This window comes from Micromys minutus (genome assembly GCF_963924665.1).
Source record: "Micromys minutus genome assembly, chromosome: 29".
In the NCBI taxonomy this organism is placed as follows: domain Eukaryota; kingdom Metazoa; phylum Chordata; class Mammalia; order Rodentia; family Muridae; genus Micromys; species Micromys minutus.
In genome coordinates, this window is record NC_137964.1 from 11,573,766 (window position 1) to 11,641,837 (window position 68,072).

The following is a 68,072-nucleotide window of genomic DNA, read 5'->3' on the forward strand; positions in this document are numbered from 1 at the left end:
GTCAATGTTACCAAGAAGGTCCTCCAATGGCCACTGTACAGCAGCCTGGAAGAGTCCCAAAACAGGTGTGGAAACAGAAGACAGAAAATCAAGCCCCGAGTTCACTCTCAAAGTCAAATCAATCATCGTACCTTGTATAAACTCCCCTCCATTAATCTGTAAGCCCTGGCAATGACCCTCATGCCTAGCACAGCACAGAGGACATTTTCATCTCTGAGATGCTACAGAAGTGTGAGTTGACTTTATCATGTATCCTTCCCCCACACAGTTGATTCATGTAAACATCTTCATATTCACTCAAGGGTTGTTCTAGTTTTATTTCTGGTGCCATGAGAAAATACCCTAAAACAAAAGCAACCTCAAGAGAGAAGAGGGTTGTCAGGCTTAACGTCCCAGGTCTCTGTTGTGTGACTCTAGTCCTGGAAAGACTGATCTCCACAGTGGTTGTACCAGTTTCCAACCCCACCAACAGTGGAGGAGTGTTTCTCTTTCTCCACATCCTCACCAACATCTGCTGTCACCTGAGTTTTTGATCTTAGTCCCTTTGATTGGTGTGAGGTAGAATGTTGGGGTTGTTTTGATTTGCGTTTCCCTCATGACTAGGGATGTTGAGCATTTCTTTAGGTGCTTCTCAACCACTTGATATTTCTCAGTTGAGAAGTCTCTGTGTAGCTCTGTACACCTTTTGAATAGGAATCTTTGATTCTCTAGAGTATATCTGCTTGAGTTCTTTGTATATATTGGATACTAGCCCTCTATCAGATGTAGGATTAATAAGGATCTTTTCCCAATCTGTTGGTTGTTGTTTTGTCCTTTTGACAGTGTCCTTGGCCTTCCTGAAGCTTTGTGATTTCATGAGGTCCCATTTGTCAGTTCTTGATCTTAGAGCATAAGCCACTGATGTTCTGTTCAAGAAATTTTCCCCTGTGCCTATGAGTTCTAAGCTCTTCCCCACTCTCTGTTCTATTAGTTTCAGTGTATCTCTATGTTTTGAACCTTTTTACATTCCTTTGTTATTATTTTTACTTTGTACATATAATTATTGTGCCTGCATCTTTGTCAGGGCACCATCATGCATCCCCTGATGCCCACAGAGGTCAGAAAAGTGTATCAGACATCTTGGAAATAAAGTTATGCATGGTTGTGAGTCACTGACTATGTGGGTGCTGGGAACTGAACCCAAGTCCTCTGCAAAAGTAACAAGTGCAGTTAAACACTAAGCCTTGCTTCCAGTCCAGTTAAAATAATACAGAAAAAAAAGAAAGAAAGGAAGGAAGGAAGGAAGGAAATACCACAACAACAATATTCTTAAGACACTGAGCATCTTTACCTTGGGGTACTACATGGCTTGGATCACTCAGTCTCTTGAACACCAATCAAATTACTACAGCTGGTAGCCACAGATATGGCGTTAGGCCTCATGACTATGGCACTGAGGAATTTGGTACACTTTTAGCAGGCAATGCTTTATGAGTTAGGGCCAGCCTGGTCTATAGAGTGAGTTCCAGGTCAGCCTACACAGAGAAACCCTGTCCTGAAAAACCAAAAACAAGAAAGAAAGGAAGCTTAAGAACCTGGATTGTCCTCCTGGGCCATAGAGACTTTGTCTCATGTGCACAAAGCCTTGGGTTTCATCCCAGCAGCACACAAGACGGGCTATGCTACTGCTCACCTGTAATAAGAAGCCAAGGGTAACAGGGTCAAGGCAGCCTTGGTTACATATCAAGTCTGAGAAGCACATGGGCTGCATGAGACATGAGAGGCAGGTGAAGGAGAGAGACAGAAACAGACAGAGATGGAGACAGTATAAGCAAGCTGGACCTGAGGAAGATTGACATATGCCATCTGGCCATTTTGACAGGTGAGTTGTGAGGTGTGAGGGGTCTTGGCAGTTGGGCAGGAGCAGGACCTCAGGAGACTATGTTCTTGACAAATATCTTGGAAGAAGAGAGAAACACTGAGCCACTCAGAAGCCCAGAGCAAAGTTCCTGAGGTGTTAGGTTTCAGAGGAGGTATGAAGGGTTAATGCAGCTTAAGAGTCAAAATGTTGTTCTTAACCTGCTGTGGTTGAGACACTTGAGAAGGGACAGTCACACGAGTCTGTCAGGGGATCTGATGCCAGGTGGGGGAGAGGCAGGAGGCACAGATTGGAAGAAACACTTGGGAGACAAAAGTGTCCCAAGAACCAAATGTGTCACCTTCTGCACTACTGTGCTAAGTACTACGAGCAAGACAGACATGGTGGTGAAAAACTGTAGTCCCAGGACTTGGGGAACAGAGGTAAAAAGACTGAAGAGTTTAAGGGCGACCAAAGAAAAAAGAAACACCCACTAATTCTTCTCTGCATAAGGCCAACTTCAAGCACAACTGGAGAGTGCCCCAGATTGGGAGGGCCTCCTTCAGTGTTACATGTGTGTGTGTGTGTGTGTGTGTGTGTGTGTGTGTGTGTGTGTGTGTGTAAGTGTTGTATGTGTATATGTGTATGTGTGTGTAAGTGTTGTGTATGTGTGTGTATATGTGTATGTGTGTATGTATGTAAGTGCATGTGTGTATGTGTATGTGTGTGTGTACGTGTGTAGTTTATGTGCATAGGGGTTTTGCTTGCATGTATCTGTGTAAAATATACATGCAGGGCAAAGATTCCCTGAAACTAGAGTTGCAGATGGTTGTTTGATGCCATGTGGGTGCCAGAAATCAAAACTGGGTCCCATGAAAGACAGACCAGTGCTCCTTAACCTGTGGGTCACACTCCCTGTGGTGTCCAGTGGCCTTTCACGGGGGTCATAGATCAGATATCCTGCATACCAAATGTTTACATGATGCTTTATAACAGGAGCACTATTACAGTTATTAAGTAGCAACAAAAGAGTTCTGTGGTTGGGGGTCACCACAACATGAGGAACTGTATTTTTAAAGTGTCAAAGCATTAGGAGAGTTAGGAATCACTGGTCCTTAGCTCTTCAGTAATGTTGGTTTGCTTCTTTGTTTGTGGAGACAGGGTTTCTCTGTGAAGCCATGGCTGCCCTAGAACTAGCTCTGACTTATAGAAATCCCCCTGCCTCTGCCTCTGCCTCCTCTGCCTCTGCCTCTGCCTCTGCCTCTGCCTCTGCCTCTGCCTCTGCCTCTGCCTCTGCCTCTGCCTCCAGTGCTGGGATTAACAGTGAGTGCCACCACTATGTGGCTCCCCATTCAGCAGTCCTTAACACCCTCAGTGTGGCCTTGATGCTCTCGAGAGTCTAGAACAGTGGTCAGGAAGTGGTGCACGAGAGAAGAATCTAGTCTCATATATAAAAAGGAGCTGTAGAAAAAGAAACGGACCCAGTGATGCAAACTAGAGAAGGGTAACTGGACTTTCTCCGTATTTCCTCTGATGCTAACTATTGATTGTCGATTCGACTGACAGGATCTAACAATCAGTTAAGAGACTCTGAACTTGTCTGTAAAAGATGAAAGGTTACCAAGAGTGTGTAAATTGTGGTGGAAAGGCCCACCCTAATGTGGGCGACACGACTATGGGCGAGGGCACCGACTGATCCAAAAGGCACAGCAAGCAGAGCACCAGCATTCTTCCTTCCCCTCCCTTCCCTCAACCCACCTTCTCCTTCCCTCCTGACTTAGACGTTCAATTACAGTTCAGATTATGACCACTAGGTGGCAATATGGTTCCTGCCGTGGGTTCCTTAAAAGTAACCGGTTTCTAATGGACTGCAAACATTTAAAATGTCTCTTGGAGATTTCTTTCCTCTTTAGGTCTTTCTTTCAGCGAGTACTTCTTTTAACTTATGACTGGCTGAGTTTATCTAGAGTTAGTTGAGCCTGAGTGTGGACCCGTATGACAAAATCTTCCTGGGGCGACCAAACATACGCGTCTATTTACCCCCGATTGGGAACCCACGACAGATCAAAGTACAAACACCGCCAAAGTCCAACTTGGTGAACCAATGAGTTTTACTGGGATTACTCACAGGAATGTCGGTGGAGAATCACCTACTGAGGTAGAAATGCCTCAAAGACAGCTGCATCACCAAAGCCCACCCAAGCACGGGTGACCAAAATTTGGGAACCTGTAGCACGCTACCCAACCTGCAGGCAGCTCAAGTTGAAGTGTCCTTTCCAGGCGCCTCGTTGCCATAAACCTCTTCCAGACTGCTCGGCTGGTCTCTGTTTTTTTTTGTTTGTTTGTTTGTTTGTTTGTTTGTTTTTTGTTTTTTTTTTTGTTTTGTTTTGTTTTGTTTTGTTTTTTTCCAGGCAGCTGGTCTCTGAGTCTTCTTTGCAGCCTTGTTTGCCTGGGAGTCTTCTTAGGAGCTTGGCTTCACTTCTCTGGAAGGGACTCTGAACTTTGATTGTTTGCTCTGGCCAAGGGAGGTGGGGGTCAGGTCTTGAACTTGAAGTCCCCCTACCATCTCCACTCCCAATTCCTGGGATCCTGGTGGTCAGTCATGCGTTTTCAAGTACTCAGTGCATGATTGCAAACTACAGCCACAATGCTTCAGCGTTCCCTCATCATGTCTAACACTTCACACTCACCGACCAACATCTTCCCATGCTCAACAGTTAATAACGAACGGATGAGACTCCAGAGAAACTCACAGGGCACATTGCTTGTCTGTTAGAACGGGATTAAGTTTCCAATTTACTAGCCAGGCATGACTGTCTGTGGAAATACCTTTTTCTGAAAATTCCCTCTTGCCTTTAGACACTGAGTTTTTACTGTAACTTGTAAACAGTTAATGATGATCCTTTGGATTATTCAAAACGATGTACTTAGCCTGCTGGCTTACTGTGTGTTCGGCCTGTTTGGCTCGCCTTTAAGAGAGTGAGGTAAATGACCTTACCATGCCATACACTTCCCATGTAATCAGCTTTTACGACCTAAGCTAAATGCATAGCTTTAATCTTAAATTATGTGCTTTCCCGTGCCCTTGACCTAGAATGAGGAGGGTGGGGTTATAATCATTTGCTGAAATCAGCATTAAACAAATAAATACTCCATAAATGTTCACCGCAACACGTGGATGTAGAAATTGATAACAACGGCCTTGGAGTTTCGATGTTATTCTGCGACAGCTGGGGATTGTACAGTAATTTCTTACCGTGTGAAAAGACTGAAAGACATTCCTCACTCCTTTCCCATACTGTGCAGCAGAGCCCTTTGTTAGAGACAGACACTTTGGATACACACAACAGGACACAGACCACACGCCACAAACCAGATGGGAGGCATAGAGACAAAAGCAGAGAATTCAAATTTTGGCTTGCTCTTGGTCTGTACTGCTCAAAGAAGTCTCTCTATTCTTTTGTGTTTGTTTTGTTTTCTTGCTTTTCTGTGTAGCCCTGGAACTTGGTTTGTAGACCAGGCTGGCCTTGAACTCACAAAGTTCACTTGCCTCTGCCTCCTGAGTGCTGGCATTAAAGACAGGCACCACCACCACCGCCTCTCTATTCTTTTTTTGTCTGTTTAAGATGAGTACACTGTTGATATTTTCAGACACACCAGAATAGGGCATCAGATCCCATAACAGATAGATATGAGCCTCCATGTGGTTTCTGGGAATTGAACTCAGGAGCTCTGGAAGAGCAGTCAGTGCTCCTAACCACTGAGCCACCTCTCCAGCCCAAGTCTCTCCATTCTTAATACAATACTACTGTAACCCTAGCCCTCAGGAAACAGAAGGAGGAAAATTGTGAACTGAAGACCAGAATAAACTATATAGTAAATTCCAGGCTACCCTGGCCTGCAAAGTGAAAATCTGCGTGTACACACACACACACACACACACACACACACACACACGTGTGTGTGTGTGTGTATGCAGAATATGTTTACTTAGGTGTGTGTGTGTGTGTGTGTGTGTGTGTGTGTGTGTGTAAATCACATGTATACAGTTACCTCTGGATGCCAGAATGGGCATCAGATCCCTTAGAACTAGGATCACAGGCATTTGCGAATTATCTGATATGGTTCTTAGGAATTGAACTCAAGTCCTTAGGAAGAACGGTAAATCCTGGTAACCAGAGTTCTCCAGCCCCAAGAACTTGTTTTCAAGAGCAACAGAAAAGAATCAAGCCCACATAGCATTGATATAGGTTGTTGCCACAGTTCATGAGAGATTTCCACTGGCTCTTGCCCCATAATGACCAGACAAGGATGTGTGTTTACTTGCTAACACAATAAGGTTTAAAAGCTCTTCTCATAGTCTTTCATAGGAACCAGTTCTGGAACAGAAAGGGCATGGCTTAATGGTAAAGCAGGGAGACAGAGTCGAGACTTTAGGACCCAAGGGGCTAAGGAAGGAGCAGGAAGAGGATAGCCACCATGCCAGGAAAGGAATAGAAGCTACCCCTGAGGTGTGCCAGACAGAGAACAGAGGCCTTATGTAAGTGATGGGGAATTCAGCCAGAGAGGGCTGCAGGTCTGGGTCTGGGGCAGCCAAGACGGCATATAGGTTTTAGTTAGTAATAACTCAGGAATATCGGAGGGAAGTGTGTTAGCCATGTGGAGGTTTGCAAGTGGCCCAACCCAGGTGTGTGTGTGTGTGTGTGTGTGTGTGTGTGTGTGTGTGTGTGTGTGTGTGTGTGCGTGCCTGCAACATTATAACAGGTAGCAGGGAACGCTGCTGCCACCACCAGGATGATTTGGGTACAGGAACACCTGACCTGTAGAAGGGTGCCTCATTTCCATAACTACACAACAGGAGTAATACTAAGGTTCCCATTGTTATTGCCTTTAAATGATCAACACTGAACGTGCCAGCTAAGCAGTCACCTCTGAGTCTTAGCATAAAGTCCCTCCTAGAAAGGGCCACTATGACGTTAACACGACCACATTCTCTGCTTTCTCCAGCGTCTATGAACGTGTCTATTCTAGGTACATATAGATAAATAGAATAGTGCACTCCTGGCCCTTTTCTGAGTGGCTTCTTTCATCTGGTGCACTTGCCCTTCAGCCCTGTTGTTCGATGTATCAGAATGCCCTTCCTTTTATAGTTGTTTTAGTTTGTGTGTGTGCTCGCACAAACACACACACACACACACACACACACGCGCGCGCGCATGCATATATGAGTGCAAGTGCTCAAAGAGCCCAGAAGACAGTGTCAGATGCCCAAGAGCTGGAGTGAGAAGTGGTTGTGAGCTACCCAGGGTGGGTGCTGGAAAAGGAACTGGGATCCTTTATAAGTGAGTTCTTAACCATTGAGCCATGTCTCAGTCCCACGTCCTTCCTTCGTAAAGGCTGGGTGTGAATCATATTTCTTTTTCTTTTAGCCATCTATCAAATGTTGGACACTTCACTTGGTGTCCTAGTTTGCTTCTCTGATGATGTGATAAAACACTGACCAAACAGCCTGAGGAAAAAAGGAGAGGTTTGTCGGTTCACACAAGGCAATCACAGCCCACCACTGAGGGAGCCAGGGCAAGAACTCAAGCAGAAATAGGAACAGGAACCATGGAGGATGGCTACTTACAGCATGGTTTCCTCTCGGTTACTTAGCTACCTTCCTTACACAGCTCAGGAAGAGGAAAGAAATCCTGCTTTCGATTAAGCAGTTGTGTAAATTAATAATATAACTCAGAACCCAGGCATGGGCTGGTGAGATGGCTCAGCTATTAAAGTGTCTTCTTTGCATATGTGAACTCAATCCCCAAAGCCCACATTAAGAAAAGGAAAAAGCTGGGAGGTGGTGGCACAGGCCTCGAATCACAGCACCCAGGACACAGCAGCACGTTGTGAGTTTGGAGCCATCCTAAAAGATGTGACAAAAGAATTGTGAGCTCAAGGTCAGCCTGTGGTAGAGAAAAGGGGAGGGAGAGAAGGAGAGAGAGAGGGAGGGAGGGAGGGAGGGAGGGAGGGGAGGAAAGAGAGAGAGAAGGAAGAAAGGACTGATGTATTTATGCTTAGGAATAGAGAAAGCTAAGAGCTGTGGAGTATTAAGGAACAATGGTCTCCACTCTCTAACACCCATTCCCCCCTCATTCCCACAGGAGATAAAACTCTGCAGACAGCAGGTACAGCTGACCTCTCTTAGGAACCTGATAGGATTAGCAGACTCTGCCCCTCACACATCTTCTCTCCCATTACCCTGGCCACCTCATCATCTCCCAGAGCAGCTTAGGCAGGAAGGCTCTGCTTGGACAGTTAAAAAGATCCTTTGTACTGTGTCGGGAAGAGAAAGAGGGAGAGCCTGGGTCTGGCTGTTCCCGAACCCTGTGGGCCCACTAGCTTTGTTTGCACAAGGAGACAGGGAGCCAAGACAGATGACCTTGTTGCCAGGGGCCCAAGATGAAATAAGTCACCAAAGCCAAGATCCCCAGTGCCTCGCCCTCCTTCTTTGCAGGCCACACCTCGCAGAAGTGGGGCTGAAGAGCCTCCGGGAGCAGAGAAGCCTGTTTACTCTGCAGGGTGAGGGATGTTTGCACAAGGAGGGAGTTAGCAGCGACCATCTGGCTGTTCTCTGCCTGAGCACGAAGCATTTGCAGGCAGGCCAGGCACCCTCTGTCCTCCTAAGGCCCTGGGAGCCAGCACACCCTCTTAGTGTCCCTCTCTTCCTTGACAGTTTTGAAGAAAATGTTATAGCACAGCTGTTGCTGAAATCTCTTCCCTGGACAATGGTGGAGTGAACAACATTTACCGCTTCCCCCAAGGTCCCAGTGACAAACTGGAGTTCCATTCTGCTGAAGATCACCCCAGGGTGAACTTTGAGTTTATTGAGAGCGTGGGTGGAGAGCTACTGACAGGGGCATGGGTGAGTAACCGCAAAGCAGCCACACGGTCTTTTCTCTGAATGAATAACGATGTTTTCTTTGACGGTATAGATAAGGCCTCCTTTCTTCAGGCTGCCCAGAGACATCCCAGGCCCCCACACAATCCAATCCATCTATAATTCAGGCAAATTTCCATGCAAATGGCTGGAAGGGATGGCTAGATAGTCAAGTAAGGATTCAGTCACACACACACACACACACACACACACACACAGTGTTGTAGAACACACACACACACCTTCTCTGAGGGAACATCAACCACAATGAAAGCTCACATCTTATCTTTAGCAAGCCGACATAGCTGGTTTAGGGAGACCAAGTAGTTGGGCTCCAAGAACAGTGTTATAGAACAGTGTTATAGAAATGTGTTATAGAACAGTGTTGTAGAACAGTGTTGTAGAACGGTGTTGTAGAACAGTATTGTAAAACAGTGTTGTAGAATGGTGTTGTAGAATGGTGTTGTAGAACAGTGTCGTAGAACAGTGTTGTAGAACGGTGTTATAGAACGGTGTTATAGAATGGTGTTGTAGAACAGTGTTGTAGAACGGTGTTGTAGAATGGTGTTATAGAACGGTGTTGTATAACAGTGTTGTAGAATGGTGTTATAGAATGGTGTTGTAGAACAGTGTTGTAGAACGGTGTTGTAGAACGGTGTTGTAGAACAGTGTTATAGAACACGGCTGCTCTTGTGCTCTTTCTTTCCTTCTTTTTTTTTTTTTTTTTTTCTTGTGCTCTTTCTAATTCATACTAAAAGGTATGGATATTTAAGATGTGCAGGATGTCTCACCCACTTTTTTATGCTTACAGAATGGAGACTAGGGAGATGGCTCTGTGGTCAGTCACTTGCCTCATAAATGTGAAGACTTGAATTGGAATCCTCAGAACCCATGTGAGATGTCTAGAAGCCGCAGAAGTTCAAAGGTCAGTTATACCATATATGTAGCAGCAATGAGATCTTATTTCAAACAAGAGGGAAGGAGAGGACTGACAGCCAAGCTTGTCCTCTGACTTTGACATACATACCCACTTTCACATATACATCATACACACACCACAGGACAATGGTGGTGTGATGCCAGACATAGTAGTACAAGCCTGTAATCCTAGCACTCGAGAGGTGGAGGCAGGAGGATTGGAAGTTCAGGCATTCTTGGCTAAATAGCAAACTCGATGCCAGTCTTGGCTTCTTGAGACCCTGTCTCCATGAAGAGCAGAAGAAAGAAGTGAAGAGGAAAATGGACGTTGGATATGTGTGGTAACATATACATGTCATCCAGCCCTTGAAAAATAGAGGGAGAGAGATCAGAAGTTCAAGGGCATCCTTGGCTGCAGAGAGAACTCAGGTCGAAACTGAGCTCCGTGAGAGCCTATTGCAAAAAAGAAAAAGCATAGTGATGTGGGCTGACTGCACATGTGATCCCAGAACCCTGGAAAGGAAGGCAAGAGGCTCACACTTGACCTACATAGTAAGTTCAAGGCCAGGCTGAACTACAGAACTAGAACCTGCCTCCAAAATACAAGTAAAATACAATACAAAATGAAACAGGTGATGTGGGCTGGACTGAAGGTGAAGTTCAGTGGTACAACACTCACCTAACATGCACATGACACTGCTGTGGGGCCCCAGTATCGCCAGCAAAAAAGCATATAAGGAAAAGTAGGTGTGCTGGCACAACAGGTAGATCTCTGTGAGTCTGGGGCTAGCCCGGTGTACACAGAGAGCTCTAGGCCAGCCAGGAATATACAGTGGGACTCCATCTTTAAAAAATAAAAATAAAAAGAATAAAGAGGAGGAAAGGGAGGAGTAAAGAAGGTGTGGACGAAGAAGAGGAGGAGGGGGAGACAGGAGAAAAGGACCTGTAAAGAACTTTGCAGTTAGAAAAACAGTTGTAACATCTGCAATTTCATGTGATTCCTACGACTGGGACACAGTTATTCAAAACACTCCTTTCTACACACAAGCAGCTGGGACTTTGAGAGGTCCATCTGCTTGCATAAAACCACACAATCAACAAGAGGCAAAGGCCAAGCAAGAACTGACTCTGAGTTTCCAGATCTTTCCACCCATCCTCTCCACTGGATGGCAAAGCAAGAAGAAGGCCTGATCTACTGCAAAACCAAGTTGCCGATGGCTCCTTGGGGACATCCTTATATTATATTTCAGGGACATAGCAAAAGCCAAGGGGATGATCTATGAGGAGCTGTGCCTTGACACCCAAGAAGCAACAGGAAGCATCCATCTATCAGCAGCTGAAATGCCAGAAAGAAGGAAGGCAGCTTGCTAGGGAATCCCAGTGGAATAATTACTGTTGCAATGTTGTAACTAAATACCGGACAAAACTACTCAGGGGAAAGAAGATTTATTTTGGCTCCTGGTTTCAGAGGAGGAGGGGCCATGATGGAAAAAAAAAAAAAAAAACTGCAACATGAGCAAGTGTTTCCCCAAAACACTATTGACCTTGAATTAATCTTTGGCCATTGCACATCCAGAAACCTTTACTGCTATCAAACATTTGTGACCCTCACATTTAGTTATGAAACTCTGCAATGGAGTCATGACCCTCAGCTTAATTAGCTGTGTTACAGACTACTCCAAAGTTTAGAAACCTCCCATACTGATCAAGATGCTCTCTGCACTCTAGCCTGACTCAGACAAGTGTCCCTACATTTGGTATGTGCCACAGGCAAAACTAAGGGAGCACGGCTACAAATGGTTATAAATGAAGGCTCAAGGAATAGAGAAGATGTTATAAAAATCACAATCAGCCATAAAGAAAGTATTCCAGCTCCTGAGTGAGAAACAGTGGGACCAAAGTCACATTCCAATCTTAAATTCCTATATAAGGATATTATGTTGAGGGAAAAGACAGAATTCCATAGGAACATGGTGAAGAACGCCAATGTCTTAGTTAAGGCCTTATTGCTGTGAAGAGACACTATGACCAAGGCAACTCTTATAAACAGCATTTAATTGGGGCTGGCTTACAGGTTCAGAGGTTCGGTGCATTATCATCAAGGTGGGAAGCATGGCAGAGTCCAGGCAGGCGTGGCGCTGGAGGAGCTGAGAGATCTAGATCTCATTCTGAAGACAAACAGAAGACTTCTACATGGCTAGGAGGAGGGTCTCAAAGCCTGCCCCCACAGTGACACCCTTCCTCCAAGGCCACACCTCCTGATAGTGCCACTCCCTAGGCCAAGGATATTTAAACCACCACGAATAGTCCTCCATTTTATTTTTTGTCTTGTATTTAATGTATGTTTGTATATATGTCTGGACAGAAGTGTTTGTGTGTGCACACATGCATGTGTTCGTGTGTGTGCATGTGGGTGTGTGTGGTGTAGACCAGAGAACAAGCTGAAATACCAGAAAGAGAGAGGATGTGGGAAGGGAGAAACACTTCATGTCTCTATAATCACAGTAGAATGAAATAGATTTTTTCCCTGAATAACTCATCATAAATTTAAAACTCAACTAGCACTGTGAAGAGACCTCTCATGAATGCATGGAGTAAGGAAAAGTGACCAGACACTTGGGGAAACACAACTGAGAAGCGTGGTGTTGCCTCCACCAGCATTTGCAACAGTGCCCTGTAGGATTGTTTGGGTACCAGCCAAACTCTCATTGCATCTCTCAGTAATTGTAAACCATTGTGTTTCATGATTCTGCACTTTCACCTTGAGTTCTTCCAAAACTCTTGGTTAGAAGCCTCATGATGTCGCCAACTGAGCCCGTTGGCCAACCGTGTTATAATCTCAGTGTTACCAACACTCTTTTCTGCAGGACCTTTCGTGACTGTGGGACCAAGCAATTTATTCTCTTAGAGTCTATCCTGAGGAAGCAGAAATGTCATCGAGAATCATGTGCAACATGTGTGGCAGATGTGCAGCTTGGTCTTCATGTGGGTCCCAAACAACTGGAGTTGGGCTGTCCCAAAAGCTGTCGCCTGAACATGAATATGTTTATCTAGCTGGGCTGCTTTGTCTGGCCTCAGTGGGAGAGGATGTGCCTAGTCTTACAGAGACTTGATGTACCATGTGGGGGAAAATGGGGTTGGGGTGTGGGGGTGACACCCACTCAGAAGAGAAGGAGACGGGGGTTGGGGGAAGGGTGTGGGAGAGAGTGACTGGGAGGAAGCAGAGAGTGAGATCTAACGTGAACAAGTAAAAAGAATAATAGAAAGAATTGTGTGTAAACATGTTTTTACATGCTTTTCTCAAAACATCAGTATGAAATTATCACACCTGGTTATCTACGGGATCATTGTCTCTTTTAAAAGACATGTTTATCTTATGTTATGGGTACAGGCCTGCCATAGCATGAGTGTGGCCGTCAGAGGATAGCATGCAGGAGCTGCTTCCTTGCTTTCACCATGAGCTCCTGGCGTCAAACGCAGGTCATCAGACTTAGCATCAAGTGCTCTTACCATGGAGCCATCCCAGTGGTCCAGGAATGTTCTTTTCTCCCACATGGAAATAAGCTCTATTGTTTTCTTGAGCGGCTAAGATGAGCACATGAAAATAACTATTGTGATAGAGGATAAATATTGATATATTAATAAATTTATTGATAAATTAATAAATTGTTGTGGTTAATTAACAATAAATTTCTTGGCTGATAATTATCTATCAATGGACTGCCCATTCATTAAGTCAGAGTCCATTGGTCTCTGGCAATGTTCTCAGAGATATCCGGAAGTGGATTGGTGGTGGAAGTGGATTGGTGGTGGTAGTGGTGATGGTTGTGATAATGGTGGTGGTGTGTGTTACTGGGAATTGAACCTTGGTGCTCAACAACAGAACTACATCTCCAGCTAGCCTAATGCACTTTCCTGTTGTGATAAAACAGTGACCAAAAGAAACTTGTAAAGGAAAGAGCTTATTTTAGCTTACATACCTAAAGGAAGAGGTAAACAGGAACTCAAGGCAGGAGCTTGAAACGTAAACCGACAGAGGAACACTACTTACCGTCTTGCTGAGCTACCTTTCTTCTGAGTTGGAAGTCTAGCCTTTAAACCATCTCTCCAGCCCTCGGCGACCTTTTCCTTACATAGCCCAGGCCCACCAGCCCCAAGACAGCACCATCCACGGTGGGCTGGATCCTCCTACATCTATAAAAGTAATGTTCCACAGGACAACGTGATGGATCTGATCCCACAGGTGAGACTCCCTCTTCCCAGGTGACTCAGGGCTCTGCCAAGTTGACAGCCAATGCCATGACAACGGCTTTATTATTTTCCTAAGATTCATTTTTATTTTCAGTTCCACGTATGGTGTATGCACATGGGGACATGAGGTGCCCAAAACGGTCAGAATTGGGCTTTGGGCCCCCTGGATCTGGAATTACAGGTGTTTGTAACCTACCCAATGTGGATGCTAGGAACTGAATTCCAGTCCTCTGCAAAGGACTCAACTACTTAACTCCTGAACCATCTCTTCAGCCATACCTCCTTTTAAAAACTGTTGGTTTTTTTTTTTTTTAACTTTGTGTTTTGAGGTAGGTTTCCCAAGCTGCCTTTGAAATCACTTTGAACATAACAATCCTCCTGCCTCAGCGCTTTGAGGACAGCCCCGCCAGGTAGACTTTAGCAATCCCCCAGACCACCGGTCAAGCCAGCAAAGTTGACAATGAAGATTAACCAACACGCAAATGACAGACAAGGAGTCAAATTAAGTTTCAGACAAAACGAGGACTCATTAACTCACATAACCAGAAAGGGCAAAGGTGTCCTGTACCGAAGAAGAAGGAGCATTTGGATGTCACCAGCCCTCCCTCTGTCTCTCTTTGATAGCTTTATTTTCTCACTGAGGCTACAACTGCCTCCAGATGTGTGAGAAGGACACTTCTTCAATTTCATGAACAAATGGCCACTCCACAAATCTCAAGGTGACTCAGATTGATGGTAGGTGGGGTCAGCAGTCCAGTTTGAGTGAAGAATTTACTACCACAGCTGCTCCCATGACCAAGAGGGTAGAGATATATGAAGAGATGGTGCCTCCTTTCCAAACCATATATCTATGGTACAAGTGGAGAGACTCTCCTCAGTAGAGAAGGATTTGAATAAAATCCACCTGCCTGGAGCCGGCAAGATGGCTCAGCAGATGAAAGTATTTGCCGCACAAGCCTGACAGTGACCTGAATTCAGCCCTAAAACTTATAATAGGAGGATAGTCTTCTGGCCACCACACACATGGCCCTGTATGCACATATGTACACACACTACCATCATCACTATCTACAATAACAATAAGAAATATATTTTTAAATTCTACCTGCATTAGCTGGGAGGTGGTGATACGTGCCTTTAACCCCAGCACTTGGCATGTGGATCTCTGTGAGTCCAAGGCTAGACCTGGTCTACAAAATGAGTACCAGAACAAGCAGGGTTGCACAGGGAAAAAAAAAAAAAAAAAAGGTGGAAAACAAAAGACCACACCTTAAATAGATGTAACTGAAGAACACCTGAAATTGTCCTCTGACCTTTATATAGACAGCATGCAATGAACATACCTGCACCCACTCATGTAGATGCACATGCGTGCACACACGGGGAGGAGAGGGAGAAGGAAGAGGAAGGTAAGAGGAGGAAGAGGATAATTATCATCATCATCATCATCACTGAGCTTGCACATGAATGTGAGTTTCTTCCTCCATCCATCTTTGACCCACCTGGACCTTCCACACACTGGACAGCCTCACAAATGTTCAGAACAGGTCTTCTTAGTTTGCTGACACCCATGTCAATCATCTCTGGAAACACCGATACACCATGCTCTTTACCCATTTTCAGGATATCTCTCTCTCTCTCTCTCTCTCTCTCTCTCTCTCTCTCTGTGTGTGTGTGTGTGTGTGTGTGTGTGTGTGTCTGTGTGTCTGTGTGTGTGTGTTTCTGTGTGTGTGTGTGTCTGTGTGTGTGTCTGTGTTTGAGTATACTATGTGCATGCACATTTTGCCAGGGACTAGAAAAAGTTATTAGATCCCTGGAGCTGGAGTTATGGGCAATTGAAAGCCATGAACAAGCATGCTGGGAACCTATAACCTGAAACCTATAAACACAGATTCAAGAGGTTGAAACAAAAGGATCATGAGTTTCAGGCCAGTCAGTCCTACATTGTGGGGGGGAGGCGAGGAGGGGGAGACACAGAGAGAAACAGAAACAGAGACCGACATCAACATCGTTGCTCGTGCAAAGTACTAGAGTTTGGATGCCAGCACACAGGTTGGGGTTCACAATTGCCGGTAACTCCAGCTCCTGGGGAATCTCAGGCCTTCTTCTGACCTCCACAGACAATTGTGCCCATGTACATATACATTGGAAGCCTGGGATGCACATTTTAACACACACACACACACACACACACACACACACACACATCTACCTGTTAAGTGCTCTATGAACCAATATTTGAGTAACACTTAGAGATGTTAGCTTTCACAGGTAGTCACTCATGGTACCTGTGCTGGTTGGTCTTATGTCAACTTGACACACAAACCAGAGTTATCTGAAAGGAGGGAACATCAATTGAGAATAAAACACCTCTATATAATCCAGATGTAAGGCATTTTCTTTAATAGGTGATTGACGGTGGAGGGCCCACCCATTACGAGTGTTTTCACCCCCAGGCTGGTGGTTCTGGGCTTTATTTCAAAAGCAGGTGGAACAAGCCAGGGAAAGCAAGCCAGTAAGCAACACCCTTCCAAGGCCTCTGCATGAGCTCCTGCCTCTAGGATCCTGCCCTGCTGGAGTTCCAGTCCTGACTTCCTCCGGTGATGAACAATACTATGGAAGTATAAGCCAAATCAACCCTGTCCTCCCCAGCTTGCTTTTTGGTCATGGTGTTTCATCACGGCAATAGAAACCCTGACTAAGACAATACCCAAGAAAAAAGGAAACTGCAATGTCTGATTTCCAGTGGTTGCAACTGAGAAAGAAGAGTACTGGAGAAAGGTCATGTGGTCAAGGAACAGAGGGCAAAGAGTGCTTGTAAGTTTGAAAAAAAAAAATCAGCAGCTAGTTTATTCTTGCTTTCTGGATAAATGAGAAAGATTATAACATGAATGGAACAGCGTCAAGGTAAAGTTGAGTTTCAGGCAAGTCTGAGTTACATAGCATAACCTTTCAAAAAAATTCAATGTATTGGGCTGGATTGTTGAGCCCATGGTTAAAACGGCACTCTTACTGAAGACCTGCATTTCATTCCCAGCACCTATCTGGTGGCTCACAATTATCTGTACCTCTAGTTCCATGGAATCTAAATTCCTTCTAGATCTGATCTCAATGGATACCAGGAATACACACATTACACATGCATCTGTGCATACTGGCAAAACTCTCATACACATAAAATAATTCTAAAATGCCCTTTCGGTTCATTGCAGTTGTATTAGGTTGAAGGATTAGGATCATTTTGTTTCTCTGTTTTGCTATTTCCTTTAATGGTATTAATAATAGGTGATGTGAATATGTTATGCTGGCTTAAGAATCTTATGCCTTTAATCCCAGTTCTTTGGAGGCAGAGGCAAGAGGATCTCTGTGGGTTCCAGGCCAGCCTGGTCTACAAAGTGAGTTCCAGGTCAGCCAGGGCAACACAGAAAAACCCTTGTCTCAAAAACAAACAAACAAAAATCTTAGCCTAAAAGCTGTAACAGGAGCTAAACTTTTACTCAGAGGAGTTCTGTTTGCTTATTTAAAAGCCCCTAGTTCTTATCTGGGGAAAGCAAACACTTACCAGAAGCTGCCTGAAAGGAATTTTGCAGCAGACAAAGGTCATGTTGCAGATACCATTTCTGTTTGCTGAGAGAAAAATCCTTTACCAGCCAAAATGTGTTTCTATTTGCAAATGCCTGGATATTTTATTGCTACCTGTCAAGTGTTTTGTGTTATTATCTACCTACCTAGCTATCTGTTCCTGTAAACCTGCCTAGCTAAATTCCTTCTAATGATTAAGGAGCTCAGAGTCCACTCTAAGATTGTCACAAAGACAGGGATGATAACCCCACTATCTGACCTACAAAAGGCTATAAGAAACTGCCAAGGGGACTGGAGCCTTTAAAGCACAAATGTGGCTTCTAGTCCATGCATGAGTAAATGTTTTTCCTACTTCTCCAAGTAAATGGCTGGCTTCTTGTTGGGTGAAATTTTCCTTTAACAATACTGCAAATAGGGGAAGGAGGAATGGAAGTTGGGAGGACTACTTACATAAGAGGGTACTGGGTGTTTGGTTTTGGATAAGGGACTGAGATGAATATTTTACGTATCAAAACCGACCTGGCCTTCAGGTTCTCCCAGCATCCCTCATTCCCTACCTGGAATTTCCTGCCCCCAACCTTGACCTTTTCATCCCAGGGGCTGAGCTAACCTTCCCCTGGCTCTTCCCTATATAGTCCAGACATTTTGCTCTCCCTCTCCTCCCTTTCCCTCTTCCTCTCCTACATCTTCTTTTCTTCTTTCTCTGTACCAGCCCTTTCTCTCTTTCTGCACCCCTCCCCCCATAGCGACTCCCCTGGCCTCAATCCTTGGTGTTGGAATTCTGTAAACCCCACCCCACAGCTACCTGGCAATAGCCAGGTATACCCCACCCCACCCCACAGTTACCTAGCAACAGCCAGGTATGCTCCGCCCCAGTTACCTGGCACTATAAAAGGGGCTGTTTGCCCCCCTTCTCGTTCTCTTGGTCTCTTGCTCTTCTCTTCTCCCTCCCCCGCCCCTCCTCTCCCCATCCCTTCCCTCTTCTCTCTCTCTGCCTTTACTACTCTCTTAACCCCCCCCCCATGACCTGAATAAACTCTATTCTGTACTATACCATCGTGTGGCTGGTCCCTTTAGGGTAAGGGATTCCCAACATGGGTTTTCCAGAGGCATCTATCCCCTTTGCCCCCATGCCTCACCGCACCTCCAAGGAGCATATGTCACCCCCCGCTTCATCTTTTTTCCTAACAGAAACCCGGGACATCATCTTTTCTTTTTTATATACACATAACACTAGGGACCAGTGAAATCCACCAAGAGCAGCTTCTAGTAACCTGCCTTTAATATAATATAATCTGGCTTGAATCAGCACGTTTCACCGGAATAGAAATAACCTATCACTGGGAGGAAAGGAAGGTTAATATTGGGATGTAAAGTGAACTAGTTAATTAATAATAAAAAAATACTGCAATTGCTTTTTAGTTTTGGAGTATTTTTATATAAAGTTACCTCCCCCATGCTGTGCGGTCTCTCTTGTAGACTTGCCTTGGATGTAGACCCTTTTTTAAGATGGAGCCTTATTCCTGTATCGCACACAAGGCAAAAAAGATAAAGGCAGTAATTGTAGCTTAGGGAAACACCTTGAAGGTAAAAAGTGCCTGTGATTAGTCTGAAAAATCCTTGTAAACTGCTATAATAGCATACTCTACCTGAGCAAACCTCAGAACCGGTGTAAGCAGCTCGTTTACCAAAAGATAGTCCGCTGTCCACCGGCCAAATATTTGGAAACACTGTGCACCCAACTGGCACACCTCACCAGGGCTGATCTGTGAAACCAGCCAGCCCTGGCTTGGCTTTGATCTACCTCTGTCTACACCCTTACTTCACAGCTCCTCTGCAACTGACATACAATTACTATTATTATTGCTTGATAATAACTGTAATTATCGCCAAAGACGGGGAGAAAGTAACACTATAGAGCTAAAGAACACATCAGAAAAAAATACAAAAAAACAAAAAACTGAACACCCTGAACAGGATCACTTTATTCTCTGTCACCTCTGGGACTGGAGACAGGCAACCAGAGACTTGGGCTGGGGGAAAGTTGGATCAGGAGACTCAGGGCAGGAGATTCGAAAACCGAGATGCAAAGTCCTCCCGCGTTTCTAGAGAGGACCCGGAAGCTCAGCTCGTCCCGGAAGGTGAGATGCTGACCTACTTCCGGTCTTTGTGACTCATTGTGTCTGTGGCGAGGTGTTGGGAGGGCCTAGGTCGGTGTGCAGTGCCCTTCGGCCGGGTTGAACCTGGGAGTCAGCCGTGCCTGGTCGCCCGGCGTCCCCAGGCCGCTCCGGAGACTCACGGTGAGTCTCATGGCGGACTCTCGGAGGACGGGCGGGCCGCGAGGGTGGGCCGTGTGACCACCCGGGGGGCTTGGAAAGGAGCCCTGCGGGGTCCCGGCGGTGCTCGAATCCCTGGGGTCACTGGGAATCCTTTCATGTCATCATCCTCGTATAACATTTCTGAGGAGAAGATCACGAATGGACGTGATCCCCGTGTCTGGATTCTTCTCCCCCTCCTCCTGTCGCCATTTGCTGTGGTTGCAGGGGAAAGTGTTTTGTGTGGCTTTCGTTTTATTGCTGTCATTCACTTCCCCCGGTCCCGTCCGCGTCCTGGGTCCTTGAGGATCGTGAGATGAACGATGCAGAAGACCTTGAGCTCTGCACGTTTTGAGGTTCCGCAAACATTCCCAGATCACCTGCTTTTCTGTCTCTACCTTCCAACGCTGAGGGAAAAGCGCTGTAACCTTGACAGTAGTTAAAAAATCTAGTAGAAATGAACAGCCGGCTGTCAGCTTTAATGGAATGCTTCAAAAGCTCTTGCTGGTTTAAGCCTGTTTAAATGTGCTGTCTTGGAGACTAGGTGGTATTTTTTAATTCACCTTGCTTGATTGCAGTGGGTGTTACGTGAAAGGGATCTGGGAGAGATCACACTGGGCCAGTAGGAGATTGATCAGCTTAGATGAGACAAGACATTTGCCAACCATCAGTTTTATTATCCATAAAATCACCTAACCTTTGCTCAAAAGGGCTCTTCAAATTTGAAATGAGTGGAGTTGGTGAATGTAATTGTAATTTTAAAAAAAAAAAGCTCGTTTAGTTTGAAGTTCCCCCTCCCTTTCTCTCCTTTCCCTGCACACACACACACACACACACACACACACACACACACACACACACTTTGATTATAGAGGGTGGCTGTTCCATGGCCTGGGACCAAAGAAAGCATTTATTGTACAGGGCAGTGCTAGGCGGATTTTCGGCAGTCAATAAATATTTGTTGGAATTATGAAGAATTTATTGTAACCACACCAACAAGTGAAGTTACTAGGAAAGTTGGCCGACTGGAAAAATAGCTTTATTACAAGGGAACTGTAGTGAAGACATATCCAGATTTTTTTTTTCAGGTTTGTGTCCTCTTTTTAATTACTACACAAGATTCTTTCTTGTTATCTTACTCAGGTACCTTACAGAGACCTGCTATTAAATACCATTATCTTTTGTTGATTCTCTGCTTAATGTCTGTGGTGCTATTGCTATTTAGGTATCTTTAAAAAAAATAAATAAACAATAGGGTCTCTAGTACTGGCTGACCTTGGAGTTCCAGCCACTGTCCAGAGTGCTGGGGTTAGAGGCAGGTGCCACAACACTAGGCCTCGGGCTATCTTTTAAGACTAGCTTTTTCGGATTATAAAGCATCTCGTTTTCCTGTTGAAGATGGGAGTAAAGTCATTTATTTAAACTTGGAAGACTGTGCCATAGAAGAAAGACTGGATTTTTGAGAAAAACATCCTTTGAAATAAACCATGCTTGGAGCCCAGAGTCTGTGGAGTCTTTTGTCATCAGAAGTCATTTGTTTATTCTTTGGTGAGGTCTGGTTGCTGGGCAGTGATCGTTTCTAAAGGAGATGATGTGTCAGAATGTGTTTCATTTTAGAGGAGCCCCAAAGGTGGTTCTCTGCTTCTCCTTGCTAATAAGAATACCGGAAGCCATTCAGGGATAGGGGACATAATTCATTTGTTCCAGCTCATGCTGCCTTTGCTGTTGCAATATTTCTTCCACTGCTAATCTTTTAAGCAGGCTGAAAATGTAATTTTCTTTTTCTTTTTTTTTTTTTTTTTTTTTTTTTTCCTGTCTTATTTTCTGACCTCAAGTAGCCCTGTTAAGCCTCAAATTCACTATGTAGCCAAGGCTGACCCTACAGTCTAGATACCCCTGCCTGTCCCTCTAAGGTGCCTGGAGTGCAGGCATACTTCACCACGCCTGGCTTGTTTGTGTTTTCTGTCTTGCTGCACTGCAACTGAGCTGTGTCACCAAGTTCATTTTTAAAAAGCAAGGCTTCCCGACTGTATACTAAGTGCCAGAAACTTTTTACAGAGTCTCATAAGTTAATTTGCTTAATTTAAGAAACATAGAACACACACACACAAATGTAGTAACTTGGTAAATTCAATCAAGTGTTGTTCAACTCAAGCCAGGGCCTTAGACTTCGTGAATTCTGCCACTGAACGACACCCCTGACCTTTTTTTGCATTTTGTCTTTGTTTTGTGGATGTTTTGGGAGGGGGGGTGTTGGTCGTTTTGACTTTTAAGATGTGTTTGATAGCCAGAATTATAGTAGTGAGCTCCTCATCTTTCCGTCTTTCTGCTTCTACTTCCCAAGCTCTGGAATTACAAGTTTGTGCTACTACACCTGGCTCATATTTTCATTTTAGACAGGGGTCTTACTATGTTGTCCAGGCTGGCCTTGCACTCGATTTGTAATCTAAAGAGATCTTGAACTTTTGATCTTTCTGTCTTTTTTTTTTTTTTTTTTTTTAATGTAGTCAGGGGGTTTAGCTCAAATGTAGAGAGCACTTGCATGGCATGCATCAGGCCCCACAAAATAGTCACAGTAATAATACGGTGGCACAGCTGGTAAAGTGTTTGCTACAGGCACATGAGCATCTGGGTTTGGATCCCCACCACCCATGTAAAAAGCCAGGTGAGGGGCATGCACCTATAATCCCAGCCTTAAAATGGAGACAGGGTCCCCAGAGCAAGCTGACCGACCAGAGCCTAGATCTGGGTTCAAGTGAAAGACTGCCTCAGTAAGGTGGAGAGAAATTGAGAAAGACACCAGTGTCAGCCTCTGGCCTCCACACACAAACACACCACACTGCTGGGTAAAGAAAAACAAATTTAAAAAAAGAACTTGCCCTGAGATATGACAGTTAAGTTTCGGGTCCTGGTCTAGCGTTTACTTGCTCTGGGAGCTTAGGTAAATAATTTACTGTCTGTTAACTGCAGTTTTAACATTACAAAGTAAGATGATCCTAGGCACCTCTTAAGACTGTTGGTATGTGGTCCAGTGAAGTGCTGAGTGTATTGTTTGGCACCTGCAAATGTTGGTTTTTACTCTCCTTTTATAATGGTCTTGAGACACATGGCACTTTAGCTGAGGTTTGCCAAGGCAGAGCATGACTGAGGTGCTGGGTTCAGAGTCATTGTCCTGAGTGGGGAAGGGTTTGTGGGGTGCAAAGGTTGATGGGAAATGAAGCTTGAAGGGAAAGTGAAAATGAATTGGAGACCACCCTGGGGCTGTAAAGTTTTAGGAGAAATAATCAGAGTAAGGTAGCGAGTAGATTATGGGTAGGTAGGGAGAGAATAGAGGTGGAAAACCAAGAAGGCAGACTTGAGCTCAGACTGGATAGTAGATATAAACAGTTGCTTTACTCAGGACATTGTGGATGTAGCAGCGGGTAGAACGCTCCTCTGGCATGAAGCCCTGGGTTCCACCTCCAGCACTGCATACAGGTATGATGACTCACTCCTGTAATCTCAGTACTCAGAGGGTGGAGGCAGGAGAATCAGAAGCTAAAGATCATCCTCAGCCACTAGTGAGTTGGGGGCTAGCCAGGGCTACATAATATGACCCTGTCTTAAATAATTCACTTTAGTTTGGAGACTCGGTACATATGAGGAGGGAGAGTCAAAAAAGGCAAGGTATTCATTTAAGATGTAGGTGAGATGCTAGAACATCTCCCTGAACTACTCACTGTTCAAGAAGAGAGTAGAGGAGGAATAGAAATAGTAGGGGTGGTTCTCCCCATGTGTACAGTTCAATTCCTCGTCTCCTCATGTAGGCTAGACTAATCAGAAGGCAATGTACAACTTGAAGGGTGAGTAAAACATTGATGGACAGTTAATGAATGGAGTGGGAGTTGTTCACAGTAAGAGTGAAGTCCGTTGGTCATGGCCCATTCTTGGCTTCATATATTTCTAGTTAGAAATAAGGGGAATTCACCACTAACAGGAAGATTTGCAAGGCTGGAATTGAGTAATGTGTCCTGAAGGTGGGAATCCTTGAATGTATGTACCAGAGATTCATTGACAGTAATTGAGGGGAACCAGAATCTCCTTCAGACGATGCTGCACTGACCTTTGTATGTGAGTATTGAGATGGAAAGAAATCACCACTGAACTGAAACAACTGAGAACAAAACAGCGTATGGGGGAGATTGTCTGAACTGCCATGGAGAGCTAGTGCCTTGGCTCGGCAAATAAAGATACTTGCCGCCTTAGCCTGGCAGACCTGAGGTCAGTCCTCCAGACCCACATAGCAGGAAAATCTCGAAAGTTGACCTCTGACCTCCCATAGCTCACTGTGGTATGTGCATGTGCGAGTACACATAAGTGTAGTTTAAAATAAAACTGTTTAAACCTAGTCTCCAAAGCGTGCATACCTGTTTTGTTCTCGGTGCTGTGTGTGTTACTGCTGAAAGCTAGCCCGTGGCTGCTCTGTGGGTTCTTTTTTCTTCCACACATTTTCCACCCTTTCAACCCCCTAACACTGGACAGAAGAGAAAAAAAACAATAGAGGAAAAGGGGAACGACATTATCATTAGCCTGCTTCCTGCTGATTGGGGCATCGAGTTCGCGGGGCAGTCTTCACTGTCAGGATATCTAGTTTCTTATTTCTTTGTTGCGTATTACTAAATAACAAACCACCGACAACCAACAGCAAACAACAACCCATGCGGCCTCTTGGTGCCCTAGCATTTATAAGACCTCTGAAATGTGCCCAGAATTCTAAACATCACACAGTCACAGAGAAAAATAACACCTCTGCTGGAATACAGGGCAAATCACAGGTGCTGTGGACAATCTGAAGCAGTTCTATATTTCACACCTAGGATTAAAACAAAACCATTTGGACTGGAGAAGTGGTTCATCGGTTAAGAGCACTAACTGCTCTTCCAGAGGTCCTGAGTTCAATTTCCAACAACCACATGGTAGCTCACAACCATCTGTAATGGGATCCTATGCCTTCTTCTGGTGTGTCTGAAGACATAAAAAGTTTTTAAAATTCTCATAATATTTTGTTTCTTGTTTGTTTTTAGGATAGATAGATAGATAGATAGATAGATAGATAGATAGATAGATAGATAGATAGAGATAGCATTCTACCTGCATTCATGCCTATAGGCCAGAAGAGGGCACCAGATCTCACTGTACATAGTTGAAGCTCTAAAAGTGCATGCAGCCAGTGCTCTTAACCACTGAGCCATCTCTCCAGCCCCAATATTTCTGCTTTAAAAAAAAAAAACCAAAACTCTAAAATTGTCACTACACTCCATGGTCCCATTTCTACCAATTCTAATCAGTATTTTTAAGTGAGAACCATATAATAGATGCTTTCCTAGTTTAAAACTATTGCTTTGATCTGAGGATATAGTTCAGCAATAGTACTACCATGTACCCCAAGTTTGGTTCCCAGCCTTGTATAACATAAAAATTAATTTAACCAAAAAAGCTCTTGATTTAACTCACTGTGAAAGTTAAATGGTCAGTTTATAAGATATTTTATTTTTGCTGTGTTGAGCTTTTCAGTTTTTTTAAGATGTTAATTTACTTATTTGTGTGCAGGCAGATGAGTGTGTGGGGTACAAGGTCAGAGAACAGCTTTCAGGAAACTGTTCTGTCCACCATGCAGGTCCCAGGGATCTACTTAGATCATCAGGCTTAATGGCAACTGCCTTTACCCACTGAGCCATCCTGCTGGCCCCAAGATGCCTAGCTCTGGTGGCTGTACAAGTAGAGACAGTACTTCCAAAGACCAGTAGTTCAGTTGCAGAATTGCAGTTGCCATACTGAGCAATTCATGATCCACGTTCCATGCCAAGTGTTTGTTATCAAAATTCAAATTTCCACAAATTTCATTTTCCATAATTTTTTCCTTTTAAATTGGGTATTTACTTACATTTCAAATGCTATCCCCTTCCCCGGTCTCTCCTCTGGATTCCCCTTATCCCATCCCCACTCACCATGCTTCCATGCGAGTGTTCCCTGACCCCCCCCCCCCATCTCTCTGCCCTGGCATTCCCCTGCACTGGGGCACTGAGCCTTCACCAGGCCGAGGGCTCTCCTCTCCTTAATGCCCTTTAAGGCCATCCTCTGCTGCATATGCGGCTGGAGCCATGGGTCCCTCCTTGCCATGATTTTTTTTAAACCTTAATTCAACTAATATTTATTGAGTACCTCTGATAGAGTTACCACAAACACGGTGGTGAGGATTGTAACACACAGTTGTCCCTCCTGATAGCAGAGGAGACAGATGCAATCACAGTACCACTAGCAAATGGAAGATTCTTATATCCGCAGGCTTGGCAGTTAGAGCTTCTACCACAGAGCCGCCTCACCAGTCTCTCCAGTGCAAGATATAGTGTCACGGGACATTTAAGGTTTCCAAAAACCCTACTCAGAAAATTGGAGTTTGCTATTATTAAAGACTTCAGTCTGAAGTCGGAGGGAGGTGGCTCAGCAGGTAAACATACTTGCCACCAAGCCTGACAACTTGAGCAATCCCCGGGACACGTTATGGTAGAGAGATCCCATGACCTCCACACATGCACTGTTGCACATGTGTGTTAAAAATAGATAAATAAATAGAAGACAAGGTTTCATTGACATTCATCATTTGGAAGAATTTTTAAATGAGCTAGAAAATAGTTCCAAGTTTTGGGTTTTTTTTTTTTTTTTTTTTTTTTTAAGATTTATTTATTATGTATACATCATTCTACCTGCATGTATGCCTGCAGGCCAGAAGAGGGCACCAAATCTCATTACAGATGGCCATGAGTCACCATGTGGTTGCTGGGAATTGAACTCAGGACCTCTGGAGGAGCAGTCAGTGCTCTTACCCTCTGAGCCGGCTCTCCAGCCCCCGTTTGTTTTTTTAAAGGCTTATTTATCTGTGCCTGCTGCTGTTCGTGTGCATGCCAGATACACACGACTTAACTCTTGTGGTACGGCTGCCAAAATTGAAGCCCAGTCCTCATGATGGCGCAGCAGGTGCTCTTAGCCACCAGCCCCTTAGCTCCAAGTTCACATTAGAAGAGATCACGGCTCGTGCAGCTGTGTGGTGGGTTTTCCTTTATCTTTAGAGGCATTTTTGGAGTCTTAATGTGTACCCTTATGTGAAGGATTAGTAGCCGGGTCACTTTGTATGTGCCCCACATGTGCACATTCTATTGTGTGTGTGGTTACACACAGGGGTCAGAAAACAGCCTTGGGTGTTGTTCCTCAGGGGCTGTCTACCTCAGTCTCCCACTAGCCTAGAGCTCACCCAGAATGCTAGACTGGCAGGCCTTTGAGCCCAAGGACCCACTTCTCCGCTTCCTGGTCAATTTTTATTAAATCTTACCTTTTTTTTTTTTTAAAGCTTCAGGAAGCAATAGAAGACAGTTGCCAGACAGACACCGCAGCCCTGATCCTGTGGGAACCCACAACTTGACTAAGCCTGAACGATGACGGCTGAGTCAAGGGAAGCCACAGGTCTGTCCCCACAGGCCGCACAGGAGAAAGATGGCATAGTCATCGTGAAAGTGGAAGAAGAAGATGAGGAAGACCACATGTGGGGGCAGGACTCTAGCCTGCAGGAGACACCACCGCCCGACCCAGAGGTATTCCGCCAACGGTTCAGGCGCTTCTGTTACCAGAACACTTTTGGGCCCCGAGAAGCTCTGAATCGACTAAAGGAACTTTGTCATCAGTGGCTTCGACCAGAAGTCAACACCAAGGAACAGATCTTGGAGCTGTTGGTACTGGAGCAGTTCCTGTCCATCCTGCCCAAAGAGCTGCAAGTGTGGCTGCAGGAGTACCGGCCTGACAGTGGAGAAGAGGCTGTGACTCTACTGGAAGACCTGGAACTTGATCTGTCGGGACAGCAGGTAAAAAAGGGGTGAGACCTGTGTGTAAGACTTAGGAGTAGGCTCAGGGTGGAGTGTGTGGGGAGTGTTTGGGACACTTGTTCTTGCCTATTGCTCTCCTAGGCTCTTTCAAGGAGTTCTTGGGGACTTGGCAGTATAGCTCACTTCATTCTAGAGCATGTGCATAGCATCTGTGAGGCTCGGGGTCCAGCGGCTGCCCATAGAAAGGACAAGGGGTTGGGGAATGCCTTCTTTCAGCATCCACTGGAATACTTTGAGGCTTTTCTTCAATACTTCTGATTCCTATTTTAAAAGTGGCTTGCTAGGCCAGACATAGTGCTTCATGCCTTAGAGCAGGGGGACCCTGTGTACAAGGCCAAGCCACAAGTTTTACCCATTTTCCCCACTCAGGTCCCAGGTCAAGTTCACGGGCCTGAGATGCTTGCCAGGGGTGTGGTGCCTCTGGATCCAGTTCAGGAGTCCTCAAGCTTTGACCATCACAAAGCTGCCCAGTCTCCTTCCAAGCATTCACCTAGGAAGCCTCGTCTCTCATCCCGAGGTAAGAAGCTGGGTTCGCTGTGGAGAAGAAGTAAATGTTCAGGTTAGAGGAGGCTTGGTTGGTAGAGTGCTTGCCTGTTGTTCACTGCATGAGGCATGGTGACACACTCCTTTAATCCCGGCACTCGACAGCCTAATATGCACAATGAGTTCCAGGATAGCCATGGCCACTTAGTGAGGCCCTACTCAAAAGCAAACCAAAAGGCAAGTGTAGTGCACACTTGTCACACTCAGGACTGGTGCCAGGAGGTTCAGAACTTCAAGGTCATCCTTACCTACACAGCAAGTTTGAGGTCAGTCCAGGCAGCCCAGGTCAGTGAAGGGATGAGACCTTGCCTCATTCTTCCAAAAGAAAATGTGGGGAAGTATATGATCCAAAATAGAGGTGTCTCTTTCTGCTACCAGCTAGCTCCACAAAGCAGCATGCTTGTTCTGTTACATGCTCACACAGCAATCCTAGACTGAAGGTTTACTATGGAGGTAAGTGAACTGTGCACCACGTGCTCACTGAACATTACATCCTGTGTTAAGCTGTCCAGATGTCCAGCAGAGTTCTGAGTGGAGGGGATCAGAACAAGTAGTATATTATTTCCAGCTTGAATGGTTTGTTTGGAGACAAGATCTTGCTCTATAGCCCAAGGCTGGCTTCAAACTCAGTCTTTCTGCCTCAGCTTCGTGAGTGCCAGGACTATAGGCGTATGCAGCCAGGCCTAGCTTCCAGCTTCCAGCCCGGGGTTTGAAACACTTTGTTAGCATTTCTTAAATAATTTTTTTGGGGTCATAAGACTTTCTAAAGGTTTATGTATATTTATTTGGTTTTGGGTTTTTTTTCAAGACAGAGTCTCTCTGTATGTCCCTGTCTGTCCTGGAACTCACTCTGTAGACCAGGCTGCCCTTGAACTCAAGAGATCCACTGGCCTCTGCCTCCTGAGTGCTGGGAATAAAGGTGCGTGTCACCACCTCCTGGCATAAAATGTCTTATACCATTCTTTTCAAGGTATAATTCTCAAAGGAAGAGAATGAGAACAGTTCTCTTTTTAGACCAAGGAAATGAAAAGAGTACTAGTTGTGGTTTATTTCTATAAAAATCTATTGCATTAGGTTGGTTCCCCAACCACTTTACAGAAATAGACAATAGTTTTATCAGCACTTAAAATAAAGCGAGTACATAACATATTGAAAGAATTGCTAAACGGCTCAGCAATTGAGATCTTGCTGTTCTTACAGAAGACCAGAGGTCACCTACATCAGGTTACACATCTGCCTGTGTTCCTGCTTCAGGGAATTGGATGCCTTTTTCACCAAGAGCACCACAGCACTCCAATACACACAGACAGACACACATGTACAGGCATGCACGCACGGACACAGTCTGCTTCCTTTTTTTAAGTTTGTTAAAGAGTTGCAGGAAAGTTAAAGTATGTTCCTTCACCATTGTCTGTTTGTGAGGTCATTTGGAAGAGGAATATTCGAGGGTGGAGCTTAGAGTGGGCTCTCTCTCCCAGGTTTCCTGGAAGACAGCCAGCAGGCACATACAGCTACTGTGTATGTTTAACTTCATCTGCGTTGATTTTTCTCTCCACAATCAGAAATCACGGTGGTGTCATTGAGTGTCAGCTGGAGAGGACACTCAGGATCTAAGCACCAGATTGTTGCTTTCAGTAGCTAGGCAAATGGTTTTAAAGACTGCAAAGAGAGTTGTTATTTCTGAAATTGTTATTTGATTTATTCTCAATTTCCTGTTCTATCTTGTTCTATTTGTTTCCTAACTCGGAGAGGGTCTAAGTGCTGGGGTTTTAGTCTTGTCTGTATTTTGCCTCACAGATAGTAACAGGTAGAAGGTGCAGTGATCTGTGGTCTGTTTCTGTGATCTTTGGCAGCTCAGACCCATCCTCTGTCTGTCAGTAACATTTCCAGATCTAAGGTGCTTGGCAAAGGGAGGAAAAGGAGACATTTTAATTTTACAGTTGTTTCTTTCTTCTTACTTATTGCATACAGTGTTATGACCGCCTTTTGTGTGTTGACCCCATACCTTTCTACATTTGCATGTCTCATCAACATTTGAATAGTGTGTTTTATCAAACAGCAACCATGACCAAACGGGAACAAGGGTTAGAATGGCAGAAATGTACTGAGAAGTATGAGGGTCCCTTCTTCCCTGTCATTCTCAGTGCTGCGAGCTTGAAGATGTGGTGTTCACACGTGTAGGCAGAAAGGGGACGTTGGTGTCCTGGTGCTGTTCCTGCACCGGAGTAAAATACAAGCCAGACACACAGCTCCTGATGCTACAGCTGAGCAGAGTAACCCAGCATCCTAAACTGACAGGGCACAGTCAGCAGCCTCTTCAGGGCCTCTTCTTCTCCTTTTAAAGTTTGGACCTGGTGATGTAAAGGACACTTTTATGAGCTCCGTGCAGTTCCAGTTTAAGAGCAGTGGTCTTGAGGAAGCTTAGGTTGCTTCCTGTCAGCTGTATCCTATGGAACTATCCTTTTAGGTGCTAAATATCAAACGGTGAATTTGCCAATGTAGGAAGGAGAATGCTGGGGCTATTCACTGAGGGAGGCTCAGAGAAGAGCCGGTTTTACTCACAGCCCCTTTCTCCTCCTCAGCTCTCCCTGCCACCCACGCTCCTGCCCCTCATCATGAGGGGCATCCCAGAGACCAGGCGATGGCATCTGCACTACTGACCGCAGATTCCCAGGTGAGCCATGGGCCCCTCTTCCCTCCTGAGACCCTGAGTGTGACCCTTGCTGGAGCATCTGTCATGAGCCTCAACCAGGTCACAGAAAAGTCCACTACCCTCAGTGTTAGTTACCCTTCAGTCCATCAGGGTTGGTCACGTGTTCTTGCTAGTGCCCCATAGTCCTGCCCTCGGCTGTCTTCGACCTCAGGTCTGAGCAGTAGGACTATCCCTGATGTTCCAGGGAGCTGAGTGTGAGGATCTCCTGTTATTTCAGGCAATGGTGAAGATCGAGGACATGGCCGTGTCCCTCATCCTGGAGGAATGGGGATGTCAGAACCTGGCTCGGAGGAATCTCAATAGGGACAGCAGGCAGATGAATTTGGGGACTGTGTTTTCCCAGGGTAAGACTGATGCAGAATTCCTGTCTGCTAAGATTTTTTTTTGCTTCTGTGCTGGTTAGTAAGGGAAAACATTTATGTTTGTTGAGTTCCAAAGGCATAGTACTCCAACTCCCTGGTTCCTGGCAGGTTTGTTATCTCTAGGTAATCTCTACTCTGAGTGTCAGCTCCCCAACCACTCAGTTACCTGGGAGGATTCTTTCTGTTCCGGTGTATTATATTTCAGCTCGCCTCTGTTGAGGGAAATCTCTTTTTTTCTAGTAGAGGTAGCCAGGCAGACTGACCCAGTCCAATCCCAGCCTTTTTTTTTTTTTTAAACCATGTTCATAAACCTACCAAGACATCCCTCCTCCTTGGTGTCTGTCTTTATCCTGTTAGAGATTTCTCAGTGTGTTCTCTGTGATTCCATTGCCTTGCACATGGTTCCCAGGTCCAAACCCAATGGTGACCTATGAAGAACTCTTGATGTTGACAGTGTAAGAAGAATAAAATAACCCAAAGGGTATTAGCTAGATAAAATGTCCTACCCAGCTAATGAAACCGTTGCATGGGTCACTCCTAGATCTTAAGTCCCAGGACACAGTGCCACCAAGGAGCCCAAAGATATGTGTGCAGTAGTAGAAAATTTTACCTTGGGTGAGCAGAGACAGGATGATGAACAGCGTGGGTGTGGAGAAGCTGGGGTTTGGTTTGGAAATGGAATGAAAGGGAAGATGGTTTTAGGTACTTGTACTTTATACTGAATAGAAACTAAGAACTGGTCTTCATTTCTAATGTATCACTGCTATAACCTTTGAAGGAAGAAACAGACGGAATAAACACTCTTAGGAACTGCCCAGCTTGGTCCAGGACCTTTGTCTGGACTTTAAAAGAAGAGCAGCTTTCTCTTCTCTGCAGTTGGCTCAGTGGTTATGACGATCCCATCCATACTCAGAGATTAGCTATTACCTGTTCCTCTAGTCACAACATTCAGAGCCTGCTGAAGGCGATGGCTCAGACCCTCTTGGAGTCGTCACTTAAAAGCAAAGTGCAAGGCCAGTGAGGTGGTTCAGTAGGTATAGACACTTGCTGCCAAGCCTAGCAACCAGTTTGTCCCCAGGACCCACGTATTGAAAGGAGGGAGTTTAGTCTCACAGGTTGTTTTCCAGCCTGCAGACATGCATCATGGTTCACACACACAGTAAATACTAAATATTTCGAGATTGTGTTTAGGGGCACCGACTGCTCTTCCAGAGGACCCATGTCCAATTGCCAACACCGACTTGGTATCTTACAACCATTTGTAACCCCAGATCCAGGAGAGGCAGTACTCTCTTCTGACCTCTGCAGGCACCAGGCATGGTACATAGACACACACGTGCAAGCAAGACACACACACACAGAAAAAAATTAATTGTTGGTTGTTTGAGACAGGGTCTTCACTATGTAGCTCTGACTATCCTGGAACTTCTTTTGTAGACCAGGCTGAGATTAACTCACTGAGATTTAATTGCCTCTGGCTCCCAAGAGATAAGATCAAAGGCGGGCGCCACCACACCCAGGAGGTTTGGGTTGGTTTGGTTTGGTTTGGCTTCTCTTCAGTAGTGGTACATGAGGTATAGCAGTGTACAGTAAAATTTAAACTTCAGTATTTTGATACTCTGGTTGCTAAAACGCAAATTGTAAAATTGTAAAATTTGTTTGCTGGTACTTCTGATTACAGTCGCAGGAATTGTTTCTTTCCTGCGAGCCTCAACTGTCAGCTGTTGAAGATCTTGTCTATTCTGGGTAATGAATCCTCAGGTAGCTTCTTTATCCCTTTCCTGTTATATGAGCTCTGGTAGCTCTGTGCTGTTCCTGAAGGAAAACTGCTTCTGTGCCAAGGGACCCTATAATCTACCAGGTGTGGGGCTCCATGATAAAATATGACAGAATGGGAGTGTCTGCTTTTCCTTCCTCCTGCTGACGGCGCCAACCAGTTCCTCAGAATGACTTGTTCTCTTTTGTAAGACGCACAAGTATTTGCTGGATATGCAACATGACTTATTTCTTACTGCATTTATTTTTGTAACAAGGTCTCACTGTGTAGCTCTGGCTGATCTTGAACTTACGGAGATCTGCCTGCCTGTTCCTTTCATGCTGGAGTTAAACCTTCAGTGGGACTGGTTTTTTGGGTTTTGGGGGTTTTTTGTTTTGTTTTGTTTTGTTTTTGTTTAGTTGTTTTTTCTTGACGCAGAGTCTCTATGTAGCCCTGGCTCTCTTAGAACTTCATGTAGAATATAGAACTCAGGAGATCTGCCTGCTTCTGCCTCCAGAGTGCTGTGATTAGAGGCGTGCACCACCACGCTGACCTATGACTTGTTAAATACCTTTTTTTTTAAATGAGATATCGGGTGATTATATAATAGAACCCCTGAAGCCTCTCAATTCCTTACCCTCTCCTTCCATAATGTTCTCTGTTCAAGTCCCCACCATGCCAGTTTATTCAGTTCTTTTCATTCTTGTTGTTTTCTTTTGAGATAGGTCTTGTTACGTAGCCCAAACTGGTCCGTTACTGATGATTGTCCTACCTCAACTATAGAGTGCTAGGTGTGCACCACTCTGAATGCACCACTCTGCCTGGCCTTCTCTGTGCTCTTTACCAATACTAGGATTTTTTTTTTCCACCTCCATCCCAGCTCTTCTTCCCAGTGTTGTTAAATTTCTCCCCTTTTCTACTTCTGTCTTTAATACTATGAAGGCATTCTCCCCGGTATATAAAAGCTTCATAGGAAATGTCACTGTGTGAACATCTGCATTCAGAAGAAAATGATGCAATTTGTATTTTCTATTTATCATGTCAGGTTCTGAGAGCAGGAACGGGAATGAGTCAACCTCAAAGGCTGAAGTCAAAGAAAATTCCACCTCACATGGGGAGAAAGCAGGAAGATTCCAGAAAGAATTTGGAGAGAAACGGGAACAGCAGGGCAAAGTGGTTGAAAGGCAACAGAAAAATCCTGAAGAGAAAACTAGCAAAGAGAAGAAGGAACCTGGGCCACCTACAGCCAAGGAAAAGAAGCCCACCACAGGAGAGAGGGGCCCAAGGGAGAAGGGCAAAGGTTTGGGAAGAAGCTTCAGCCTGAGTGCAAACTTTAATAATACCCCGGAGGAGGTTCCATCAGGAGCAAAGACGCATAGATGTGATGAATGTGGGAAATGTTTCACAAGAAGCTCAAGCCTTATCCGCCATAAAATCATCCACACGGGAGAGAAGCCCTACGAATGTAACGAGTGTGGCAAAGCCTTCAGCCTCAACTCAAACCTTGTCCTACACCAGCGCATCCACACGGGAGAGAAACCTCACGAATGTAACGAGTGTGGCAAAGCCTTCAGTCATAGCTCGAATCTCATCCTGCACCAGCGCATCCACTCTGGAGAGAAGCCCTACGAATGTAACGAGTGTGGCAAAGCCTTCAGCCAGAGCTCAGACCTCACAAAGCACCAGAGAATCCATACAGGGGAAAAGCCCTATGAATGTAGCGAATGTGGAAAAGCTTTCAACCGAAACTCATACCTTATTTTGCATCGGAGAATTCACACCCGAGAGAAGCCCTACAAGTGCACTAAGTGTGGCAAGGCCTTCACCCGGAGCTCGACCCTCACACTGCACCATAGAATCCATGCCAGAGAGCGTGCATCAGAGTACAGCCCAGCCTCTCTGGATGCCTTTGGAGCCTTCCTGAAAACTTGTGTGTAAAGCAGGAGCATGTCATCAAGCCATTTCCCCTCTTTTGTTTCTGGAATTAGGTCAGACCTACGTGCCCATCATCGAGGGAAAAGTAATAGCACCATCAGTTGTTTGAGGAGTCACACTTCAGGATCCCTAAGAGGTACATCAACGGTGTCCTGCCTTCAAGTGGTCTAAGGCATGTTATTCCTACAGTCCTTGCAAGGGAAAGCTCGCTGTGTGGATATTCTTCCACCCAAGACGAAAGCACATAGAGTAAAATGTCAAACTTTCTAGTAGTGGGTATACCTTTAAGGTTTGCTTCCCAGCAACCACACCATGTAGTTGATGAGTCAAGATTAGCTCTGTGAATATTAAACTGAAGTAAAGAAGCCACTTGCTGCAAACAAGCCCTACTTGGACAACCTGTATTTCTCAATGAAGAGAGATAGTTAATACAGAAATTACATTGGAACATGCTGCTCTAGCAAGTTATATATCTAGAAGGTTGTATATCTGATCACTGGTAGCCTGCCAAAGCTATAGAAATCTAGGACTGTGCTAGTCAGAATCAAACCAAAGATTTCTATCTCTTTCTGAAAGAGGGCATATACACCAGTTTGTAGTTCCAAGGACTGTAACAAATAAGGATAGCCCTGCCCTCATCAGCGAGATCAGTCCTACAGAAATACCAACAATTCAAGATGCTTCTCTTCCTCTCCAACATCCCTAAAGCACTCTGGCACTCCTAAAAGCACTCTCCACAAATTAGCACTTGATCATATGCCATCTTTTAATCCTTCATCATTCAATGTTGGAAGCTTCTATCAATCACCATCCCCCCCCAAAAAAAGATGCTTCAGTTGTCAAGAATTATCGTTATGTTCCTGACAGCACAGCACTGGACGTAGTACCACACACACACACAAAGCACTCCTTACAGGACTTCTAACAGGACTGCCAGATTTGTCATAGAGTCTGTGAATCCTGTGGGTACCTGAATATGGTACCTTCAGACCGGTAGGCCATGCTATAACATACTCTAGGGTCAATGCTATTTTTGTCCCAAATATAAACAAAAGCTTGATTAGCTAACCTGCAAAGACTCGGCAAACATGGATCAGTAAGTAAATACCACAGAATGTCAGAAATGATTCTTGTCATCCACTTACAGAAGAAAACTCTGAACACTAACTGTAAAGTTTTTGTTTGTGTGACATCATTCCGCAGCACGGCTCTTGTCCTTGGCCAGCGTTCTTCTCAGTCAGCTGCTGTGTAGTGGTGCTTTAAGCACTTGCTGAGTTGTTCAAAACTTAGCTAATGCTGTTCAAAAGATGCGATAGGTTTTTGTTGCTGTTCTTTGATTTGGGAGAGGGCGTTCTTTTTAATTTGTTTGTTTTGTTTATTTCTCAGAGAAAGGGAAATGGAAAGGGAGCGTTTTTCCCCCACACTTCACCAGAAACGTGTAGCACTGTCTGTCGTCACTAGTAGTGACTGAGGGCGTCTGTTGCTGTAAGAAGCTCTCACCACACTGGTGTGTGGTCGGTTGCGTCATTTATTCAATAGCACACAGTGTCTGTTCTGTTTCCTCACAAAGCACTGAAGTGAGGAAGTGAGGTTAGGGGGCTTTAGTCTTTCCTGTCATCTCTGCAGGTGGCGCCCCAGAAGTTCTTGATGGAGACATAACACATACAGGAGACCCCAAGTATCTATCATACACTATAAAGGTGTTGGGGGCTTGAACGGACAGACAGCCTTATTCAAGAAAGCATTGAGATAGTGTGGACCGCCCGACAGAACCCTAGACATAAGCTAAAGACATACTTGAAGACTGTTGATATGGATACCCCATACATGGTTTGAGATTTCCCCTTAAGAAATAACTAGAATCATCTTGCACCAGCTGACCAGCAGCAAAAGTCAGACACAAAAGCAGCAGGTCTCTGACATCAGGTTGGCACCTGTGGCCTCTGCTCCAGGTCAAACTAGAATCCTACAAGCAATCACTGGTCCCCGTATGACTTTATTTCTTAGACCCGTCATACATCTCTGGTGGCATCTAAGCTGTCTGTTCGGTGCTGCTCTGAAGATTGCATCTGACTCACTTTCTGGAGTGAGGTGGAGGTAGAGAGGTGCTTTAAGGTTCTTCCTGAAGAACTGAGTCATAGCGATGGTGGATTTTTGTGTGAGAGCTCTGGCCTACAAAAAAATTTTTAAAAAAAGCAGGCAGCTGAAATAAGGTACAGGGTCCAGGAGCCCATCCCCACTGGCTCTGATCTCCAAAGAACTTTGGTCATTTCCCTGTTGGCTGCTTATACACAGACAATTAATTAACCACATGCTGACGTACTTCAGCCATTAGTCTTAAATTGTTCTTAAATTAAGACAGAACTGTGCTCCTATCCCTCATTTGGTTCCCATTTTTTTGGGGGACATCTTTCTATTAGATAGTCCCTGGGATGGCTTCAAATCTTCCACAGATGCAATCCTGGAGGCAGCCATCTGAAGATCTATTTTACTTAGAAAGCAGACTATAGGTGGTTATCCACATTTCTTAGATGCTCAGCAGTGTCAGTGTGTCACGGTCAAACGTGGTGACATCTGTCATTAGTGCTCAGGCTAGTTAACAGCCTAAATGCTTACTAGGAAACCATCACCCTGCCAAGTGACATCATGGGACTTTAAGACTTTATGACAAAAGTCAGATTCTTCAGGTTAGGAACTTTCTACTTCAGCCTGGCAGGCAAGGCTGAGGATGTATGTGTGCGATAACTTTATATGTGAAGCACTTGATATCAAAGGCATAAACGTGAGATTGTCAAATGTGTGTAGAGAAACTGACATGTCGACTATGTGGGGCAGCCCATGCCTTACATACATCAGAAAATTGACTACAGAATGGGACCTAGTCTGAGTGTGACGTCTGGCAAAAGTTACACTGTAAATAAACTCTTTATGTTAGGCCAACTTCATAGTAGTCATTGCTTTGAACAGGAAATTCACTCGGTCCGTCTCAGTCATGCAGTGAGTTCCGGAAACTGCCAGGAGAGCTCAGTCTTTACTTCACAGGAGAGCCCAAGTATGGGGAATGCTGAGGGAACAGTAAAGACGCACTTCTCTCAAATGCAGACGTCGAGCACCTTAATGGGTTTTGTAAGGCCATAACGTCAATGTGTTTTGGTACCTCACCCCTCCTGTCATTCTTTATTTTCCTTGTAAATGTGTTCAATCCATTGAACAGGACCCATCAGCAGGGAGGGGGGAGAAAGTGGAGTTTTGGAGTAATTAAGAAACTGTAGTTATGATTAAATCTCAGAACTAACTAGTGGTGGGGAGGAAACCTCTTAGGTTGGTGCTTGTTGAATTGAAAAAAAGTATGTGAAAAGATTTTAGAACACTAAAGTGGAACAACTGTACAAACCCCTTCCAAGCTGCCTGGACTCTGTCGATCCAAGGAAATGGGTGGGCTGGGGGTCTTCTCCATTGTTAACATATTTGGGAGAAATGTATAATCACAGAGGATTTTCCCACTCATAAGTCCTCTATGTTTAGACAAACAGACTCGTCCACAGGAAGGGCTGCTTTCCAGGAAACACAAGTAGGTCTTGCAGGTAATGGGAGCTATCTCAGAGTTTGCAAAGCTTCGCAAGATTTGCGTTTTGCTTTACTGCAAGGTCCTATCTTTGCTCCCAATCTCTGGTACATTTACAGTTAAGAGACAGTGTTTGAAGGTTCCTCGCTGTGAATATTTGTTGATTTAAGGTTTTATCTTAGAATTGCCAACTTTATCTCCAGTCGGCAGTGCTGATCTGTTTATCAGAAGGGAACTCAATCAGGCCCATCTTGCCGTCCTCATGGGGGACTAATTCTGTCTCTGAGTGACAGTGCTGAGACACTCGAGACAGCAAACTTGCCACGAGAGCCATTTTCTGTGTGCCACTATGAGCAACGCTCAGAAGTCTATGAAGAAGGACCAGGGGTGTGGTTCCCTCCCAGAACTGTGTCAAAAGGATGTGGCGACAGATGCCTGTGATCCCAACACTTGGGTAGTAGAGGCAAGAGGACAGGAGTTTGGGATCATCCTCTGTGACATAGCAAGTTTGAGACCAGCCTGAACTGCAAGAGATCCTATCAAAAACAAAACTGATAAACAGAACCCCACATACCTATGAGTATATCAGTAAGGGAGCCAGGCTTGGTGGTACATTCCTTTAATCCCAGCATTTAAGAGACTGAAACATCACGACTTCACAGCCAGCCTTTCTCCAAAGAAATGGAAATGTGCAGGTATTTCCCATTAGGGAAACGAAGGCCTGTGAACTGTATGAAATACAGAACCAGAGAGGCAAACTTAAGTGATATAAAGAGGTCACTTCATAGAAGTCAGAGTAAATTTTTATTTCAACTACTACTGGAGACGATGAGCATTGTTGGAAAAGTTTTCCTAACATAGACCTAGGCTTTGCTCTTAGTATGGAAACACTACTGTAAGTTAAAGAAGTTACTTATTTTGCTATTCACATTTTTTTTTTATGTCTGAAAATACCTGTCTTAAAACTTTGTAAAACAAACTTGAAGTTATAGGTAAGGTAAGCCATCACCAATACTGCAGGTCAAACATTAAATTTGGGAAATCATTTTAATAACCCATAATGCTAATGTCCTAGTAGCTTTCTGTTCTCTGGTTCTGTTTCCTAGTTGGTACCCCCAGTCCCATGTTTTTCTATAATTATTCTAAACAGCAAATGAAGAGAGTGAAGGTCGCTCAGCTCTAAGCTGTGGTTCCAAATGAAAAAATGTCACAGTCTTCTGTGAAATTAAGAATTTTTTGTTTTTGTTTAATCTGGGAGGTTGTGAACACCCCCTTACAAAAACTGACTCAGCTTACTTAACTGACTCAAATTACTTGATCATTAGCCAAATTAATTGATCCTTAAAATGGTCTCCATTCACAAGCACTCATAAGGTTTGTGAAGGATCGGACGAGGCTGGACCAAAACTTGGATTTCATTCCAGTTTGACATTGCAGCTAAGTCCTTTTGGTCCACAAAAGGACACCTAGTCACACTGGGTCTCTTTTATCCTGTAGTATCCAGATGAGTTACAAGAGAATGGCCAAGTAAATTCTAGCAGCCTCATGATCTGCTAAGAAAGTGCTGAGGCCAGTGAAGGTTGGTTGGGGGATGGGCAGGTGCTTGCTCAACCTTCCTCTCCGTCTTAATTGGTAACCACTTAAAGTTTCCAGGCTGCCCTCGCTGGATTGGGCATGTGAGACTTACCCAGAATCCCTCAGTGAGGGGCATGGCTCAGCTGAAAGCATTTACATAGAGTACCCCATGAATGTGAGTGGCCCCGGGAGTGGTACAGCTCTGGCCTAGAACTCCCTGGTGAGGGGTTCGGGGTGTGCCTAAGCAATCGAGCATTTGCTAGAATACCCTGCTAGCAGGTGGGCTATGGTGTGGCTCAGGAGGGAGTCCCTTGGGTACAATCTCTAGCACTGCCCCTGCCCAAAAAAAGGGTTGCTTTTATTGGATACTTAATGTATTTACATTTCAAATGTTATACCCTTCCCCCTTCCCCCCCAAAAACAGTTCTTACTTCCTCACAGGAGGAAGATTGTGATTAAATAAAAAATCTTGTCCTAAGAATACCAGTGTTAAGGGTTAGGGTGGTTTGGTTGTGCAAGCAAAATTTTAAGTTGAGTGTATTTTTTTATAAACTTTCAGTTAAAGATTATTACAACCAGGTTAACAATGATAAGCCTAAATTTATGGAGTTAACTCAGGCACTGTCTTTTTGTTCATAGGCTAGAGGAACCATCCTGTTTCGACCATTCCCAGCATAGATTAGAATAAATTAGACCCAAAGAAGAAACTCTGTATGCCAGCAGGATTACAATCATTGCTGTTAAAAAAGTGGATCTTTGATTTGACCAGCCTCTGAAGAATCCAGATGCTTAGTAGATGTTCAATAAATAATTTTTAAATGGAATTTGTCTTAAATCCTCATTCATTTTTCTACAAAGGTTCCTTTTACTAAATGGGTTCAGGAGAAAAAGTGAGTTTTTTAGTGTGTTTTCTTCTCCTCCTCCTCCTCCTCCTTCTTTTTCTTCTTCCTTCTTCTTCTTCCTCCTCCTTCTTCCTCCTCCTCCTCCTTTTTCTTCTTCTTCCTTCTTCCTCTTCTTCCTCCTCCTCCTTCTCCTTTTCTTCTTCTTCTTCTTCTTCTTCTTCTTCTTCTTCTTCTTCTTCTTCTTCTTCTTCTTCTTCTTTTTCTTCTTCTTTTCTTCTTCTCCTCCTCCTCCTCCTTCTTCCTTCTTCATTTTCCTTAAAGCTAGAGAACTCTGAAAATAAGTTGAAGCGTTGTTGAAATCTAAGGTTTCAAAAAAGAAATGGAAGGCTGAGCAGGTAGTGCAGTTGGTAGAGTGCTTGCCTTAATCCAGAGTTCTATCCCCAGTCCCATCTAAACTAGTCATGGTGGCGCACACCTGTAATCTGAGCGCTGCAGCAGTAGAGGCAAGAGCATCAGGAATTCAAGGTCATCCTTGGCTATATGGTGAGTTTGAGGCCAGCCTGGGCTATGTGAGATCCTGGAGGGAGAAGAGGAAGAAGAGCATACGTGCACCTAAGATCCATTGAGATGTTCAAGTAGCAAAGTTAGAAATAACTAAAATAACTAGAGTTAGCAAATATCCTTAAATATTCTGTTGCCTTCTGGATTTTGGTAAAAGAATAAGTTGCCATTTCCAGCAGGTAATACTGGTGATTGGTTTTTACGTTAAGGTAGTTTTTCAGGGCTGGGCAGATAGCTCAGTCAGGTGCTTATCATGCACGGGGGGGGGGGGGGGGGGGACGGACCTGATTTGAATACCAGAGCTGAAGCAAAGAAGGGTAGGGTGGGAAGGTAGACAAAGGAAGATTCTTAGGACTTACTGGCTAGCCAGCTTGGCTTACTTGCTTAGTTCCAGCCAAGATAGAGAGCCAGTGTCAGAAATGAAAAGACAAAAAGTGGACAGCTTTTGAGAACTGATGCCCAAGGCTCCTGGCATCAGCAAGCACAAATGTATATGAACACTTATCCAAATGCAGGTGTTGGGTACAGGCCCAGAGTTTAAAAAGTGAAACTTCCACTCTGATTACTGTGTGTAAAAGGAGAGGTGGCTCGTTATGAAAAGTGCTTGCCCTTTCAGAGGACCAGTGTAGACAACTCCCTTATAACTTCAGCTCTGCAAATATATATGAAAGGACTGGAAAAGTGGCTCAGAAGTGCAGAGCACTCTCTGCCTTTAGAGAGGACTGGATTTCAGTTCACAGCGCCAACATGGAGGTTCACAACTGCTTGAAATTGCAGCTTCAAGGGATCCAGTGGCCTCCCAGCCTGGTCTACAGAGCAGGTTCTAGACCAGACAGTGAAACCATCTCAGACTCAAAAGAGGGACTTTCTACTTAGGACACTTCTGAAACCAGATGTCGGGTTTGGTGGTTGGTTGGTTGGTTGGTGGTTCCATGGTTCTCTGGATACCTATGACAATATCCTGCAAGCCAGTGGATTCTGACACTGGCTGAAGATAGTGTAGACTCCCACAGGCTGAGTCTCACAAAACTGTCTTTGCCTCAAATGCCAGGCAGGAGGCTTCAGTTTCCACCTGCATTTCTAGCCAGCTGTTCATCGGTGGTTTCTACAGCCTCTCTTCTCTCTCTTAGAATGGCTCACAGCACTCAAGAGAATACTGACTTGCTTATGAAAATAAGGACCAGAGATGGCTCAGTTGGTATTGGCTGCTCTTCCAGAGGACAGGGGTCTATAGTGAGAATTTTGGTTTCTTTAAAAAGCCAGTTATATGAAATGGGTGTTTCTGTTTGAATCTCAGGTGTGAGATAAGAGGCTGCTTCACAGCCGGTGAGAACACCGTTGGGTGTGACGGACAACCCATGCACTGAGAGGCTGAGCAGTGCTGTGAGTTTGAAGGCAGTCTAGACTATGTTCTGAGAGCCTGGAGAGAGTGGGAATGGCTGGTTGGAAGGAAAAGCAGAAGAAGGGGCAAGAGGAAGAAGGAAAGGAAGAGGAGAGAACTCACCTCAGTAAAAAAACGAATGGAGTCAGGAAATGCAGGAGTCAGGAAACATTGCTGGGTTCTCCCCATCTGGATTTCTGTGACACAGGGAAGGAAATCATCTTCTTTGTTGAATCAAATAATCTCTGAAGATAATAAAGAACAGAGTGATATAGAGAACAGTGGGACAGTCAAGTCACAGAAAGGAGTCTAAGCCCCCAAACGTTGTGTGTGTGTGTGTGTGTGTCACAGAACATGTGTAGTTCAGAGGAGAGAACAATTTGCCAACATTGGTTCTCTTCTAGGAAATGGGTTCAAGGGATCATCAGGTTTGGTTGTGTCTGCCTGCTAAACCCCTCTCTCCAGTCCACATGTTACACTTTATACCACAAGGTTGAGAGGCAATTTCCTGACATGACCATGGAGTGCTGTAGGGGATTTTTAGGGCAATTTTAATGTTACAAATGTGATCGTGAGTGTGGTTTGTGCTAGTATGTGCACTCTGAGACCAGACCAGCATTAGGTGTCCTGCTCTGCAGCTCCCTACCTTATTCCCTTGAGATAGTCCTTCACTCAGCCTGGTTGCAGACTCCTGTATGACTTTATACGGCTGCTGGGGAGTCACACTGTGGTCCTCACACTTCTGTAGCAAGTGCTTCTACCCACTAAGCCATAGCCACAGCCCTTTATCAGTGAGGTTGTAATCATGAAATCCCAGGATTCCTAAAACTAAGGCAGGAGGTTAACAAGCTCAAGACAACCAGCACATATTACATGTCAAGACCCCATCTCAAAACAACATAAACTATGCCTTTCATGACATAAATAGACTAGGAATAGTTAATTAAACATATAGAAAAGCCCATTTTTGCTTAATTTAAAGAACACTTTTACAACTAAGGAACTCTCTTCTTGATTAGTGTGATAATCAATTATGACTTAATTTCATGCGGTTTAAAGTTACTCTGAAACAAACCTCTCCATGAGGGATTATCTAGATTAGATTAATCAAAATGGGACTATCCACTCTGAATGTGTGCAGTTATTTTTTGGGGGCTGGAAAAGAAGGAGAAAATGAGCCAAGCACCAGCATTCATCTCTCTGTCTCCCAACTGTGAATTTAGTGTGACCACAACCTCAAATATGACATTAAAACCCTTCTAGCCGGGTGGTTTTGGTGTATGCCTTGATCTCAGCACTGGGAAAGCAGAGGCAGATGGATCTCTGTGAGTTCGAGGGCAGCCAGGGGTACATGGAGAAACCCTGTCTTTTAAAAAATTTTTCTAAGAAATATTTATTTATTATATATAAGTACACTGTAGCTGTCTTCAGACACACCAGAAGAGGGCATCCGATCCCATTACAGATGGTTGTGAGCCACCATGTGGTTGCTGGGATTTGAACTCAGGACCTCTGGAAGAGCAGTCAGTGCTCCTAACCACTGAGCCATCTCTCCAAGCCCAACCCTGTCTTGAAAAACAAAACAGAAACTCTTGAACAAACAACAAAAACAAAAAATATCCTTCCTTCCTTCCTTCTTTTTTTGTGATTTATTTGTTATGTATACACTAGACTTGCATATATATCTGCAGGCCAGAAGAGGGCACCAGATCCCATTACAGATGGTTGTGAGCCACCATGAGGTTACTGGGATTTGAACTCAGGACCTCTAGAAGAGCAGTCAGTGCTCCTAACCACTGAGCCATCTCTCCAGCCCCCTTTCTTCTTTAAGCTGTTTTTGTCAGGTATTTTGACACAGCAACAAGATAAGCAGCTAATATAACCAGTAAGTCCCTGGCCGAGGGAACAGAAGTGAAATGTCACTGTAGCAAGATTAAGAGCATGTTGTGAGAGGTCAGCCTGTGGATACCCACGACAACACGTCCTTCAGCCACGTTTGGCTCTTCTTCCTTATCACTGACCGCATCTGTAATGATTCGTTTACAAGCCTGCTAAGATCTCTCTCTCTCTCTCTCTACTGCCCCACCGCACCCCCCCCCATGCAAGAGAGCAAGTTCATGGCATTCATGTGTGCATGCACGTGTGTTTGTGTGTGTGCATATAAATACTAACACATGCCATACTCCAAGTGTGGAGGCACAAGGACAGATACCGGTCCTCACCTTCCATAGAGACAGCATCTCTTCTTAAATTTCCCACTGCATACATCAGGCTACCTGACAAGAAATTACTGAGTCTCCTGACTCTACCTCATCCCTCTAGTATCCGTAGGCGTGCCGGGATTACAGAGATGTTTGTGACTTCATCTGGCTCTCAGGTGGGTTCTGAATAGATGAACTCGGGGTCAGGCTTGTTTAGTGGTAGTTTGAACGACATGTATCCCATAATCTTGGGCATGGTAGTGGCTATTCCTGGTTGTCAGCTTGACTATATCTGGAACGAACCACAGTTCAGAATTGGGAGGCTCAGCTGTGATTCTGATCTTGAGGCATAGTGGCTGTGAATCCCAGGACACTAAGGCAAGGAGATCTCTGAGCTCAAGGTCATCTGGACAAAGCAAGTCCCAGGTCCAGGTGTGGTGGTACACACCTTTAATCTGGGACACACCTTCTGTTGGAGACCTGCATAAGGACATTGAAAGGAGTAAGGCTTTCCTCTCTTCTTCTGTTTGCCTTATGGGACTGAGAAAATGCTAGATCCTTGGACTTTCATTCACAGCTGCTGCAGACCATTGTTGGGGAGTTGGACTACAGTTAAGTCACCAACAAATTCCTTACTATATAGAGACCACCCATAAGTTCTGTGACTCTAGAGAACCCTGACGAATACAGGCATTTAAATACTTGGTCCTTGTTAAGCGGCAATGCTTAGGGAGATTTACGAGGTGTTGTAGAAGACTTGCCATTTGCAGTGTGCTCTGTCGAGCTGTCAGTTTACAGTTCTAGCCTGGCTGGCGCCCCCACCCCCAACCATAATGGACTCTTACCCCCTGGAACCCAAACAAACTCTTCCTTCTGTAAATTACATTGGTTGTGGTGTTTTATCACATCACTAGAAAAGTAACTCATATAGTTGTCAAGCATTTTGCCTACTGAGCCATCTGCCTAGCCCCCAAATTGTGTTTTTGCCATTTGTAAACTTTTGTGTCATAATACATACCTGATACAGTGCACATTCTTTTTTAAAAGTATTTTTTAAAAAGATTTATTTAATATATAAGTACACTGTCACTGTCTTCAGACATACCAGAAGAGGGCATAGGATCCTGTTACAGATGGTTGTGAGCCACCACATGGTTGCTGGGATTTGAACTCAGGACCTCTGGAAGAGCAACCAGTATGCTTAACCACTGAGCCATCTCTCCAGCCCTATAGTGCACATTCCTGAGAATGTACTTGTCCAGTGGACTCATTGGACATCGGACTATTTCTGAAAAGGAAATAAAGGAAATGCATGTGCTAAATTACAGTGAGTCGATGTCACAGTAGCCAATTTTTCCTTGTTTCCTTTCTTGTTATATGGTCATGGTTATACTAATGGGAGAAAGAAGAATGGGTCATCATAAAATTACATGATTTAACATATGAATGAACAACTTGTCATACCTCATTTTGTTTTGTCGGCTTTCGTTTTTAGTTTTACTTTATGTATGTAAGTGCTCTGTCTTCAGACACACCAAAAGAGGGCATCGGGTCCCATTGCAGATGGTTGTGAGCCACCTTTTGGTTGCTGGGAATTGAACTCAAGACCTCCGTTAGAACAACCAGTGCTAGTAACCACTGAGCTATTAATCTAGCCCTGGTTTTAAGGTTTTTTAACAGAGTCTTATTTATAGAGTTCAAGGCCAGCCTGGTATACATAAAGAGTTCCAGACCAGCCAGGGCTATACAATTACATGTTTGTCTCAAAAACAAAAAGGGAGCCAGGCAGTGGTTCATGCCTTTAATCCCAGCACAAGAGAGGCAGAGGCAGGTGAATCCCTGAGTTCAAGCCCAGCCGGGTATATTGAATGAGTTTCAGGACAGGCTACGCAACCCTCCAAAAACCACCACCACCCCTAAAAAAAAAAGAAAAGATAGGGGGGAACACAGGGAGGGAGAAAAGAGAACGAGAATAAGAAAGGAATGGGGTGGGAAACAGATCACAACTAGGACAGTCCCAGTCTCTGGTGAATCAGGATACCGAGAACTCTTGGATTCCTAGAGGGGCGGCTGCGCCCCTCCCGCGGGGCGGGGCTCTGACGTACTTCCGGTTGTGCTATCGTTCAGGCGCTGTGAGCATTCCAGACTCCAAAGCGGTTCTGAGTCACGGTGAGCCTGCGAGTCCCAGGTTAGCCTAGCGGTCGGGGAGCGTTGGCCGAAAGGTTTAGAGAGGGTGGACGGGTTTAGCCGCTGTGGTTCTGGTGCAGGGAATTCCTGCGTGGTGGTTCTGGGAGATTGTCTAAGGAGGCGCGCCCCGCCCAGCCGTTGTAGGCGCCGCTCTAAGGAAAGCCTTTTCCACCCGGAGGGCTCTCTGGAACAAAACCCTGTTTCTTTTGCTTCCGGAATCGCTTTTCTGGTCTCTCTGTTATTGTCTGTTACCCGAAGGGGAAATGCCTTCTTTCTTCCCGAGCTCTCGCCTCGAGATCTAAACTCAGCACTAATTGTGAAGAAGAAGCCCAATGGTAGAAACCTCCTGTGAAAACCCGAATCTCATTAATCTTGGGTAATGTCCAATCCAGGCGGGGAATTAGTCCCGTTGGGCTTTGTGTGCACAGGACAAGGATCTGCTCAAGTCTGGAAAGATTTTTTTGGACTATCGTTTGTAAAACGAGTATAGGACAGAAAGGTGATTGATTTATTTAGTTGGAAATCTGTGTTAAAAGTGGACACTTAAAATAACTGTGAGCAACAACGAAATCAACACCACGAAAGTTGTTTTTCAAGTGCTGGAAGGCTTCTAAAGAGAACTCGAGTTCAGGGCTATTGAAATGATGCAGAATTTGGTTCACTCTGAGAATTTCTCAGCTATTAGATCTGCCCAGCAGTTATGCACCTCAAAATTACTGGCCTGTCTAGGAGCTTTTTGAAAATTAGTTTGCTCGGTTTGAGACAGGGTCTTAACTGTGTAGCCTAGGCCGGTGTATAATTGGTGATCCTCCTGTCTCTGTTCTCTTCAGTGCCATATTTACAGGTGTGGGCCACCACGACTTCAACTTGGAGTTGCCAAGTACAGAGTGTCTTAAGGGCATTATCTACCATTACGTAGTCAATGCTGTTCATTTGCTACAATCTACGATAGTTTGATTTATTTATACCTCATCTTTCACAGAATGAATTTGAGGCTGATTAAGCTATTAGGGGAAAGGGCTTATAAACGTATGCAGAATTCGCATAAAGGAGAGAAAAGTTGGTGAGTGACAAAAAGCCCGTCCTAATTATTAGATCATATGCTTCTGCTGCTGGAATTTGAGAGTTAGGTTTTTATTTTTTACTCTGTGTGTGTGGTGTGTGTGTGTATGTCAGTCACAGGACAATTGGCACGGTTGAGTGCTTGCTTCCCTTCTATTATTTGGGCACCAGGATCAAACCTGGCAGCAGGTTGCATTTGTTATCCACTGAGCCATCTTGACAGCTGAGTTAAACCTTTAGATGGCTTTGTTCAAGACAGGGTTTCTCTGTGTAGCCCTGGCTGTCCTGAAACTCTTTCATAGACTAGGCTGGCTTCTAAATTAGAGATTCTCCCTACCTCTACCTCCCATGTGCTGGGATTAAGGCATGCATGCGACACCCTGCTTTAGGGTACTTTTTTTTCTATGAAAGTGTTAAATTAGTCCTGTTTTTTTATCCATATACTTTTTGATTTTATAACTATTTAAGAAATTTTTTTTTTAGAAACCTAGACCTGGAGGGAATCTTCAGATGGCAAGCCCAGCATTACCAAATGTGAAATTACTGGTTTTCGTTTTGGGGAGGGAGTAGGATGCCAAGATACTTTATTACCAGATTTTTTTTTTTTAATCTTGCCAAAAACAAAAGCAAAAAAACCAAACCCCACAACCTGTCAGTCATGTGGAAGCTTTTCCTTCTTCCTACTTCATAGCCTATCTCCCATCCTGTTCTCCCTCCCTCCTTTCTATGTTTTATTTTGTTTGTTTTAGAGGTTGCATCTCACCATGTAGTAAGGTTCTGGCTTTGACCTGTCTCCGAGCGCGGGGGTGGCAGTCATGGTACATTCTCTTACTGAATCTATGCAGACTCCCAAGAGCAAGAGGCTGCTACGCGACGCAGGGCTATGCTTCTCTAGGGCAGCAGGACACATCCGGTCAAGCGGCAGGTGCTCAGTAAGTTACTCTTCTGTATTCTACGGCATCAACTAGGAGATGCCAAATGTTCAAAACTTAGAAGAAAAATTTTGAGCATTTTTTTAGTTTGCATCACTGATTTTGATTGAATTTGTTTTAGCAATATTTCTGTTGTCGGACTAAATAGTTGTGAGCATGTACAAAGTTGGGTTTGGTAGCACAGCTTTAATCCCACCAATCAGGAGGAGAGGTAGACCAATCTCTCATGCCTTCCAGGCCAGCCAAGGCTATGCAGTGAGACCCTGTCTTTTTGTCCTCCCACCCACTCTTCTGTTAAAACGCACTGCCTGCTCTTCCAGAGGTCCTGAGTTCAATTCCCAGCAACCACATGGTGGCTCACAACCATCTGTAATGGGATCTGATGCCCTCTTCTGGTGTGTCTGAAGAGAACGACAGTGTACTCTTATAAATTTAAAAAAAAAAAAAAAATCTAACTGCAGGGCCACAAAAGATGGGTCAGCTCATAAATATGCGGTATCCCCAAGTATATTGTCCTGAGTTTGATCCCTGGAGCCCACGAGGTGGAAGGAGAGAACTGAGAGCTTTGAACTCTAACCTCTGTACGTACTATGGTGTACGAGCCCCCTGCACCCCGTGCACACACAATTAATTACAAAGGGAAGAAACTGGAGAGATGATTTAGTGTTTAAGAATATGTATTGCTCTTTGCAGAGAATCCAAATTTGGTTCCCAGGACCTATGTTAGGTAGTTCACAAATGCCTGTAGCTCTAGGGTTTCCCACACTGACCTCTACAAATACATGAACTCACACTCACACACAAACACAAGATTTTTTTTTTTTTAATTTTCAGCTAAAGACACTTAAAAGAAGTGTGAATATGGGATTTGGTAAATGACTTAGTTGGTAAAGTGTTTTCTGTACAGGTTGAGTACCTGAGCCTACAGGTAAAAGGCCCAGATATGTCTGTGCCTGAAATTGCAACACTGGGAGGGCAGAGACTGGCAGATACCTGGGTTCACCCAGTCAGCCAGCCTAGCTGGCCCATGTACTCCAGGTTCAGCGAGAGACCCTGTCTCAGAACAATGAGATAAATAGTGTCAGGAAGACTGCTGACATTGACCTCTGGCCTACACACACACACACACACACACACACACACACGGCATGCACAGGCAGGCCCACCTGCACATTCGTGTGCACACACAGGCACACAAACCCGAAAAGGAAATCGAGTAAGTTCTTCTTAAAGTGTGCGTCCTAAGAAGGTTTCCACTACTGTTTTTTAAGCATTTGTTCATCTGTTTTACTTGGTGCCAGGGGTGGATCGGGAAGCTTTATATCCACAAGGCAAAGACTCTACCTTTGAACTATCTTCCCAGCTCTTACACTCCGTTGTTTTTAATAAGGTATTTCCAGTCTATAACATGCTGACAGTCATTTGACTAGTCTACTGGTTTTATGTTCAGACAGTATTAGCTTGCTGAAGTCATAGAAGCTAACATACCTAGAGTTGTAAGATGTGAAATCGTGTTTGTAGCAAAGATCTAACTTTGACATTATACCACTCTTTAGACTTTAGGGAAAATAGACACATTTCAGTCAAGTGAACGTAGGGTCTGCTTAGCTGACTCCAGAGTGATTTCAAACAACATTGTTTTCCTTTTTTATTCAATATTCTCTGTATTTACATTTCAGATGTTATCCCTTTCCCCAATCTCATCCCCCCTCCCATTGCCTCCATGAAGATGCTCCCTCTCCCAACCACCCTCTTCTTTTAGCACCTCAGCGTCCCCTACACTGGGAAAATGAGTCTACACTGGACCAAAGTCCTCTCCTCCCATTGATACCAGAGAATGCTATCCTCTGCTGCATATGCACCATGGGCCATGGGTCTCTCCATGCGAACTCATTGGTTGGTGTTTTAGTCTCTGGGAGCTGTGGTGGGTTTGGATAGTTGATAATTTTGTTCTTCCCATGGGGTTGCAGACCCTTTCAGCTCCTTCAGTCCTTTCTCTACTCCTTCATTGGGTTCCTCGTGTTCAATCCGATGGTTAGCTGCAAGTGTCCTCTTCTGGCTGAGCCTCTGAGGGGGCATCCATATCAGGTTCCTGCCAGGAAGCACTACTTGGCATCAGCAATAATGGGTGGGTTTAGTGGCTGCATATGGGGTGGATCCCCAGTCAAACAGTATTTATTTCACTAATATTGTATGTCTTAATAGTACAGAGTAATAGGCTTCATTATGGTACTTCCATGCTTGCCTTCTTAGTCTCTTCTATTGCTGTAAGAAACATCGTGACTAAGCCAACTCTTAGAGAGAAAGTACTTAATTGAAGGCTGGCTTACTGTCCTAGAGGTTAGGTCCATTATCATGGTAGGAAGCTTGGTGGCGTGCAGGCAGTTACTGCAGCAGTAGCTGAGCAGAGAGAGCAACACTGGGCTTAGTGAGGGCTTTTGAAATCCCAGAGTTCACCTTAGTGACACATATCTACCACCAAGGCCATGCCCCTCTAATCCTTCCAAATAGTACAGTCTCTGAGCCTGGGGGTGAGGGGGGACATTCGTGTGTGTGTGTGTGTGTGTGTGTGTGTGTGTGTGTGTGTTTTGCACATGTGGTCAGAGGACAGCTTGCACAAGTTGGTTCTTTCCATATACTACTGTGTCGGTCACAAGGGTCAAACCAGGCCTAGCAGCAAACACTTGATCCACTGAGCCAACCTACCACCTCTGAACAATACTTTTTATATGGTAGTTGTCTGGTGGCCCCTTGATAAAGACCAGGAAAGCATATTTTCATTTTTTGATAATTTTATGGCAACTATGTTTTGTAGGTTTGAAGTGTGACACTTTAAGAACCAGAAACCCAAAGCACCAGGTCTACTCCTAAGAGTCCTGCTGGTTCTGTGTGATGACCAAGGTGGTGGGCATGGCCACAGTTCTGGGCCCCAGGCCACCTCAGGAGTCTATGGGACCTTCGCCCATTAAAGCTGAAGAGGATGAAGAGAAGGACAAGTGCTGCCCTAGCCCAGAGCTATCCCATAAGCGCTTCAGGCAGTCTGGGAACCATGACACTCTTGAGCCAATGGGCCCTTCAACCATTAAAGTTGAAGAGGATGAAGACAAGGAGAAGAGCCGCCCTAGCATAGAGCTGTCCCGTAAGAGCTTTAAGCACTTTGGGTACCATGACACCCTTGAGCAGTTGGGACCTTTGACCATTAAAGCTGAAGAGGATGAAGACAAGGACAAGGGCCGCCCTAGCCTAGAGATATCCCGTCAGCGCTTTAGGCAGTTTGGGTACCATGACACTCCTGGGCCCCGAGAAGCGCTGAGCCAGCTTCGGGTACTCTGCTGTGAGTGGCTACAGCCTGAGATCCACACCAAGGAGCAGATTCTAGAGCTACTGGTTCTGGAGCAGTTCCTGACCATCCTGCCCCGGGAGCTCCAGACCTGGGTCCAGCAGCACTGCCCTGAGAGTGCAGAGGAGGCTGTCACTCTCCTGGAAGACCTGGAGCAAGAACTGGATGAGCCGGGACTGCAGGTGGGCAGGAGACCCGGAACATAACATCCTAGGCAGGAATCAGGGCTTGTCCTTCTGTTGTGTGCAAAGCTTTCCCTGGGGAGATACAGTACACATATCTGCTCACCTCAGGTAGGGAATCCATGGCAGACCATACAGATAGCACCAAAGTCCAACTTGGTAAAGTTGAACTTGTATTGGAGTTCTATTGGAGTCACTTAACAGGAATATGAGTGAAGGATTACTTACAGGAGAAGAAATGACTCAGACAGCTGCATCACCAAAGCCTGTCCCAGCATTTGTGACAGATCACAGATCAGCCTGTAGCATACACACAGCCCTACAGGTTGGAGAGTATCCTGTTTCAGGCGGCTCAGCTGGTCTGTGTTTCCTTTGCAGCTGTGTTCCTAGTCTCAGAGGAACCCTGCCTGTCATTGCTTATTCTGACAGGAAGGGGGGGCCTAGTAAATCTGGTCAGTTTCAGGGATTTCCTGAAAGCTAGTTTAAGTTGTTTACTTTCCTGTAGGATGGAAGGCAGAAACTTACTCAGCATTGTCCAACAAGATTAACCCAACAAGTTTCTGGGGAGCTGGGTCATGTTTCTCCCTATTTGCACTTATCCTGAAGTAACCTTGGGACCAAGTGGGATGGGTGTTTTTCTTTTCTACTCCTACAAGTTGTTTATGGCTCACCTGAGATTTTTCTTATTCTTGAGTGAGCTGTGCACACACCTAGCCATTTCCTACTGTCTCTAGGTCTCATCTCCAAATGAACAGAAGCAGTCTTGGGAGAAAATGTCAACTTCAGGAACTGCAATGGAGTCCTTAAGCAGTGCCGAGACCCAACCTGTGGATGCAAGCCCCAAATATGAGTTTTGGGGGCCCCTGTACATCCAAGAGACTGGTGAGGAGGAGGTTTTCACTCAGGATTCAAGAAAGCGCCAAGGTAAGGACCCCTCTCATCGTCCAGAGAACTCTAACTCCAGGTGAGAGGTAACGTCTCGATTGACGTGACTGGTAGAGTAGACGAGGCAGAAGGCACGCACTTCGCTTTCCCAAACAACCCTCTTGCCTTGGACAGGTTCCCAGCACTAGGCCAGACAACACGCTTGCAGAGGGTCAAGCAGTGTGAACTCAGTTTTTAAAAGGGGCGAGACTGATTGACAGCATGGACGGGTTGGGTGAGCCAGTGTAGCAGGAAGCTGGATGACAGTGGCGAGGTTTGGCTGCCTGTGAGCCTGAAGGGCCAAGAAGGAAGACCTGTCATTGTCAGAACCAAACAGGAGCTGATCCTTAGTAGGGAAGGAAAGAGTCACATACTAGGAGCCCTGCTCCAGGTCTTGCCATTGGGTAAAGAGAAAATGGAATAGATGCCTCATTTTTACACTGTCCCTGCCCGTATGTCTTTTGGTGTACCCATTGGCAGACTCACACAAGGGTAGTTTTCTGGGATACAGAGCAGAACAGACTGGGTATGGAAAAGGTAGCACCCTTTTGAACCTCTGCAGACATACACAGGTCAGAAGATAGGGTAGGGAAATCCAGCCCGTGTTGTAGAGTGCTGGAGTATGTGCAGGAGGCCCTGGGTTCCATCTCTGTACTACTTAAACCGTATGTGCTGTGTCACACACCTGTAACCCCAGCACTCACATTCAGGGCCAGCCTTGGCTGCATGGAGAATTCAAGACCAGTCTGGGTTTCTTGAAACTTTGTCATGTATGTTAGGATAACTAGCTGTTTCCTAGCTCAGATCTCCACAAATCATGATTTACATAACAGCCTTATTGAATGCTGGTAGTTTCTGTTCTTATACCTTCATTTGCGTGGAGTAAAAATATCTGCAAGGAATAAATGCTGGTGAAAATACATCACATTGTTCCAAATCTTGTTATTAGCATTTTTCATGAGTAAGTGTGCTCATGAGCAGAGCCATGCACCTGAGAAATCGCCTGAGTTACTTGCAATGTCCCAGACACTTGAAATTCCCTCTTGGAACAAACAGTTTTGAGTCCTGTTAAAGTATATTCTTGTGTCAGACATGGTGGTACACCTTTAGTCCCTGCACTCAGGAGGCAGAGGCAGGGGTGATCTCTGTGCAGGCTAGCCGGTCTGTAGAGTGTGTTTCAAGACAACCAGCGGTATCTAAAGAGACCCTGTCTCAAAAAGAACAAAACTAACAAAAAGCTATTCTTAGGGCTGGAGATGTGAAGTAGTTAGGAGCAGTAGTTGCTCTCACAAAAGACCCTGGTTCTGGTTTACTTTCTAGCACACACCTTGAGTGGCTAACTGCTGCCTTTAATATTGTTCTTACGCTTCCAACACCTCTTCCAGTCTCCAGGGACACCTGCACATACGTGATGCAAATTCAGACACACAAGCACATAAATCAAAATGATTGTTTAAAAAATGTACATCTTAGGGACTGGCAGGGTGACTCAGCAGTTAAAATGCTTGCTCTGATGAACCTGAGCTCCATCCCTGAAGCCTACTTGAGGAAAGGAAAGAACTGACTCCTGGGAGTTGTCCTTTGACCTCCACGAACAGTTCTAGGAATACCTGCACACACACAGTAATTGTTTCTACTTATTAATTAACTTGTTCATTCGTGCATTTGGGTAGGGTCCCACTATGGGGTCTTGGCTGACCTAGAACTCACTACATAAACCAAACTGGCCTCAAACTCAGAGAGAGCTCCCTGCCTTTACCTTCTGAGTGCAGGGCTGAGCGCGTGTACCACCACACCTGGCCTAAAGTTTTTGGAGAGCTGCATGATAGGGGGCTGGAGAGAGTTGGCAGTTAAGGGCACTTGTTACTCTTGCAGAAGACCTGAGATGGGTTCCTAGTGCCCGTGTATAGAGGTATAGATGCCGGCTCACTGCCATCTCTAAGTCTAAGTCTGGGTTGGTCTAGTTCTTCTAACTCTGGGTACTAACAAATGTGGTAGACATGCATGCATGCAGACAAAGCATTCATATAAAATAAGTAAATCCAAAAAATAAAAGTAAACAACACTCCCACGTCCCACGTCCCACAGCCAAGTGTGTCACACATCCTGTAATCCCAGCATCCAAAGGTGTGAGCCAACTGGATTTGATTCAAGAAGCAACAAAATCTTATTCTCTGAGAAACGTGAAAACTAAACTGTAAAAAAAAAAAAAAAAAAAAAAAAAACTAAACCAAGGACAGCAGCAGTGGAATGGAGTCAGCCAGAGCCTAGAGTGCTACAGAGGGCAGAGCTGGAGACTCCATGATGTTAAGAGATGCCGCTGGGCTGGAGAGGTGGCTCAGCAGTTAAGAGCACTTACTGCTCTTCCAGAGGTCCTGAGTTCAGTTCCTAGCAACCACGTGATGGCTCACAACTGTCTGTAATGGGATCTGATGCCCTCTGCTGGTGTGTCTGAAGAGTGTACTCATATACATAAAATAAATCTTGAGAGGGAGAGGGAGGGAGAGATGCCAGAGCCTTGGGATAGCTGCCAAGGAAAGACGCTAACATGGAGGAAGTGGAGCCAGCCCAAGAGAAAGAATTGTGTTGTAGTCAACAAAGATGGAACAGAGTTGGACATCAGGCATGGAGATGCAGAGTTTGCAGTTGGTCCAGCTGGTTTTTGGTCTTGCTTTTTGGCCCAGTATTTTCTCATTATGACATTTTAGAATAATGATGTATATCCTGTGATGTTGGAAGTATACTATCTGCTTTATGATTTTGGTTTTATAAGGGATTACAATTAAAGGATTGCATGAGTCTTAGGAAAGATTTTGAACTTTGGACTTTTAAACATTGTTGAGCCGAAACTATGGGGACTTTAGAGGTTGGACTAAATGTATGTTGCATTATGTTATAGCTAGAAGCCTATGGGGACCAGGGAGTGGAATTGTGATAGTTGATATGCTTGGCACAGGGAGTGGCACTGTTGGAAGGCGTGGCCTTGTTAGAGTGGGCGTGGCCTTGTTGGAGGAAGTGTTTCACTGTCAGTGGGCTTTGAGGTCTCCTGTGCCTAAACTCTGCCCAGTGTGGACTCAGTCTCCAGAAGACAGTTCCCTTCTGTTGCCTGCTGATCAAGATATGGAACTTGTGGCTCTTCCAGCACCATGTCTGCCTTCACACTGCCATGATGACGATGGACTGAACCTCTGAAGATTTGCCTTGCTCATGGTGTCTGTTCACAGCACTGAAACCCTAAGAAACCCTCCCTCTTGCAGGCCAAACCATTCCCCCACAGCACCGGTTTTGGAATACTCTGTCTTCTGCCTCAGGCTGTTCTCTGCTCTTTTCCCTTCTATTCTGTGACACTTCTGGCCCTTCGCCCTCCTTTGGATTCCTTCCCTCTGACCCTTGGAAACTCGATTCAGGCTGGAATGGCCAACCTCCCGACTCAGACCCCTGATCTTGCCAGCACCACAGAATACAGTCACTGACAGGCATGCATTCCTGACTGACCACACCTTGAACCATTGTCAATAGATTTTGAACCCAAGGTGTTTTTTTCACATTTGCAGATAGGAACTAGGGGCTAGAGTAATGTAGACATTTTTAATCCCAGTCTGGGGTTTCTACCCCACCTTTGACCATTTAGTTCCCAGAAAAAAGATAGAATAATTTTATCAGCACAAGAGTTGGCAGCTGGCTACCCTCCTTGCTGTTAGAATCCACTTTCCAGTGGAGAACCCTGAGGCATTACTTACTATGTCTCATCTGGGCCGCTCTTAACTCACACTGGCCAGCCCTCGGGGCCAAGCTCTCTTGACCTTTAACCTATGGTAGCTTCTCCTTCCTCCTTCGTGGAGAGATGGCTCAGTAGATAAACCATTGCCGCTCTTACAGAGGACAAAAGCTTCAGTCCAGTACTACATTCAGCTGCTCACAACTGCCCGTGACTCCCACTTAAGGAGACCTGATGGCCTCGGCAGGCACCACATATGTGTGGCAGGTACATGAGTGTAATTAATGAGATACACATGTAAATAAAAGGTCTTTTCACAGACTAGGGTAATTGTAACTGAAAAGACGACGTTGCTGCTCTTGCAGAGAAACCATTCAGTTCCTATACCTACATGGCCGCTTAAAGCTGTCCAGGTGAGCCCCTCTCTGGCCTCCACAAGCACCAGGCGTGACACAGCACTCTCCAGATGTGTAGGCAAACCCCCACACCCCCCACACACAAAAGGTGTTTTTAAATTAAGAGTACTGGCCTCAAGTGCTTTGTAAGAGGTGACCTTGAACCCCAGTCCCGATTCCACTTCTCAGGTGCTGGGATTATGGGTGTGCACAGCCATACCTGCTTCCTGTCCGGAGGATTGTGAATCAGTACATCACAGACTTGGGCTAACTTTACTACAGCACTATTCCCAAGTATATATAAATCAATGGATAAAGAAAATGTATACACACATGGAATAGTATTCAAGACTTAAGAGTAAAATTATGCCAGTTGAAAGGCAAAAATTAATATGGGGTAAATTGTCTCCTTCCATGCATTGCCCTTTTTATAGTCACTTGTCAGCTCTGCAGGAAGTGGAGAGCCAGGAAGTATCACCAGAGCTGGAAACACCAGAGCGAGGCTGTTTGCTGTTGTGGGGTTGTTTTGTTTATTCTGTTTTATTTGTGAATTGATTTTTGTCTTTTGTTTGGTCTCTGCCTGGCCTGGAACTATGTAAACTAGGCTGCCTCAACAGAGGTCTGCCTGTCTCTGGCTCCCAAGTGCTGGGATAAACGGCGAGCACCCCTAAAGTTTTAGTGCCCAGTTTGGAAAACAGGCGTTTAAGTGCTCTTTAAGAAAGGAGTTGGCAGTGATAGTGTTGCTTAAAGTCTCAAAGAAGCTTAGGCCCCCCCAGAAGGTATGCTGGACGGGGAGAGAGCCAGCTGGATGGGGTACACAGGGAGTTGGCCAGCTGAGCTGGGTGGGACTCAGTCCTCTGAGGCACTGAGCTGGTTTTACCCTGCTAGAACTTGCTCTGACTTTCTTCTATCTGAAAGACTGAGAAACCTTCAGACCAGAAATTCCTCACAGTGTCGCTCCAAGTGTGTTGCAGAAGCAAATGTGAAGCCACAGACGGAATTCTCCAGGGTAATTCAAACCTTCCAAGCACACAGGAGGACGGAGTGCGAGCAGTCTTTCTAGAGACTACGGATTGTAAAATAGTCAGGGGCTGAACCTGAGGTAGGGTCTCATGTGAATGTAGACCATAGAGTAGACGAGACAATGGTTGTATTTTATTTATGGTGTGTGAATAGAACCATTCACACACGTCATCATCCTTACAAACCCATCTACCTCACCTAGTGCTCCTCTTTCCCACAACAGCTGCTTCCTCAGAACAAGAACAACTAACACACTTAACCCACCTGTTTCCAGGTTTAAAATCGAATCTGCAGAAGGGGGACTCGGCAGATGAGCAGAGAAGTTCTGAAGAAGAGTCTCAAGCAGACGGACTCAAAAGAAACATCATCCCCATGATCACTGCCAATAAGTATGGCTCGAGGTCAGAAAGGCAGTGGGCCAACAACCTGGAAAAGGATAGAGGGGCAAAAGCCTCTCTTCAAGACACGGGTTCCAGGAAAGGGGCAGAGCCAGCCTCTGCTAGGCCTGCCCCAGGAGAGAAGCGTTACATATGTGCAGAGTGTGGGAAGGCCTTTAGCAATAGCTCAAACCTCACTAAACACCGGAGAACACACACTGGGGAGAAGCCTTATGTGTGCACAAAGTGTGGGAAGGCTTTCAGCCACAGCTCCAACCTTACCCTTCATTACCGAACACACCTGGTGGACCGGCCCTATGACTGTAAGTGTGGGAAAGCTTTTGGGCAGAGCTCAGACCTCCTTAAACATCAAAGGATGCACACAGAAGAGGCACCCTATCAGTGTAAAGACTGTGGGAAAGCCTTCAGTGGGAAGGGCAGCCTCATCCGACACTACCGCATCCACACAGGGGAGAAGCCCTATCAGTGTAATGAGTGTGGGAAGAGTTTTAGTCAGCACGCAGGTCTCAGTTCCCATCAACGCCTGCACACTGGGGAGAAACCCTATAAGTGTAAGGAGTGTGGCAAAGCCTTCAACCATAGTTCAAATTTTAATAAGCATCACAGAATCCATACTGGCGAAAAACCCTATTGGTGTAACCACTGTGGGAAAACCTTCTGTAGCAAGTCCAATCTGTCCAAGCATCAGCGGGTCCACACCGGGGAGGGAGAAGGGCAGTAACTGTCCGTGCTCGGCTGTTGTTGTGAACGGTAGAATGTGAATGCTAGGAAGAAGCTCTGTAATGCATTTGATGTTTGATAGTAGGCTTTGCTCTAGCCATCAAGGGGTGCTTTGGAGGGAGAGCTCCACAGTGATAGAGCGGAAGGGAGGTCTACAGGGCAGCCAGGAGCTCACACTCCAGGCCCCAGTGTACTGTGTGTCCAGTGTAGTTAAGGAAGAAACATTAAAATTGTTTAACTGTTTTAACATGTACTCCACAGTTGTAGTCTGTAAAGAATTGAGCCACCTTGACCAGTCTGATTCCGAATAAATGTGTAGCATCATGTAACGCCTCAGGACTATTATTGTGATAAATGACTTTTTTTTTTAACATTTTATTGGGTGAGTGGATGAATGTGTATATGTCCTAGCACTTGTGTGAAGGCCAGAAGACAACTTTCTTCCATCCCCCAAATTTAAAGTTTTTTTTTTTTTTTTAAGAAATAGATCCTAAGTAGAAAAGTTGGTCTTAACTAGGAGGATCACTGGTCTCCAGAGAATGAAGGGTTAAAGATAAGATTTGAAGTAGAAATAGATTTTTTAAAAAGATTTATTTATTATATATACGTACACTGTAGCTGTCTTCAGACACACCAGAAGAAGGGCATTAGATCCCATTACAGATGGTTGTGAGCCACCATGTGGTTGCTGGGAATTGAACTCAGGACCTCGGGAAGAGCAGTCAATGCTCTTAACCTCTGAGCCATCTCTCCAGCCCAAAATTTAAAGTTTTAAAGATGCAGATTCTCCTTCCATCTAGCAAGTGAGTCCCAGGGATCGAACTCAGACTTTGAGGCCCCGTGGCAGGCTTCTTACCCACTACCGCTATCACGGGCCACGGTTATTAAACATTCTGTAGGGTAAAGCGTTGGCCAGGCTCTCATCTTCCAACACTTGAGAGGGGATCGTAAGTTCCAGGCTGGCCAGATACCTCAAAGAAAAAGGGGGGGGGGGGACAGAGGAAGGAAGGGAAGAGTGACTGTCTGGCCTGGGGCTTGTGAGCGTGTGTAAGAAAGTCATGGGAGCGTGTGGGTGGCAGTTCTATTATGGTCACCTGGCCTGTGGGTTGTCAATCCTGTCTATGCCAGCGTCTGTGGAAGTCAGTTCTCTGCAATCAGCTTCGTCTGAAAACTCCAGAAATTGAAACGCAACAGGATTACCTAAATCTTTGCTGGGAAAGTAAGAATGTGGCCTCTGCACTGGTAAGACATCTGACATACTGCTGCTTAGAAACCCAACTTGCTGATCTTCATACTGTGAGGTTCTTTTGCTGAGGGCTCATTCCTGTTGATCTTGACATGCTCAGAGCTGGGTAGTAAGTTTCCTGTGCATTGCCGACCTGAGGATTGTTACATACCTCTACTTCCATCCCAGAGGTCAAGCCACACCTCCTATCGGCTCTCTGGGGACAAGCTGGGAGATGGCACCAGCTCTCTCCACATTTCTATACCCAGGCCCAAGACAGTTGAGTTTGTAGTGTGTGTATACACGTTGCACAGGTATGCAAACGTGTGCAGGTGCTTATCCAGGCTGGAAGTGTCAGATTCCCCATGGAATTAAAGTTATAGATGGGCCTGGAGAGATGGCTCAGTGGTTAAGAGCACTGACTGCTCTTCCCGAGGTCCTGAGTTCAATTCCCAGCAACCACATGGTGGCTCACAACCATCTGTAATGGGATCTGATGCCCTCTTCTGGTGTGTCTGAGGACAGCGACAGTGTACTCCTATACATTAAATAAGTTACAGATGGCTATGACCCTGACATGGGTGCTGGGATCTGAACCCAGGTCCTCTGTAAGAACAGCATGTGTTCTTAACCATGGAGCCATCTCTCCAGCCACCTCTGACTATTCAATTTTACATTCCTCATCATTTGGTGGTGGTTGGACTGGTGATGATTTAAGACAGGATCTATGTAGCCCTGGTTGACCTGGAACCATCACTTTGAGCCATAGCTAGCTTTGAACTTGGATCCTCCTGCCACTGTGTTTCAGATTCTGGGATTGAAGGTGTGCACCACCATGCCCTGTCCAACTTTACTTTGTTCTTTGGATTGCATTTTTAATTATGAGTGTGATTGGGTGCACATGAGAGCAGGTGTTTGTGGAAGCCAAAGGTGTAGGGTCCCTTAGAAATGGAGTTAGCAGGAGTTCTGAGCTGCCTGAAGTAGATTCTGGGAGCCAAACGTGGGTCTTCTGTCAAGAGCAGCATATGTTCTTGAGCACTAGGTCATCTCCTCAGCCCCTGACTTTTCTCTAATGGCCTCTCACCTTGTGACTTGGTCATACCACTGGGCCATGGTGCTTAGCCCTCCTTCCCCCAGAAGTCTGTAATATTCCCTTTGTCCTGCAGAACCAAAGGCTTTCTATTCATTCCCACCCCCCTCTATCCCAGTATCATGACCACCTCTCCTGATAAGGCTCTTCTGAAGGAGAGTTCCCAGCTTCCAGTCTCTGGATTTGGCATGTTTTATTCCTGAATCAAGGAGAAGGCTAAGCCACATAAGTTGTCATGTACCAGCCAAATAAGGGCAGTGGGACACTGAAAATAAAAACTGGCATTTTCATACTGTTGAAGCAGTTTGGGAGAAGTATACTGGGTATCCTCCCAAAACCTCAAACTCCATGCATGGAATGATGACCTCTCTGTATTTCCTGATAAAAGGGGCCACAGAGGAATTAGACTTCAGGCAGCAGCAGTCCTTGAGTGTGTGTGTGTGTGTGTGTGTGTGTGTGTGATAAATACTAGCCAAAGGAAGCTGTTGCAAGTCTGTTAATACTTCTCAAAATGATGACAAGACAAAGGATGTCAGAGACAAAGTCAGTGCACCAGGAAAATGCTAGTTTTAAAGTATCACATACCCAGCAGGCTGACCTCAAAAGCAAAACATGGGGAAGGAGTTAGCTCTGGGTAAAAATAATCACTGTACAACTCTGACAGCCAGAACCCTGTGCAAGAGTCCAATGAGGTAGCACCCATCTGTAATCTCAGCATCTACAGCAAGACAGGAGAAAGAACAGCGTCCAGAAGCTCGTATGCCAGCTAGCCTAGCGCAGAAACAGAAGAGACCTCACCTTAAAGGGGATGGGGATGGGCACTGGGGTCTCAACAAGTTGGTGAGGGCTGACTTCCAAAGCATGTCCTCTGACCTTCACACATACCTCTCCCTCACGCACACACATACTCAGAGTTAGGGAGGTGGGCAGAAGGCTCTTACCCACTGAGTCTGACAACTTGAATTCAATCCCTGGGACTCACATGATGGAAGGAGAAAACTGACTCCTAGAAGCTGTACAGTGACCTCCACATAGGATACATGTGTCCCCAAACATACAATCATTTAAAAAATAAAGGTCCTGGATGGCTAAAGGGTTAAGACCATTCCTTGTTCTTTCAGAGGACCCGAGTTAGGTTCCTGGCACTCTTACAGCATGTAAATCCAGGTCTGCGGGATCTGACGCCCTTTGTGGCCTACATGGACACTTGCAAGCATGAGTTGTAGTGAACACACAGGCACATAAACATGCACATAATAAAAACATTAAAGGATAGGTAAGAGTAACAAATCCATAATAGTGGTAGGATGTATTATGCTTTTTGCAGAAGCTGGTTAAGAAACATTACAAAATACAGACATGTACAAGTTACAAACCAGTGTCTCCTGAATTATTAAAATCCTTTTTTCTTGGCAGTACCTGACATACCCCAAGCTGGCCTTGAACTTATATTTTCTTTCTTTTTTTTTTTAAAGATTTATTTTATTTATTATATGTGAGTACACTCTCACTCCCCTCAGACACACCAGAAGAGGGCATCAGATTCCATTACAGATGGTTGTGAGCCACCATGTGGTTGCTGGGATTCAAACTCAGGACCTCTGGAAGAACAGTGCTCTTAACCTCTGAGCTATCTCTCCAGCCCCAAGAACTTATATTTTCAAAGGTGACTAAAGTTCTGATGCTCCCAAGTGCCAGGACTGCAGGTATGAATCACCACACCTAGCTAATGCTAGAGAGAGACAGAAGGAAGCCTGGTTCCATGGTTGCAAGGCAGGCATTTTGCCCCAGCTCTTTCCATGATGTGTATCGTGTGAGTCTGAGTGAGGGTTTGGCTTGTCAGGCAGTCAGAACAACCTTCAGGAACCAGTTGTAACCTTCCACCTTACACCGAGGCAGGGTCTCTCTAGTGTGAGCTTCCAGGCGGTTCTCCCTGTCAGCACTGCCTTATTTGCCATATGACTATTGGGGTAACTGCAGAGCCACCTTGAGGGACATTATTAACTTGGTGGGGATGGAAGCTTGTGTGCGCAGTGAACTGGAAAAGGTTTCACAGAAAGGTGAGGTGGGAGTGACTGAGCCATGGCACAGGTGACAGGAGCACCTACCTGCCTAGCAGCCAGTGTTTGCCCAGGCAGAGGCAGGAGGGAGCAGTCCAAGGTCATCTTCCATACCATTCAAGGCCAGTCCGTTCTAGAAACCCTGGGGCTGGAGAAAGCTCTACAGCTCAGTACAAGTCTCCTTGCCCAGCATTCCGAGGCTGGTTCAATCCCCATAGACAAAGGGTAGGTTTGGGTAGACAGAATGGGAGGACACCCAGGGTGTTCTTGTAACTATCTCTTTAGTATCTTCAAAGCACTGTGGAGGGGAGGAGAGGTGAGGGAGTCAGGAGGGGCTGAGTGAGCACATGCCTGAGTCCCAGAAGGTGGGAGGTGGATGCAGTCGGGTCTCTGAGTTCCAGACCAGCCTGGTCTACAAACGACACCCAGGGCTACGCAGGAAAGAGAGCAGGGAAGCCGACAGGACTGAGATGTGAAGAAAAACAACCCTGTGACATGATAAAGAATTTAGACTTGAGTCTGTCTGAACTGGGCTAAGTCCAGAGGCCAGCATAGCACAGCCATTGCGGAGGTTGGTGTGAATCCGAAGGCCTATCTCCTCCCAGATGCCCACCTCACCGAGAAGCTGCCGGACCCTGTTCAGCAGTCCTGCAACTACAAGAAGCTTCGGAAAGGAGCCAATGAAGTCACCAAAACCCTCATCAGAGGTAATTCTGAGTTCACTGTGATGGCAGCAGACACTGAGCCCATGGAGATCATCCTGCACCTCCCTCTGCTGTGTGAAGACAAGAATGTCCCCAAGTATTTGTGTGCTCCAAGCAGGGGTTAGGACAGGCCTGTGGAGTCTCCATCGCCTGTTCTGTTACCATCAAAGAAGGCTTTCAATCAAAGCAGCAGATCCGGTCCACTCAACAGTCTATTGAAAGGCTCTGGTGTAAGCTCTGGCCTCTGCCCTCTCTTGTCTGCTCCCACCCTGTTAGCGTGTACTATTCCCAGCCATTTTATTACATGTTGGTTTTTATATAAGTACACTGTCGCTGTCTTCAGACACACCAGAAGAAGGCATCAGATCCCATTACAGATGGTTGTGAGCCACCATGTGGTTGCTGGGAATTGAACTCAAGACCTCTGGAAGAGCAGTCAGTGCCCTTAACCACTGAGCCATCTCTCCAGCCCCTATTTTTGTCTTAACAGGATTGTTTTTCACCATCTCCTCATCCTCTACCATTATTTAGTCTTCCTTTAAAAAATATGAAAGGATAGCTAAGACAGAAATTCTGCAAAAGGCAGAATGTCTCCATTTAACAACAGGAAGACCCAGGAGAAACTTAAGCCAGGGACAGTCTGTACTTTCATCTGCAGACTTCCTCCACTGTGTGGGGTCAGATGACAGTGACACTGGTCCCTTGTGCCTTTGATATAAGGTCTCCATAAATGTTGCCATGACTGAGGAACTTTCTTTGGGTAGCAGTCCCTTCCTTCCCTTATCACTGGAAGAAATTTGAAAATGTTAGGCCTATGTCCGAGTGCCATTTATTAACGTCCTGTGTGTTTTTGATGTACATAACCTTACATTCTCCTGCATCTGAGGCAGTAACAGCTGAAAGGGATTCTGGGGAAGTCTGGTGTTCTGCTGGAACTTTCAGCAGACAGTGCTAGCAGGAAACACCCTCTCCTTAGCGAACGGTGATTTCTTGAGGAGCTGTTTGACGCCCATGTTGGGATCCCTTATCCTGTTTTTTCCACAACATGAGTCGGGTGTGTTCTCCCTCACGTGAAGAGCGAAAACATGCTCATTATTGAGCATCCTAATAAATATTTCGTTTTAAATTATTAAAAAAGAACTTAGACTTCTGGCCAGTGAAGACTTACTTCCAAATACAGCAACCTCCTCAGTTTGATCTCAGACCAATATGGTAGAAAGAGACTTCTCACAGTTGTCCTCTAGCCTCTATGTGGGACCTCCCATGACACACACATCAGGAATAAATATAAATAAACTTAAAGTAACTTGTGCTTTTCTTCCAGGAAAGGAGGCACAAGTATTCTGACATACTGTCATCTGGTACAAGCACAAGGTTACAAGGAGGGTGACACCTCCCCATGGCTCATGTATTGTAATACTTGGTCTCCTCTTGGTGGGGAGATAAAACCCAGCTGAGGAAATGGGTGGGAGGGTCCATCCCTAGAGGATACCTAGTCCCCTTTGTCTTTTTCCTGGTTGCCACAAAGTGAACAGCCTTCTCCACACATTCCTACCACCATGATCAGCCTCGATTGGTTTCTGGCCACGTTGAGCAGGTATTGGGTTTGTTGAGAACATCAGTTTGCTGTGCACCTGTGGTTTAGGCAAAGGACTTTTTGTTTTATTGTTTATTCAAATCTTATGTTTAGACGTAAGTAGATTCCAGTATCACAAAGGTCACCGGGGACTAACATAAACTCCGCTCAGTAAATGACCTCTTCTACCACCTCCCGTGGAAGCCTTAAGTCACTGAAGTCACGGCAGAGCCAGAAACAGATTTCCAAGTCCAATTCATAAAGGTATTTCAACTTTTAAAATTTATTTCTGTATGTACACCACGTGTGTGCAGGTACCAACAGAGGACAGAAGAGGGCATCAGATCCCCTGCAGCTAGAGGAGGTGATGTGAACTGCCCAACCATGGGTACTAGGAGCCAAACACAAGTCTTGTGGAAGAACAGCAAGTACTCCAATCACTGGGCCATCTCTCAAACCCCCCGTAATTCAGTTCTTACGAGTGTCATGAGTAGAATGAATTGTATACTGACCACAGACCAGAGGAAATACTTTGAAGGTCTTATACTTCAGGTTAAAGTCTTAAAACCCAGCTATAAAAGCAACTACAGGATTCTAAAATGTCTGGCCTCATCTGTTGAGTCCCACATCTGGAGAGGTAATGTCAATTCATTGTGTAATACTCAGTTTGTACAATAAATGAATAACTTAGAAAAGGAAAAATACAGATTACAGTAAACTGTGAGCCAGGATTGGTGCTTACCCACGGATAATGCTTTATCCATCTCAGTTATATGGCCATGGCAAGGAGAGAATAGCTAACGTACGCAGGTAGGAAGAGTGTATGGAGGAAGAAGACTGCACTCACTGTGAGACTGGAACCAGAGTCCTGGAGTGAGTGAACAAAGACCAAGGCCAATTCAGGAGTCATGACAATATGGAAGGCGGCATGGATCAGGTACTGACTGAGAAGCTATAGAGATTGAGAAGGAATCACACAGTGCATTTGGAATGACTCCCATGTTTGCAACCTGCCTCAGGGGGCAGTTGGTCCTAATGATCACTCTTAGGCTGGAGAGGTAGCTCATCAGTCAAGAGTATGAATGAGAATGGCCCCCACAGGCTCATATACTTGTTTGCTCAGTCCCAGTGAACTGTTTGGGAAGGATTAGGTGTGGCCTTCTTGGAGGATGTGTGTCCCTGGAGGTGGGCACTGAAGTTTCAAAAGCCCATGCCAGGACCAGTCTTTCCATTCTCTGTCCTCTCTGGCTGCTGCTCCAGTGCTATGCCTGCCTGCTTCCTGCCATGACGGCCCTGGTCTAACCTCTGAAAGTGTAAGTAAGGCCCCGACTAAGTGCTTTCTTTTATAACAGTTGCTTTGGCCA

The 68,072-nt window shown here is 45.2% G+C and overlaps 1 protein-coding gene and 1 pseudogene across 2 annotated transcripts; both read left to right on the forward strand.

Moving 5' to 3' along the window:
- The first annotated feature begins 19,700 nt into the window (after positions 1–19,700).
- Positions 19,701–60,335, forward strand: LOC308439306 (uncharacterized protein). Its single transcript, XM_080941032.1, has 10 exons — positions 19,701–19,810; positions 27,210–27,717; positions 28,108–28,255; positions 30,864–30,955; positions 31,212–31,338; positions 34,158–35,046; positions 47,235–47,341; positions 52,226–52,875; positions 53,610–53,799; positions 59,210–60,335. The coding sequence occupies exons 2-10, from the start codon at positions 27,295–27,297 to the stop codon at positions 60,052–60,054; spliced, it is 3,471 nt and encodes a 1,156-aa protein (XP_080797158.1). The 5' UTR covers positions 19,701–19,810; positions 27,210–27,294; the 3' UTR covers positions 60,055–60,335.
- Positions 60,336–63,127: 2,792 nt separating this feature from the next.
- On the forward strand, positions 63,128–65,454 carry LOC308439307 (NHP2-like protein 1; annotated as a pseudogene). The gene is made up of 2 exons: positions 63,128–63,208; positions 64,967–65,454. The product of its transcript is annotated as an NHP2-like protein 1 (transcript).
- Positions 65,455–68,072: the final 2,618 nt, after the last annotated feature.

What these genes read in the sequence shown, in the direction of transcription:
- LOC308439306 (XM_080941032.1), top strand. Translation starts at nt 27,295, where the DNA reads ATGACGGCTGAGTCAAGGGAAGCCACAGGTCTGTCCCCACAGGCCGCA. An exon ending in TACTGACCGCAGATTCCCAG is followed by an intron (nt 30,956 to 31,211) that starts GTGAGCCATGGG and finishes CTGTTATTTCAG; the next exon opens with GCAATGGTGAAGATCGAGGA. An exon ending in GGATTCAAGAAAGCGCCAAG is followed by an intron (nt 53,800 to 59,209) that starts GTAAGGACCCCT and finishes ACCTGTTTCCAG; the next exon opens with GTTTAAAATCGAATCTGCAG.